The 72,089-nt window shown below is 43.8% G+C and overlaps 1 protein-coding gene and 1 pseudogene across 1 annotated transcript; both read right to left on the bottom strand.

The window, feature by feature from the left end:
• Nucleotides 1-23,450: 23,450 nt before the first annotated feature.
• On the bottom strand, nucleotides 23,451-54,522 carry LOC109735953 (uncharacterized; annotated as a pseudogene).
• A 2,334-nt stretch (nucleotides 54,523-56,856) lies between these two features.
• Nucleotides 56,857-58,416, bottom strand: LOC109735956 (uncharacterized acetyltransferase At3g50280-like). The gene has a single exon (XM_020295158.4). The coding sequence runs from the start codon at nucleotides 58,356-58,358 to the stop codon at nucleotides 56,979-56,981; it is 1,380 nt and encodes a 459-aa protein (XP_020150747.1). The 5' UTR covers nucleotides 58,359-58,416; the 3' UTR covers nucleotides 56,857-56,978.
• Between the last annotated feature and the right edge of the window lie 13,673 nt (nucleotides 58,417-72,089).

The raw sequence follows: 72,089 nt of genomic DNA, 5'->3' as shown, positions 1-72,089 counted from the left end.
TGATCATAAACCCACAATTCATCGGTCTCAACAAACACACCGCAAAAGAAGATTACATCAAATAGATCTCCACGAGAGAGGGGGAGAACATTGTATTGAGATCCAAAAAGAGAGAGGAAGCCATCTAGCTGATAACTATGGACCCGAAGGTCTGAGGTAAACTACTCACACTTCATCGGAGAGGCTATGGTGTTGATGTAGAAGCCCTCCGTGATGGAGGCCCCCTCCGGCGGAGCTCCGGAATAGGCCCCAAGATGGGATCTCGTGGGTACAGAAGGTTGCGGTGGTGGAGTTAGGTTTTTGGCTCCGTATCTGATCGTTTGGGGGTACGTAGGTATTTATAGGAGGAAGGAGTACGTCGGTGGAGCAACGTGGGGCCCACGAGGGTGGAGGGCGCGCCCAGGGGGTAGGCGCGCCACCCTACCTCGTGGCTTCCTGAAAGCTTCCTTGACTTAGGGTCCAAGTCTCCTGGATCATGTTCGTTCCAAAAATCACGTTCCCGAAGGTTTCATTCCGTTTGGACTCCGTTTGATATTCTTTTTCTGCGAAACTCTGAAATAGGCAAAAAACAGCAATTCTGGGCTGGGCCTTCGGTTAGTAGGTTAGTCCCAAAAATAATATAAAAGTGAATAATAAAGCCCAATAATGTCCAAAACAGAAGATAATATAGCATAGAGCAATCAAAAATTATAGATACGTTGGAGACGTATCAATTAAATGTCGCAGAAATGGATAAAACCTAATGTATCTAGAACTGAAATATGCCTAGACCCATCCATTTATTTCTGGATGGAGGGAATATATGTCAATATGTCATGCCTTTCTATTCTTCAGTACATATTCCATCTCTGTTGTAGCATGTTTTATAATTGAAGCACCATTCTTCTATATAAGGCATGCAGAGGAAGACGGCTATGTTAGAATCTGAAGGATTACAAACCAGGTCTTTGCAAAAGATCCAAACGCCAGGAGATAATAAACCAACTCCAGTTTTCATAGATACTGCTCCAGCATAGAGAAACACAACTCCCACTGAAAATAAGCAGATTCCAGTGGCCAAAGAACTAGTGCGCTCCAGTCCAGCAAAATGTTGGAGATCGTTGAAGTAATTAAAAAAATTCTACGCATCACCAAGAAAAATCTATGGAGTCTTCTAGCAACAAGAGGGAAAAGAGTGCATCTACATACCCTTGTAGATCGCGAGCAGAAGCGTTCAAGTGAACGGGGTTGATGGAGTCGTACTCGTCATGATCCAACTCCCACGGAGCGCAGAAATCATCATCAGGTAGCAATGTTCAGAGCACGAAATCAACATGCTACAGGAACTTAACATAGCAAAACAAGGCATGGTAGTGTTCTACTAGATGCACATGACAAAAGTCCCTTACTGACCATAAGCCAAAAAGGACCAGAAGATATGATGGCAAGCATGTAAACATAGCAAGTTTTGTTATCAGGTTTCAGACTTAGCAGAAAACAGAGCATGGCAGAAATATTAATATATAGGCCTCTTTGTGAGCTTGATGCACTCACTACAGAGCAATGCATGACAAACCAAGCATACCTACAGCAATATGGCATGTTTATGAAGCTATCCATGGCAAGAACAATTGCATAGCATGTGTGGATCAACTACAATAAGCTTGGCAAAGATGCATATCATGTTAAGAATCTGCCAGAAATATTTTATAGCAAAAGTAGAGCAAGATTGAGTCATGCTATGTTACTCTAAAATTGCAAACAATTGCCGAAATGGATCAATTACAACTATATCGACAAAACATCCTTACTGAATATCTCCAAAATATGCATGGATCTCTCTCTAGCATCAAGTTTACATGGCAACAAAATTACAGCAGGCAAAGACTTAGAAAAATCACCAAGTCCCTGAAATCAGAAATATTACGGGGCCTACTTTGCATGCTTGTGCTAGTCACCACAAAGATCACAAAAATTCATGGACTATACCACTGGAAAGATGGCATGGCATACTTCAAAACACATGTAGAGCTCATGCTCAAAAGATGCACAGATTAAATGATACAAAAATGACAAATCTCCAAGTTCTGATAAGAACCAGAGTTTAACAGCAACTAGCCCTCTTCCAACGAAGATTTGGGCATCAAGATGACCTGTAAAGAACATGGTGCAATTGAACAAAATGAAGAGCATCACGAGACGAACGATTTGACATATTACACGCACGAATCGGAGCTACATGCACAGAGTTATTGCATCGGGAACAGGAGCACTTGCTGATAAAAATCTGGGACTTGGGAAAAAAAAGGACGCGAGGGGGAAGGGTCAACGGGACTGTACCAGATCGGATCGAGCGACTCGCTCGAGCTCGGGCTCGCTCGCCGGCGGGAGGAGGAGAGGAGGCGGTGGCGGCGGCCGTGGGAAGGAGAGGAGGCGGGCGGCGGCGCCGGTGGCCGGAGGCGCGGGCGGATGGTGGCGGCACCGGAGGTGGCGACGGGCGGCGGCCGGCGACGAGCTCGCCCGGCGCGGCGGCGATGGGACCCGGCGGCGCGCGGGTCCGCCGGCGGGCGTGGGGCGGCGCGCGCGCGGGCGCGGAGGAGGCGGCGGCGGGCTCGGGCGGGCCCGCGGCGGGCTCGCGGGCCGGCGCGGAGGGAGAGGCCGGCGGGACACGTGGCAACAGCGGATTTGCCGTGGCGCGGCGGCGGACGTGTCCGGCGCGGGCGGACGCGTCCGGCGCGGCGCGGAGGGAGAGGGTTAGGGTTTCGTCTGAGAATTCGTTTTTCGGGATGCCCACATATAAATAGGTAGAGGGAGCTAGGAGACTCCAAATGAGGTGCGGTTTTCGCCCACACGATCGTGATCGAACGACCTAGAGCATGGAAGAGAGTTTGGTGGGCTTTGGGCTGGTTTTGGAGGGGGTTTTTGCTGGATACTCAAATGGACTTTGCGGAGGCCCGGTTAACCGATGGAGTACCAAACGACCTCCGAATGGAACGAAACTTGACCGGTAGTCTCCGGGTGGTATATTAAGACCACTTGACAAGCCTCGGTCCATTCCGAGAAAGTTTGACACACGCACACGAAAGAAAACAAGAAGGGTGCACCGGAGGAGATAGGAGCGCCGGATTGCAAAACGGACAACGGGGAAAAAGCTCGGATGCATGAGACGAACACGTATGCGAATGCAATGCACATGATGACATGATATGAAAATGCATGACATGACAAAATACAAAACGAAAGACAACACCCGGCAACGGAGGGAAAAACATATCACATAGCCGGAAATGGCAAGAGTCGGAGTTACAAATATGGCAAGTAACATGCGGGGTGTTACAGACTACAAATGGCCCAACAGATATATGGGCCGTCACCAGGCTGAAAGACACACCGGGCCGGAAATTGGCCCACCACTTAAATGGGTCGCTAAAAGGCCGAAACTCAGGTCCGACTACAAATGGCCCAACTGATTTATGGGTCGTCAACAGGCTGAAAGACACACCGGGCCGGAAATCAGCCCAACATTTAAATGGGTCGCTAAAAGGCCGAAAGATGTACATCGTGAAAATTGGCCCATCCACTGAATGGGCCGTTAACAGGCCGAAATCTCATCGGGCCGATATTGAGCGCAAATATATAGTGGGCTGTTAACGGGTCGAACTGACGATGGGCTGCAATGGTGTCAAATTTTTAACGGGCCGTTGACGGGCCGAATTGGCACATCTCGTATGGGCCATGGGCTTAAATGGACCTGACACAAGTAGGCCTTATATGGGCCGGCCTGTTATTTTTTACTGGGCCGACCTTTTCCACCGGAATGGACCACTGTTGGGTCGTGCCACGTGTCGACCTATCATAGGCGCCTCCTATCCAATGAGTGGATGACATATGTCCCAACGGTGAGGCAACACGTGTTTCCTTCGGCCAATGATGATTTTACACGTAGAAAATCCCCATTGGTCTGGGCTGTTAACGGGTTATCGGATCCAAAACCGGACCCGATAGCTTAACGGCGTTCCGTTACGGTGGATGACACCTGTCGGTCACCCTTGACGAAAGCACTTCTGTGACGCGCGATTTATCGTCATGGAAGTGGACACTTCCGTGATGATAATTTTGGTAATGTCATGGAACACTTCTACGACAGCACAGGTATGACTATCTTGATTCTGTCATAAATTTGTCATGGATGTACATGCATGACAGAAAACGTGACCTACTGTGACAAACGCATACGGAAGTGTATTTTTTTAGTGATGCCATCTTGAGTCTTCTTAACTTCAATGCCTAAGAAGAAATGTAAATCACCAAGATCCTTCAAAGCAAACTCTGAACTCAAATCACGCAAGAGAGCATCAGTGGCATTTTGTGAAGAGCTTGCAACTATAATATCATCCACATATATGAGCACAAAAATCATTGTGTTTGCCTTATTATAAATAAAGAGAGATGTATCTGCCTTGGACGGAACAAACCCAAGATGCTTCAACTGTGAACTTAGCCTTGAGAACCATGCTCTAGGTGACTGTTTCAGACCATAAAGAGCTTTGTCAAGCTTGCAAACATAATGAGGTGTTTGTTTGTTTTCATATCCTGGTGGTTGCCTCATATAGACCTCCTCTTCCAGAACACCATGCAGAAACACGTTCTGAACATCTAGCTGTCGAAGACTCCATCCCCTAGAAACAACAATGGCTAGCACAAGTCTTATAGTAGCAGCTTTTACAACTGGGCTAATTGTATCCTCATAATCAATACCATACCGTTGCTTAAATCCTTTTGCAACTAGACGTGCTTTATACCTATCAATAGAGCCATCTGCTTTTCTTTTAATTCTATAGACCCACTTGCAGTCAATAATATTCTTACCTCTCTGACTTGGTACCAAGTGCCATGTTTTATTCTTCATGAGTGCATCATACTCTCCATCCATGGCCTTTCTCCATTTAGGATCTCCAAGTGCATCACTCAACCTTGCTGGTTCACCTGAAACACATAGCATGCCATATGGTATAGTGCCATCCCTTCTTATTTTGGGATTTCTAATACCTTTTTGTAGCCGGGTCATGACCCTTGAAGTAGTAGCAGGTTGTTCTTGCTGCTGCACAGGAAACTGCATAGACTGGTTGGTGGCAGAAGATCTAGGCGACCCATCCATGTGTGCAGACTGGACTGATGCACCGGATCCTGTAGACCTTTGTGTGGCTCGGACTGAACTAGAGACGTCCGGGTCAACAGAGTTATCCGAAGCAAAGGATCCCGAGCCTGGTGTTCCTGCCCCTGCATGCGCGCGCTGAACGAGGGGGGTCACGCGTCCTCTTCTTTCCCCTGCATGTGCGCTGATATGGTGGACGTGGAGCGGGCCGGAGACGCCTGGTTTCCCTGTCGGCTGACAGGCACGCGATCCCGCGCGGATTTCCGCCCGTGATCCAAGACGGATCGGCGCGCAGGCGTGGCAGGCGCCGCCGGATCCTCCTCGGGCTCCGCACCTGCTGCTTCTTCCTCATAGACATCAAATATAGCCCCGTTTTGTACCGGATTTTGATCATTTTGCCCGTTTTGAACTCCGTTTTCTTCGTGCACCTGCACAGGCATAGTACCAGGAGTAGAACTAGAAGGAATATTAGCACATTGGTCAGTACAATTGTTATCACCCCCTTGATCAAACTCCGGAAGAAGAAGAATTTATTTTCGAAGAAGAGCACCGGCATTTGGATGTAGTGACTCGAAAGCGAAAACAGATTCATCAAAGACAACATCCCTAGCTATGTAGACTCTGCCAGTAGAGACATCAAGACATTTGACCCCTTTGTGTATAGGACTATACCCCAAGAAAACACATTGTTTGGAACGAAACGCAAGTTTGCATGTGTTGTATGGTCAGATATTCGGCCAACATGCACAACCAAATATGCGAAGGGATGTATAATCTGGAGTAATACCAAAAATACGAGTGATAGGGTTCTCAAACTTGATGACTTTACTGGGACGAATATTGATAAGGTATGTTGCAGCGAGAAAGGCCTCATCCCAAAATTTGAGAGGCATAGATGCATGAGCTAGCAATGCTAGTCCTACTTCAACAATGTGGCGATGCTTTCGTTCAGCAAAACCGTTCTGTTGATGGGCATGGGGACAAGATACATGGTGGGAAATCCCTATCTTTTGAAAGAAGGAATTAAGTTTTTCATACTCACCTCCCCAATCCGTTTGCATGGCAAGGATTTTAGAGTTCAGTTGACGTTCAACAAGACTTTGAAAATTGCTAAAAACCTGAAAGACATCGGATCGCTTCTTTAGCAAATAAATCCAAGTAAACTTGCTATAGTCATCAATAAAGCTTACATAATAATGAAATCTACCAACTAAAGTGGGGCTGGTCCCCAAACATCTGAAAAGATAAGTTGCAATGGAGTAGTAGATACACTAGTAGAGATGGGATATGGTAATTGATGACTTTTTGCTTGTTGACACGCATCACAAGCTGACTCAATACTAGACACAAAAGGAAGTTTATTTTTGCTAAGAACATGCTAAACTATAACTGAAGATGGATGACCCAAGCGTCGGTGCCACTTTTCTGAAGATGGTTTGGTGACACTCCAAGCTTGCTTATTTGACCATGACGAAGACGAAGATGATGTGATTGGATAGAGACCTCCCTCGCATCTCCCTCTAAGGATGACTCTCCTCGTTGCCAAATCCTTAATCACAAAAGAATAAGGATAGAATATGATGAGAACGTTATTGTCAAGTGTAAAACGATGAACAGAGACAAGATTTTTTGATGCATGAGGGATATGTAAGACATTGTTGAGATGAAAAAAATTCTAAGGGGTTTTAACAATTGAGATGCCAATGTGAGTAATATCCATACCAGCTCCACTTGCCGTGTGCACTTGGTCACCTCCATGATATTTCTCCCGCATCGTCAACTTGTCAAGCTCTCCTGTGATATGCTTGGTAGCACCTGAATCTGCATACCAGTTAGTGTCGATGCCATACGAGTTGGTGACGAGGTTGGCCTTTTTCTTTTCCTGATTATCTTCCTCGTACCGATGCCAGCAGTCCCTGGCGCCGCCGGCATGGTACTTATAACAAATCAGGCACTCGGGGTAATCACCCTCATGCTGTTGCTGGTGCTGCTGCGGTGGTGGCTGATGTTGACGCTGCTGATAGCCGCCGTTCCCTCCGGCGTGAACAGGAGAAGGAGGAGCACGGTCGGAGCGACCACACCCTCTTCGTCTGCGGCCTCCTCTGCCCCGAGACTGGCCGCGCCTCCTGTACATAGCATTGGCTGACGAACGAAAACCTGCTGGTCCGTTGCCTAGCATCTCCATCCTCTGATCGAAGGCGGAAATCTGCGAGAAAAGATCATCAACAGAGATGGAATTCTTGATGGCGCCAACTACTGCAACAACAGGATCGTAATCCCGATCGAGTCCGGCGAGGATGTAGTCCACCATCTCTCCATCTGTCACCGGACGACCTGCTGCCGCAAGCTCGTCTCCGAGGCTCTTCATCCTGGCGATGAAGGCATTGCTGGACATGTTCCCCTTCTTGGTGTTGGAGATGGCGATCCTCAAGTTTGTTATTCGCGATTGCGACTGCGCAGCAAAAATCGTGGTAAGGGATGTCCACAGATCAAGGGTACTTTCCTTACTGATGACTTGTGCGAGGATCTCTGGAGTGAGCGAGTTCAGCAGATAGCTTAGGACCTGCTGATCCTTGGCAATCCATGGACCATACAGTGGATTCGGCTCTATGGCCGTGGTCTTGTCCGATTTGGTGACCTCCACTGTTTTTGGCGGCGCTGCATCGCTACCGTCGAGAAGACCGGTCACCTGCGCGCCTCGCAATGCCGGCAGAACTTGCGCCTTCCATAGGAGGTAGTTCCCCCTCACGAGCTTCTCTGTTGGTGGGGCGCCGAGGTTGAGGCCGACAGAGCTGGAGCTCATGGTGATAGCGATGGAAGGGCGCTAGGGTTTTGGTTTTTGTGTTTGCTAGATGATAGGGAAGAGGCTAGCTTTGTATACCATGTAAGAATTGTGGTATAAGTGGCGATGGTGTGGACGGGCTCGCGCGCTCCTGCTAGTTGGACGAGCCAATCGTTGACGCGTCATGTACTGTATTCAATGCGAGTGTATGGAGACAGGCGGACTACTTACGTCCAGGAGTAACGCGTGAAGATGGAGCCGTGTAAAATAACAGGGAAATGCCGGACCAGGATTATGATGTTCCGTTGGTACAGGTATGTTGGCACTGTACATAACAACCTCCGTCTTGTGCGTGCGTCAGGCAGACGTGTGTGCGGAATGGATAAGTGTGTACCAGATTATGGGACCATGGTCACCCGACTGACGCTGAAAAGTAAAAGCAAATCTATCATCTCCCATGGGGCGTGGCCTAAGGCGAGAAGCTCATGGACAGGTAAACTTTGCCAAACCCATTTTCTCTTCTCTGTGCTAGCTCATGCATCTAGACCATCATCTTATTCATATACTGCTTAATTTGTAAAAGATTTCCTCTCTTTTCGTATATCCGTTTATTCAAAACGTTTTACCTTTCAAACCGCACGTCCAAATCTCTAACCATTTTATCATTGGATTCCCCGCGTCAGGATCTTCAAAACTAGATCCCATGTTGATAGATTTTTGACGAAACTTTTTTCATGAAAAAACCGAACCGGGAGCATGTTTTTTTTTTCTTTCTGAAAGAGGCACGGCCGTTTCTCTCGCGAAAACACAATCTTGCCTCTCGCAGAAGCAAAAACGTGATTCTCGCGGAAGGAAAAAAACCGCATTTTTTTCCTTTTCCAAGAGGCATTTTGCCTCTCGCGAAAGCACAACCATGCCTTTCGAGGAAGCAAAACCGTGCCTTTCATGAAAGGAAAAAAAAAATAGAAAACGTGTTTTTTTCTCCGTTTCCGAAAGGCGCGAATGCACAACCGTGACTCTCGCGGAAGTAAAATCGTGCCTCTCGCGGAAGGAAAAATAAAATCAGAAAACACGTTTATTTTTTTCGTTTTCAAGAAGCACGATCGTGCCTCTCGCAGAAGCAAAACCGTGCCTCTCGCGGAAGGGGAAAAAGAACGCATTTTTTCCCGTTTCCGAGAGGCATGGTTGTGCCTCTCACAAAAGCAAAACCCTACCTCTCACGGAAGCAAAAAAAAATGCGTCTTTCACGCAAGAAAATCAATTTTTTTTGTCCAAAACCTAAGGAAGACCGATGAAAAACCGAAAAGTAAAAAAAAACAGGAAAAAAATCATTCAAAAAGCCAAAAACGCATGCAGAAAAATAATAAAAAACAATAAAATCTAGAGGGAGCGTCCAGAGCGCGACATGTAGTGACGGCTGAGAGCGTGCCCCTACGTGATTGTTGTGAGGTTCCCGAAAGAGCGCTCGTCAACTAGTTTCTCCCTTGTTTGCCTGGACAACCTTGTACTTTTGGTCATAACAACGCTAACAAGGGTCATAAGCACGTGAAACACGCACATAATAACCATCCCTGTATGTACACTTGCTGATTTTTACTTGGTGTTTTTTTCCAATGTTGAAAATAATGGCAAAAAAAAAACTTTGCGTTGTTTGGCGCATCCAACTGCTACATACAAACATTCAGGACGAAAACACGTGATATTTCCACATGCGAAAAAACAAAATGAATTCAAACACCAACTGTTACCAGGAAAATAATATCTCCTAATTTGTTTTTCCACCAGCAATATACGCCTGCTCCATTTCCCTTTGAAAATTTCATGTACGCTCTTTCCACTAACACTAGCATTTACAACAAGTGACGTGTTTCTTTTTTAGTATATGCGAGTACAATTTTTTCCCCACTATTTACACTTGCCTTCCCGCTCTCGGTGCCAAAAAAGGCCGTAATTAAAATGTTCGCACGGTGCATAATACCGTAAATTTTTCACTACTACAAAAACAATTACAAGCCTCCTAATTTAATTTAATTTTGGCGTGAAGGCATACTGAAGTTGCTAAAAACAATTTTGCTGTGGTAAATGATAAAACATGGCAGCTAATTCACCAGAAGTAGTTCAGCCCAGTATTTGCACTTCACCCAAACACTCCCTCGCGCGGCCACCTGTGCTGATATAAAAACAAATTAAGAAAATATGTTTTTTTTCTTGCGTGTAAATTAAGGAAAGATGTTGTCAGGCCGGGAGCACATTAAGCACGACATTAGCCGTTCGAGTGGTGGCCCTAAGCATTATATTAAACTGTGCTGCTCCGCTGGACACCCAGACCATGGAATAGTCAATGCCCGCGCTGCATGCGAGGGATCCAGTGGGGCGAAGCCAGGTTTGACGCATCCGACCATAACAGAGCCGGCACAAAACACCGTCACCGCCCTTTGACGCCCGTCGCCAACGTCGGCTCCCATTGCGTCACTTGCCATCGCGTACACGCATTAATTACACCTCGTCTACCACCTGAAATACCACGGCCGTCCCGCATCTCTAGGCGAACAAACGCGTCACCATACCAGGATCGCGCGAGCTCGTCCACGCCTTGCAATTTTCGGGTATAAGTGTTCCTACTCTCCTTTAGGAGGGCCGCGTGCATCTATTTATTAAAGGCAAGCATGCCTTGCCATGGCGTTCAAGAGAGACGAGAGAGAATCCTGTTCTGTCGGTACAAGAGGTAGAGATAGATACGGGAGGGAGAGAGATAGAGATAGTTTAAGATTACATGAGGAAAACAACTCAAACTCTAACAGTCCCAGTCAACAATGGTTTTGGGGTCAACCCGGTGATATGGACCCTGTAGAAGCGATGGAGCGGGAGCTCGTCATGGATCTCGGCTGCCTCGTGGATGGCCCAACCGCGTACACGTCCGTCGACCATTTCACAAGGTTCTTCCAGCGGGAAGAGGAGTTGTTTGTGACGTCCCTGGCGCTTCGGCTGATCAACCTGACGTTGGCGTTTTTCGGGTTCGTTAGACAAATCCTGCCGTCCGCCATGGCTGAATCAGCGTTGTTCCTCGCTAGGCAGATTCTCGGCACGCAGGTGAGCGACGATCTGGAGGAGGTGACGGGGTACAAGGGAAGGAGGTGGACTTGATGGGTTGCATATGCGCCTTAGAGAAGCTGCTTCCTAGGGGAAAAAACCTAATCTATAAATGACGTGCTACATGGGCCATGGAGTAGATGTAATTCGATAGATTGACCGCAATTCATGTAATTTCATATTCCCTCCGTCTCAAAATAATTGTCACAACTTTAGTACGAAGGAACAAGAATCAGATTCCCTATCAAAAGCTGTGTATAGAAATCTAATAATTAACTCGGAGGGTCTCCCATCAAGACGATACAACAACAGGAGAGTTTAACTTCCGCACTTACCTGCATGCTAGAGGGCAGCGAGCCAAAAGAGGCCACGACATATGATTATAGCAATTAGGAGTTCGAGGGGGACGCGGTACTTGGTCATCATGAAGAGGTGGAACAAGGCGATACTGCTGATAAACTGCGCCTTGCTACAGAGGCAGATGCTGAATTCCAAGCCCCGGGCTGGCTTCACTGCGCTGTAGCTACAAGGCATGAAAAGTGCCTTCAAGAAGCTTGCACGCGGCCGTCGCGCCCCGGTGTGCCTCGGGCTTGTCTACGCCTCTGCCTTGTAAGTAGGCACGGTGCAGCCATCACGGCCCGCTAGTGGATGCTCCTAGATGTATCGGTTCGACGTCCAATAGCACCACATATATATGGCGCCCGATGACGTAGGGATTAGCTCACCGGGTACACCGTCGGTTGGTGTTGTACCACCTTCTTCGGCGTGAACAATAAGGTGTGTGCCACAATGGCAACAATAATCACGTACACCACGTCACCACCATGTCGTCAGGCATCTGCACCATTACCCAACTAATTTAAGCTAATTAATCAATTTTAAATTTTGTGTGTGTCTATTTAATTTAGAAATATACTACTAAGAAGCATGATCTGCATGTAGTAAGTACATAAATATTTATGTAACTATGTTCCTCCCACCAAAATGTCATTGAATTATACATGCAGCTAACTCCTAATGTAGAGACTCTAGCCTGGGTAGTGGATATTATTCTAGTAGATTAATCAATGATTTATCTATCCATATTAATTTTGTTGCATAAAAAATAGATTTTATTTTAAGCAATTATTTGATAAGAATTTATTAACTTACTAAACAAAATATATTCTAATTTGGTATCTAAATAAGAGGTGGGGCAGTTCAGATAGTTATTAGGAAAAACCAATGGAAAAAACAGAATATAAGGAATTTTTTTTTGCGAATATATATAAGGAAAAATTAAATCAGGAAGTGAAATGAGAAGTGTACTACGGTTACACGAAGGACGACGGTAGAACCTTACATCTTTTTAAGTATATTAGAACAATGCCCGTGCGTTGCAACGGGATATAAATATTCTAGTACGTTAGTTTCTGATTTATCTGTCAATAATAATGCGATTTGTGTAAATAAATGTTCATAAAATTATGATCGTGAATTACCTTATATTTTGATTAGAAGTTTGGTAAGTAAATATACATGGAAGGTTGGACGAAGGGGTGGTGTGAAGAAAGGTGAGATGGGAACCTTACATTCTTTTCAAGTAGTAGAGATAGAGATATAGAACAATGCCCGTGCGTTGCAATAGCATATAAATATTCGAGTACGTTGACTTGTGATTTACCCGTCAATAATAATGTGATTATGTAAATAAATTTTCATCAAATTATGCCCGTGAATTACCTTATATTTTGATTAGAAGTTTGGTGAGTAAATTAAAGTGGAATTGGTTTAGAAGGTAAGTAAATTAAGGTGATTGATTATCATATAGATGAAAGGTTGGACAAAGGGGTGGTGGGAACAAAGTTGAAATGGGAACATTAAATTTTTTAAGTAGTATAAGTAGTAGAGAATAGGAAATAAGAAAAATGAAAGAAGATAACCCTTTTTGAGAGGTGTTTCTCAAAAAAAACACAGGATATCGAGTCCGGCGATTCGGTGCTTAGGTGCATCTGCACCTGGGCATGAACAGTAAAATCAAATAAAATAGCAAACAAATTTTGATGTTCTGAATTTTTGGCATCCAAGATGCTCGAGTGTGTGAGGTGCGTGCAAAACATTGTGCTGTTCAGACATTCGAGGAGATCGTGAAAAAAAAAGGATGTGAAAGAACTTTGAAAAATCTAAGGTCCTGAAATGTCCAAACACCATAAAAATTTGCACGCTCCTTGCACACATGAGCATCTTCAATGCTTAAAAATTCAGAATATTTTGATTTTTTTACTATTTTTGAATTTACTAGTCATCGGGTGTAGTTTAGCCCGACCTCAAATGTGTATTACTGACAAATGTATCTTTTTCCCCTTTCTTGTTGCGTGAGAAATAAGGTCGGCCACCCGCAAAAAGAAAAGAAATAAGGTCGGCCGAGATGCACAACACCAGAGGCAAACTGGGCCCCAGAAGCCGGTAAAATGTCTGACTCATTTTGCGAGAGTTATATCTCGCTTGGTGCCACATGGAAGGAGTCGCCTTCTTCAAACACTCGGTGGAATAGGCCAGCCCGAACTGTGGTTGTGCATCTAGTTTTGGGAAGCTTCTACCTACAATGAAGCCATGCGGTTTTCGGAGGGTTCCGTCTAGTTTTGTTCTTTCTTTTTATGTACTTTTTACTGGTCTTCATCAGTTTATTTAGGTTTATTTATTCTTGGCTTTCCTTTTAACTTTTATTTTCCGTTTTTATTTTATTTTTCTTATTTTTTCATTTTTAGATACACGTCAACTTTTTTTGAATGCACGTTGAACATTTTCTGTATACACGTTGAATGTTTTTAAAATACACATTGAACATTTTCTAAATACATGTTGAACATTTTTTGAATGCACATTGCACATTTATTATATTATTTATATGATTAAATACATGGTGAATATTATTTAAACACACATTGAACATTTTGTAAAATACATGTATAGTATCTTCTTTCTAAATAGATGGTGAACGTTTTTCTAGATACGTTTAATATTTTCTAAGATGCACATTGAACATTTTTTAAATACATGATGAACATTTCATAACACATGATGATCATTTTCTAAACATATGAGAAGCATTTTATATTACACGATGAACATTTTCAGTAACATGATGCATGTTTTTGAAATACACTATGAATACTTTTCAATGCGTGAGACACTTTTTTTTTCAAATACACGATGGACATTTTACAAAATACACAGAATATATTTGAATACACGAAGATCAATTTTTAATACATGACGAATAAGTTTAACCCACGATGAACACTTTTTAATACGCATGTAAGAATATTTTTGGAAATACACGTGAACTTTTTCTATACACACGGGCATTTTTTTGTGTACATGAACATTTTTGACACGTTTATTTTATCCAAAAGAATAGAGAAAACTAAAAATAAAATTTAATGAAAATGGACTCGTTTTTTTTGTAACAAAGAGTGTTGCTATTTTCCTCTTTTCTGGACCTGGCACAGTGGGTTTGCAAGCTGGCTCAAAGGAGAGGGATGGGCGCTCTATCGTGTAGCTGGACCCTGGACAACACCCTCGACTTATTTAGCATCTTACAAAACTCCACATTTGTATCCATTAACAAAAATCCACATATGTATTGAATTTTGTTTTTCAGCCGTTATTGCCTTAGAGCATCTACAACCAGACCCTCGCTCCACTGTAAACGTGTGGGCAGACGAGCCGTCTGAACCAAAATTTATGGCTATAAATAATTATGGGCACCGACGACAAATTAAATAGTATGGAGGCGCATTACGCCCTAAGAGATATGACCGGGTGTCCGCATGTCACATTTCTACAGTTACTATTACTACCAACTACTCTTACGCGAGGCCATGTGTATTTATCTTTTCTCATGCGCGTCACAGGCTCCCTGGCTCCCTGTCCATGGCCACGACAGATAAATAATACACTTCGTTGTACATGCGACATGTTACCCAATCTAAGCTATAAAAGGCAGCATAGAGGAAACACGGGCGGTTGCTATCAGCTACCACCTAAAAGTCGGAACAGTGGAAGGAATGGAAGAGAAACAAACACATTGAGTGAAAGGCAAATTGTTTAGCAGCTCAACTCTAGTAGGCTTGAGAGACATCAGAAACCCGGTGATCACTGATGCTCAAACTGCTACAGATCAATGCTGAAGTAGGCTGAGTAACCATCCGCTCCGGTTTTGATGCATACTAGATCATCGAAGGCCGCGTTGCAGTGCCCGTCCATTTTTACAATGGATTGGCAGGAACTTCTTTTAAATATATAGACACAATACATGTAGCCAAATTTGTAAAAATGATCCATGTATTGAACAGCAATACAAGAGCAATTTTTAATCAGTGGCAGCGAAGGAGTGCAATAGTTAAGCAGGAGGTCATAAGTAAGAAAGCCTATAGAATATCACATTATGAAGAACAATCTGCCAAACGATCAAAATAGCGTACCACCACTTCTCCACAGACCAAGCATACAATATCAATACTTAGCGATTATTTTGATCAGGCAATAGCATTTATATTGAAAAAATGAATACATATACTGAATTACTACAAAATCAGCCTCTACAAGTCAAGATCCCAACATATACTGTGTTGCTCTTACTTGTATGAACTCGCAACCATCTGATTCATAGGTAGGCACACCAACCATCTGGTCCGCACGGCTGCACATATGGGCAAACTTTGTTGACTTTCACCCAATAGTTTAACATATACTCCCTCTACCCCAAAATATGTGTCTTGACTTTAATGCAACTTTGTACTATAGTCAGTACAAAGTTAAGACGGTTATTTTGGGACGGCGGGAGTATATGCCAATGGTATGGTGCTAACATGTCATAACTACTTCCATTACCTCGAATAAAAAATAAATAGAAAGCACTGGTCCTCAAACTGGAAACTTACATAACATCAGTTATGGAAATGAAGCCTAGACACTCAATGTTGCGATGGAAGGAAACGTTGTATCAAGGACTATAGTGTAAGATATGTGTACCTCTTCTAATTTCCGCACATACATGAGAGCATAAACCAGAAAATATGTGATGATGGGAGGAAATTCCACGTTCAGTAACATTCGCAAAAGAAGGTCGTTGGACATTTGCAAAAGTGCACCCTTCAATCGTGGAGTGAATAACAAGGCTCCGACCATGATGGCATGCATTGTCGGGAAATAAACTATAGAGAAATATAAAATAGAGTGAAATAAGTTGTTTCGCAGAAGTTTTCCTTTTCCTTTTGAAGAGGTACACCAATGAGTAGTAAGTAATAATACAAAACTAATTACTAATCTGGTAGGTCTATTTAGTTTATTACCAACTCTAGCTCGATTTCATATATATTTTAAAGTTGCCACTGGACTATAAACATACTCCAAAACTCATTTGAAAATTAAGCCTTAATCATGGAGCAGCAACTAGCCTTCACTGAGTGGATAAATGGCAGTGACCTAAAACATGAATTTGCAGGGAATGCAAGAATCACAAGTTAAATTGGAGAAACATGATTGAAGGATAAACCCGGGAAAAACAGCTAGATAAAATTCTATGCTTTGTCCAGACTCATAGTACACCACTTCATGGCAGGCCAGAGAATTTCCAAATTGGAAATCCAAGCGTATAGGAAGCATTATAAGAAGAATCATGTATGCATGTACCTCTAATCAATGATCTTCATATTAACATGTCTTCTCTCCCAGGGACCAACCTCTCCTGTGGAACACCTCTCTTCCAGTGATTCACCTCCCCGGTAGCAAGGTCAATACGTTTGAACCAAAGGATAAGGTGGTCATATGCCAATAAAAACTACTTCAGGCCACTTGAATTTTAAACAAAAAATATTGTGTTCAGAAAATAGCAACTTCATTATAATTTCAATTACCTTGACTCCCGGAGTATATTGAGTTGATTCAGTGGATTTTCCATCAAAGTATTCACATAATCATTGGCAATGCTTTGGCTCAATTGAATTGAAAAGTATTTTTTATGACTTCCACAGAGAATATTAAGTTCAACTATCGAAATCAATGGCTACGTCAAATTGGTACAATCATCCATTGGAAAGCACTGAAGGAACCTTGAGCGAAAAACTATGTTATTGGGTTAAAGGAATGGTGGTGTAACCATTTCCAGTACATAAATGAAAATGATTGATTATCTTCGGCTCAAACCTCACATTATCAAGCACGGTTATCATCCAAAGTTATTTCTAAGACAAGGGAGAGTCGTAATGGTGAGAAAACTAAAACAGTAAAACAACAATCAATCTTCCATCAATTGTACACTTATAATCTCATATCAAAATTTAGTGTAATCAACTAATTAGTTGTATTACCTTTTGCGCCGACTGACATGGCACACTATTCCTCAGTGTGCAATGGGGCACAAGTAGGATAATTAATTAACATGGAGCAAGACAACTCTAATTTCACCTCCATGAGAAACTGAGCATTAACTTGGATGAAAGCTTTGTAGTACCAGTAGAAATCCCAAGAAAAGCGTCGAGGACCTGAATTATTGAAACATCTTGCCTGGGAACAAAACAACCCTTATTATCCCTACCGTTTTGCTCCTTTTGCATCTCTTATCAAAATTTAGTGTAATCAACTAATAAGTTGTATTACCTTTTGCGCCGATTGACATGGAACCCTATTCCTCAGTGTGCAATGGGGGACAAGTAGAATAAAATTAACATGGAGCAAGACAGCTCTAGTTTCACCTCCATGCGAAATTGAGCATCGATTTGGATGAAAGCTTTGTAGTATCAGTAGAAAACCGAAGAAAAGCGTCGAGGAACTGAATTATTGAAAGATCTTGCCTGGGAACAAAACAACCCTTATCAACCCTACTGTTTTACTCTTTTTACATTCGGGTGTCAAGTAAATTTGTATACAAAGACTAATCCCATATTAAAAGCTAATTGACTTACCTACCATATCAAATCTAGGTAGGCAACAGAAGTAGCATTGGTGACACGATGCCTCAACCTAATTAACAACAATTGGAGAAGGTGTTTGATTGTTGCGTTAATATTGGACTATCCTTAATATGTATTTGTCCTCACGTGATGGAATGGTAAATTCAATTTCTGGAACCTCAAATAAAATACATTGTCAGCACTCATGCGCAAAGAAATTTATTATCATCATATTGAATTCAGATCTTCTAGAAATTAACCCAGTTGTTAAAAGAGGACCGCAATCAGCATACATTGGATGCAGCAGACGTTCAATAATCATTTGTTCTTTGCAGGATCAAAAAGTAGATACGTCATTTGATCAGATTGGATACAAATTAAGAGTGCTTGGGAAGAGCTACAACAAAATTATGATTATGTTTTGCATATGAAAAATGGATATTAAGCGGTGCCATGTCAGCCTGACTGGCGGGCCCTACCTGTCATAAACTCACTTAACATGGTCAGATCCGCCGATCAGTGGTTTTTGCAAAACCATTACGCAAGATGTGATGTTTTCTGCAGAGAAACTGTATCCTAGTGTTTTTCGCAAACCGAGCCTTCAAAGTGGTGGTTTTATGCAATTTACTCCACACGAATGACATGGAGCTATCATGTAGTCTACTTGGCCTGATTAAGTGAAGTGCCCTGCTTTAACACAAATTAGGGTTCCCTAAAATAACGAATAAGGTTCACTAAAAAATAGCCGTGTTTTCTAAAAATGAATTATCAGATTTACTTTTGGAAGATGAAATTAATGATCAACCTGGATACTTGCATGATTGTTATTTGTAGTGGTGCTCAACCTTAGCAAACTAGCATCTAAAAAAACTGAGTCAGAAATGGCATTCATGACCGACAATAAGCTAGCGCCGCAGCAAATAACAAAGCAGGCAAGTTCGGAACTGGGTCCTCTAACGTAGAGAAGGAAAGTCACTGTACTATAGTGCTAGCCTAGTGTAAAATGAAGAAGGAAAGTTTGGGATTGTTAACATGTTGTTTACTATTGTATTTCCTGTAGATATAAATAATCTGACTATCTTTATTTCACCATCAATTTGTCAGTATGTAATTACTATAGATGTACATATTAGATCAGTAATTTGCAAATTAGTTTAAGTCATTTTAACCAGAGCCTCCACTCCCCCTAAACGTCGGACGGCTCGGACGTCGTCCGAACCAAATTTGATGGCTGTAAATAATTATGCGCACCGACGACAAATCAAATCGTATGGAGGCGCATTACGCCCTAAGAGATATGGCCGGATGCATGTCACATTTCTAGAGTAAATATTACTACCAACTACTCTTATGCGAAGTCATGTGTATTTATCTTTTCTCATGCGCGTCACATGCCCCCTGGCTCCCCGTCCATGGCCATGACAGAGAAATGATACACTTTGTTGTACCTACGACATGTTACCCAAACCAAGCTATAAAAGGCAACATAGAGCAAATACGGGAGGTTGCTATCAGCTAACACCTAAAAGTCGGAACAGAGGAAGGAATGGAAGAGAAAACAAACAGGTTGAGTGAAAAGGCAAATTGTTTAGCAGCTCAACTCTGGTAGGGTTGAGAGACATCAGAAACCCGGAGATCATTAGTGCTCAAACAACTACAAATCAATGCTCAAGTAGGCTGAGTAACCATCTGCTCCCGCTTCGATGCATATCAACGTCAAGTTAGTGCCTGGACAACCACCGCGTAAGAATGCACATTACGGCGCTGTCCAGATTGGCAGGCCCGACCGCGTTACGGCATTCCAGAGGACCATGTCCAGGTCGGGACTAAGGAGGCTCGTCGAACCTCACCACAGTGGCGTGCACGGCAGTTGGGTGGTCTAGCACGGCGCCAGAGTGAAGGGCTGGAGGGTCGCTTTGTCGTTATGCACACGAACGACATGGAGAGCTATCATGTAGTCTACTTGGCCTAATTAAGTGAAGTGCCATGCTTTCACACAAATTAGAGTTCCCTAAAATAAAGAATAAGCTTCACTAGAAATTAGCCGGGTTTTTTTTCTTAAAATGAATTATCAGATTTATTTTTGGAAGATGAAATTAATGATCAACCTAGATACTTGCATGATTGTCATTTGCAGCGGCGCTCAACCTTAGCAAACTAGCATGTAAAAAAAAAGCTGAGTCGGAAATGACATTCATGGCCGACAACATGCTGGCGCCGCAGCGATAACAAAGTAGGCAAGTTCGGAACTGGATCCTCTAACATAGAGAAGGAGAGTCACAGTGTTACAGTGCTAGCCTAGTGTAAAATGAAGAAGGGAAGTTAGGTATTGTTAGCAGGTTATTTACCATTGGTATTTACTGTAGATATAAATAATATAACTAATTTAATTTCACCATCAATTTGTCTTTTTGTAATTACTATAAATGTACACAGTAGATCAATAATTTGCAAATTAACTTAAGTCATTTTAACCAGAGCCTCCAGTCCCCACTAAACGTCTGGGTGGACAGCTCTACCAAATTTTACAGCTATAAATAATTATGGACACTGATGACAAATCAAATAGTATGGAGGCACATTACGCACTAAAAGATATGGCAGGACGTCCGCATCTCACATTTCTAGAGTAACTATTACTACCAACTACTCTTACACGAAGCCATGTGTATTTATCTTTTCTCATGCGCGTCACATGCTCCTGGGCTCCCCGACCATGGCCACAATAGAGAAATAATACACTTCGTTGCACTTGGGACATGTTACCCAAACCAAGCTATAAAAGGCAGCATAGATCAAACATGGGTGGTTGCTATCAGCTACCACCTAAAAGTTGGAACAGAGGAAGGAATGGAAAAGAAAACAAACAGGTTGAGTGAAAGGCAAGTTGTTTAGAAACTGAACTCTGGTAGGCTTGAGAGACATCAGAAACCCGAAGATCACTAATGCTCAAACTGCTACAGATCAATGCTGAAGTAGGTTGACTAACCATTTGCTCCGATTTTGATGCATATCAGCCTCAGGCCAGTGCCTGGAAGACCACTACGTAAGAATGCAGATTACGGTGTTGTCCAGATTGGCAGGCCCGACCGGTTGAGAATGTAGATTATGGCATTCCAGAGAATCATGTCCAGGTCGGGACTGAGGAGGCTTATCGAACATCACCACAGCGGCCTGCAAGCCAGTTGGGTGGGTCCAGCATGGTGCGAGAGTGAAGCGCTGGAGGATCACTTTGTCGCTACGCAAAGGAACGACATGGAGCTATCATGTAGTCTACTTGGCCTAATTAAGTGAAGTGCCCTCCTTTAGCACAAATTAGCGTTCCCTAAAATAACGAATAAGCTTCACTTAAAAGTGACCCTTTTTCCAAAAATGAATTATCAAATTTACTTTTGGAAGATGAAATTAATGATTAACCTGCATACTTGCATGATTGTCATTTGCAGCGGTGCTCAACCTTAGCAAAGTAGCATCTAAAAAAACTGAGTCGGAAATGGCATTCATGGCCGACAACAAGCTGACGCCGCAGCGATAACAATGCAGGCAAGTTCGGAACCGGATCCTCTAACGTAAAGAAGGAAAGTCACAATGCTACAGTGCTAGCCTAGTGTAAAATGAAGAAGAAAAGTTGGGGACTGTTAACAGATTGTTTACTATTGGTATTTACTGTAGATATAAATAATTTAACTTATTATATTTCACCATCAATTTGTCTGTATGTAATAATTATAAGTGTACACATTAAATCAGTAATTGGCAAATTATTTTGAAGTCATTTAAGTCATTTTAACCAGACCCAACACTACAGCCTAAACGTGTGGGCGGATAGCTCGGACATCGTCCGAACCAGATTTTACGGTTATAGATAATTATGGGCACCGACGACAAATCAAATAGTATGAAGGCACGTTACGCACTAAGAGATATGGCCAGACGTCTGCATGTCACATTTCTAGAGTAACTATTACTACCAACTACTCTTACACAAAGCCGTGCGTATTTATCTTTTGTCATGCGCGTCACATGCTCCCTGGCTCCCCGTCCATGGCCACGACAGAGAAATAATGCACTTCGTTGTACATGCGACATGTTACCCAAACCAAGCTATAAAACGCAGCATAGAGCAAACACGGGCGGTTGCTATCAATTACTCCCTCCGTTTCTAAATATTTGTCTTTCTACACATTTCAAATGGACTATAACATACGGATATATGTAGACATATTTTACAGTGTAGATTCACTCATTTTGCTTCGTATGTAGTCACTTGTTAAAATCTCTAGAAAGACAAATATTTGAAAACGGAGGGAGTACAACCTAAAAGTCAGAAGAGAGGAAGGAATGGAAGAGAAAACAAACAGGTTGAGTGAAAGGCAAATTCTTTAGTAGCTCAACTCTTGTAGGCTTGAGAGACATCAGAAACCCGGAGATCACTGACGCTCAAACTGCTACATGGGTTCGCCGTAGCAATGCTGAAGTAGGCTGAGTAACCATCCGCTCCGGTTTTGATGCATATCAGCTTCAGATCAGTGCCTGGACGACCACCGCTTAAGAATGCAGATTATAGCGGCGTCCAGATTGGCAGGCCCGGCCGCGTAAGAATGCAGATTATGGCGTTCCAGAGGATCATGTCCAGGCCGGGACTGGGGAGGTGCGTCGAACATCACCACAGCGGCGTGCACGCCAGTTGGGTGGGTCCAGTACGGCGCCATAATTGAGAGATGCACAGTGAAGGGCTGGGACGGCGAGGATCGCTTTGCGCTACGCACACGAACGACATGGAGCTATCCTGTAGTTTACGTGGCCTATTATAAGTGAAGTGCCCTGGTTTAGCACAAATTAGCGTTCCCTAAAATAAAGAATAAGCTTCACTAAAAATTACCCGTTTTTCCTAAAAATGAATTATCAGATTTACTTTTGGAAGATGAAATTAATGATCAACCTGGATACTTGAATGATTGTCATTTGCAGCTGTGCTCAACCTTAGCAAACTAGCATCTCACAAAAAAAAAAACTGAGTCAGAAACCGCATTCATGGCCGAGAACAAGCTGGCACCGCAGCGATAACAAAGCAGGCAAGTTCAGGCAAGCAACTCTTGCCTTCGCTACTTCGAATCAATACTAATTCATGTAATTTCTAAAGGTTGATTCCATGTTATAAATTGATAGTTGATAGTTCTACCAGCTTTATTTAGTCATGAACATTTTCCGTACTTTATTTAGTGATGACCGGTTGTCCATGGATGGATAGATAGATTTGGTCCTCGTTGATAGCAGTCATCGAAGATGAGTACAAATTTTTGTTGCAAGAGAGACACGGTCAATCATTATGCAGCGGTACTCACTACGCCTGTCGCCCGCAACGAGCCTAAGAATGATGGATGGATTTGGTCCTCATTGATAGCTGTCATTCGCAAAAGAGAAGAAGGAAGGTACTCTTGGAAGATGGGTGGTCGATCATAATACAAGGTTTTGCTGCAAAACAGAGAGTCCGAGACACGGTCGGTCATTATTCAGCACCAGCAGTGCTGATTGCGCCCATGAACTCCCCGTCGAGGACGAACCTAGCGAGAGCCTCCGGAGCAAGGCACGTCTCCAGCGCCATGCTGCCTCCGCCGCGTCGGCACTCGTACACCGTCGTCTTCCCATCCACCTTGTTCTCCGAGCCGCTCCGGACAGCCACAGGCGCGCCCCACCTGAATGTTGGCACAAGTCCGACCATGACGGCGCAACCGTCAAGTACTTTCCGACGATGCGCGCGTACAAGCTACCACGGCCGATTACTTTCTGGCCGGTCGGAAGACTCGCGTACGGTCAAGCTAGCTATTGCACGAGGCGACTTGACTAACCACGGGTTTGATCAATCTGGAGTAGCACGATACGTGAACACGGGACGCCGGATTATAGCTACAGGAGCGTGTCGCTCCTGTTTTCTTATTACTTTGATCTGGGTTACGTTACAGGGGTAGGTTACACGTATATAAATAGTAGCCAAGCTAGCCTATCCTATACGAGTCCTGTACGATGATTAGTTCCTGTCCAAACCAGACTAAGACACACTAGTAGAAAAAGGATCATCTGTCCCGGTTCATAAGGCCCATCTGTCCCGGTTGGGGAACCGGGACTAAAGGATCGTTACTAATGCCTAGGCCTTTAGTCCCGGTTCTTACACGGGGACAGATGGGCCTCCACGTGGCCGGTGCTGCGAGCCCAGGCAGGAGGCCCTTTAGTCCCGGTTGATGGCACCAATCGGGACCAATAGGCATCCACGCGTCAGCAGTTCAGGGGCTAGGGTTTTCGTTTTTTTTTCTGAAAGGGGGTGGATTTGGGGGTTTTGTATGGTTAATTAAGATGTTTCATATACTTTGTTAGGTAGCTAATTAATTAATAGAGAGAAGTGTCCTGTCTTATCTCCGTGCTTAGTCGACGCTACGTACTATACGTATAGAGAGGCCCTCGACACGCTAGCTAGTAAGAAAATGAAGGAAACAATTAAGTACAGAAGTTCGTCATGCATACCGAGAGAAGTGATCGACCTCTCCTTCTCCGAGAGATTGGTTGAACAACAAGTTTTCGTATTATCTATCCGACGCTACTGGCTACATACATATACAATATGTAAGATCTGTTATAATCCCCTAGCATTTGAACTCAAGTTCCACATGGTATTCTCTGGCTTTATTGATGACGTGGTCAAGAAAGAATCCCGCCAATTCCTCTTGAATTGCTTTCATGCGATCTTGTGGTAGGAGTTCATTCCGCATCTGCCACGTCTAATTTGAAGAAGGGGGTTAATACATATATATGAATGAAACTCAACAGAAATAATGGTGTAATAAAATGAAATTGTGAATATTATTGCTTACGCACTTCATATTGTCTTTTAGAGTAGCCCCGCTTATCTTTGCAAGTCACGTTGTAGATGAACTCGCACACGTAGTATCCACAGTAATCATTCCCTTGTTCCTGCCACAAGCACTTTACGAGAAATAGAGGTCAATCAAACTGATAATGAAGCATTATAAATGGCATTGATGAAAGTAGCTAGAATCAACGGGAGATGCGCACAACTAGCTAGCTAGTAGTACTTACTTTTGGGTATGTATATCGCAGCTCCTTCGGCAGTCCCGGAGCTTCTGCGGTGAACTTTTTCCATACCCTGCAAGACAAGGAAAATAATTATTACTTGCGATATCAGGAAATGAACAAAAAGTTGCCGATATGGTGCGATAATGATCGATTGAACTTACTTGTTGAGAATTTTAGTCATGTCCGCATAGGTCTCGGGATCTTTTCGTCTCGAGTCTAAGACGGTTACTAGTCCCTGCTCAAGCTTAATCTCCAGGAGAATATAGTGGAAGCTACGCACGCATGCATAACTCATCAATTACATTACTATAACCTCGCTCGAGTAATAAGGGAAACCGAATATGCACATGACAGTAACACTCACTCGAAGTTGTAAGGAAAGAGTATTAAATCCTTGTTTTGATTTATTATCAATGATTTGAGCAAGTTGGCCTCGGCTTCTCTGGCGCTCTTTTTAACCTGAAATTCATCTATGAGATTTGTGTTAATGAACCCAATATCATACATTTCTGCTTTTCTGCACTCGACGATCTTCAATCTGCATAATATAGTGAGGATAATTATAAATACATGCAATGAAAGAGCTGAGCTATATATAGAGACTTAATGACAGAAGTAGTACTTACAGACAGTAGCAAGTGACCGTTAATTTATCGAGGGCCTTTTGATTGAAGAACTGGAAGAACTCCTCAAATGGAACATACAACAGATCAATTCCAACGAGGTCGTGCTCCTCTTTAACTCTCAGATACAAAGTATCCGTCCCCCAGACTCTCTGCAGGTTTTCATGTACCAATCATGGAATCTTCGCATCATCGTTGTTAGAGATTTTTCATCTTTGACGAGAGGCTTCCCGTACTCGTATCTGTGTTCGTCCACCTCCAAGAAATCATAATGTACATCGTCGGGCAGGTAATCTCCAAGATTGATATAACCGGGCACCATCCCCGGATCATTAGCGACGATGTCGCTAAACACATTGAGCGGGGGGCACGATTGGTTCGCTTGTTCGCCGAGTTGGGCAATTTTATTCCCAGCTGCTCGTCGTTCTTTTAACCTTTGATCACTGACAGTACTTCCCGACCGCTCCGCTTAGAGATATACATTTTCAGTAACGCGCTCATAGTTGGTTTTCGGCGGAGACTTTGGTGGTTTCCTCAGGGAATCGATAGTGCGCTTTGCTTTCACCGGATCTACCTTCTCCTCCGGAGGTGGATGTCTCTTTGCTTTGACCCCTTCAAAGAAGTCCTTCACTTCTTTTTCCACGATCTTCTTGTTTTCTTCCACGGTCATCTCGTACGGTAACTTCTCTAGAGGCTTGAGAGGTGGACCGTATCTGTATTGCCTCCCGCCTCTGGCTGTACTGCTAGACGCTGGAGCAAACGGAGCGGCTGCGGCTGTCTTCTTTCGTGCTTGCTTACGAGGCGGAGGAGAAGAACTACGGCGCGCCGGAGCAGCCGGGGCGGCGGCGGGTCTCTTCCGCCCTTGCTGGAGAGGCGGAGAAGGAGGAGGCTGGTGGCTGCTCGGGCGTGCCGGCGCAGGCGGAGAAGGAGGTGGAGTGCCGCCACGCGCCGGAGAAGGAGGCTGAGTGCCCTGATCGTCACTCGCCGGAGGAGGAGGCGGTGGAGGAGGCGGAGTGCCCTGACTCGCCAGAGGAGGAGGAGGAGGCGGAGGCGTCCAGTTCGGAAGGTTGATGAGCTCCTTCCGCCATAAGCATGGAGTCTTCGGACAAGAACCCAGCCGAGTCTCCCCGTCACCCGTAGGGTGGTCAAGCTGGAGGTCCTCAAATCCTTCTGTGATTTCATCCACCATCACCCTAGCATATCCTTCTGGAATCGGCCGGCAGTGAAAAGTTGCGCCAGGTTCAGGAGGTGCAATAGAGCCAACAGTCGCCTTGACTTTCAATTCCATCCACTGCGTCATAAGGTGGCAATGCAGAGACTCCGTGATAGCATCCACGGGGTAGCTAGCAGGAGCCGTGAAGACAGGCTCCTGAAGCAGCTCCGTGGAAGCCACGCTGCTTCTCCGCTGAGATGGCGGGGTAGCTTCGGGTGTAGCTTCGGCAGGTCGCATGCTGCGAACTGTGTCTCGTTCCTCTAGCGCTTGTACCCTTGCGTGCAGCGCCTGTAGTTGGGTCAACTCCTTTTTCTTCTTCCTCTCCCGGCGTTTGTAACCGCCTGCGTCGGGAAATCCAGCCTTCCATGAAAGGGAGCCTGGCATGCCTCGTGTCCGTCCGGGGTGCTCAGGATTCCCGAGGGCCTCTTTGAGCTCGTCGTTCTCTCTGTCCGGAACGAACGTCCCCTGCTGCGCCTTTTTGATATACTCCTAAAGCTTCTCGATGGGTGTGTTCAGCTGCTCGTTGGTCCAAACGCACTTCCCTGTTACAGGGTCCAATTTTCCCCCAACCCCAAAGAACCAAGTCCTGCAACAGTCTGGCCAGTGCCGCGTCTTTGGTTCGATCCCTTTATCAATGAGGCAATTCTCAGCCTTGTCCCACAACGGCCGGGCTTTCAGGTAGCCACCTGACCCCGGGCGATGGTGATGCTTCTTCTTTGCAGCATTTTTCTTGTTTGTCGCTGACATCTTCGCTGCTCTCTCAGATTTCATTTTGGTGACAAATGCGGGCCACTGATCTTTGATCTTCTCAAATCGGCCGATGAATTCTGGAGTCTTGTCTTGGTCGACAAACGATGATTTCAGCTCATTCTTCCACCTCATGAATAGCTCAGCCATCTTCTTAAGAGCATAAGCCTTGATCATTGGCTTTTTAACTGGATTCTCCGGATCCTCCTCTGGCGGGAAGGTGAAATTTTCCTGCAGCGCGGTCCAAAAATCAGCTTTCTGCCTATCGCTGACATAAGACACCTGAGAGTCTTTGTCCTTAGGTTTCAACCATTGCTCGATGCTGATCGGGGTCATGTCCCTAACTAGAACCCCGCACTGAGCATTAAATTTTTGCTTGGTCCGGAGGGGTTCAATCGGTTGGCCAGCGCGATCAATTTCGATGATCGTGTACCTTTCATTCGCTCGCAACTTTCTCTTCGGGCCTCGTCTCGTTACCGAAGTGTTGCTCGATCTGGAGGGCTAGAAAAGAAGAAAAATAAGAGAGTTAATATGTGTACATACCAAAAACAATTAATGCATCAATTAGCTATAGTCAACACATGCTTAATTAATTAATATATATACCTGGCCGGACTCCGTTCGGTCACCGGAGCCGTCATCACGGTGTCCTTCCCCCTCCATTCGGTCATCGGAGCCGTCATCACGGTGTCCTTCCCCCTCCATTCGGTCACCGGAGCTGTCATCACGGTGTCCTTCCTCCTCCATTCGGTCACTGGAGCCGTCATCACGGTGTCCTTCCTCCTCCATTGTTTGATCATCGTCGTAGCCTGCTTCTTCATCCTGTCTTTCCAGACCATGAGTGCATGTGTCTTTGAGAAACGATAAGACGGTATCACTTCCATCTGTGACTATCTCCCCCAACACCGCTTCTTTTGCTTCGTCTCGGGGGTGCGGATCCATAGTTTCTGTAAATATTTACAACATGGCAATTATTATTCAAACATGACAGATGGATATATTAGTGGCAAACGTTGAACTAGCTAGCTAAGCACAATAAGGAATCATATTAGTGGCCTGGCCTCGACGCTTCTCTAGGGTTTGCGGTGGCCTCGGCAACGCTTCAAGGGTTTGGGGTGGCCTCAACAATGCTTCAAGGGTTCGGGGTGGCCTCAACGACAACGCTCTTTTAACTTGGTAAACTTGGGTGGCCTCAAGAGAGTTTGTCGATCGGGTAGGGGCGCGGCGGGAGGGGGTAGGAGACCGACATGTTTTTTTCTAGGGTTTGGGTGTCCTCGAGAGTTTTGGTCGAGCGAGAGGGCCGGGGGTGCTCCGGACGCCCCCCCTCACTTTAACAAAGAACTACCATAAAAAAAGACTTGCTTCGCTGCGGGTCCTTCTTCATTTTTTCCTTTGTTTTTTCTTATATGTTTGTTTTCGTTTTCATTCTACATTTTCGTACATATGAAAAAAATAAAGTTTCTATACAAAAGTGCACAATTTTTATGAACAAATTACAACATCTAAATTAACTATACATCTAAATAAATATAACTATACATCTGAAATTTTCCTAATCTTAAAACTAAACTAAACATAAACTAAAATAATCTAAAAAACATGTAAAAACATCTAAAAATAGCATCTAAAAACATCTAAAAATCTAATAGCTAGCACGACGCAGGGGCGGAGGGGCACGGCGGAGGGGCCGGCGCCGGCGGGGCAGGGCAGGGGCGCGGGATCGGGGAGGGGCGCGAGAGCAGGCTGGTGCTCACAGGGGGCGGCGGGGCACGGTGGGCGGCGCGTCAGGGCCGGCAGGGGCGCGAGGGTCGACGCCGTCGTCGGGGCAGAGGGCGTCAGCGGCGGCGGCGACGACGTTGAGCAGCCTGACGGCATCGGTGGCGGCAGCGACGGTGGCGTCGAGCAGCCTGACGGCGTCGGTGGCGGCGGCGACGGCAAGGTGGAGCAGGGGCGTCGGGCGGCGACGGCGAGGAGGAGCAGGGGCGTCGGGGGAAAAAGTGATGGATTTGGTCGAAACTGCTACGTGTTTTCTTATATACCCAGGGCATTGGCACCGGTTCATGGCACCAACCGGGACCAATGCCCCCTTTAGTCCCGGTTGGTGCCACCAACCGGGACCAAAGGTCTCTTTTCAGCAGCCCAAAGGGCGGGAAGCGGCAGCCTTTGGTACAAGTTGGTTGCACTAACCGGGACTAAAGGGGGGCATTGGTTTTGGTTGGCACCACGAACCGGTACCAATGCACCACTTTAGTCCCGGTTGGTGCCACCAACCGGGACCAAAGGCCTTGCACAGCGGGGTGGTGGTGGGAGTTTAGTCCCACCTCTCTAGTTGAGAGGGGCGCGTAGTGGTTTATAAGCCCCACTGCCGCACCCCTCTTGAGCTCCTCTCCATTGCAGGCTTACGGGCCTAATTATGACTGCTATGCCTGATGGGCCTACTGGGCCTTCTGCGGGCCTGAATCCTGGCCCATGGATGGGTATCTAGTCGTATTCAGGCCGTGGTGGCCCAGTAGGTGGCACATTTTTTATTTTTTCCCAGTTTTTTTGTTTTATTTTTTGCTTTATTTTTTGTTTTGTTTCTACTTACACCAAAATACTTATTTATTTTATTTTATTTTGTTTCTAATAACTTATTTATTTTATTTTATGATAATTCTTTTTTTATTAAAGTTTCTAACAAACAAAGTTCTTTATGAAAATTATTTTTGCTTTTAATGATTTTGAACAAAAAATACTTTGATAATTTTAGTTGCATCAATTTTATATAATTTTAGTTTCATAAATTTTAGAGGTTGCTTATAATGTTTTGAACAGAAAATACTTTGATAATTTTAGTTTCATTAATTTTATTTATGTTATTAAAGTTTATTTTATTTTATTTTATTTTATTTTGTTTCTACTTATATATTTTATTGAAGTTTATATTATTTTTTTCAAATTACTTATTTATTTTATTTTATGATAATTCTTTTTGCTATTAAATTTTCATGCATTTATTGATTATTTTGAGCTATAAGACCCTGAAATTGAAAAGCATTTCAAATGAACTCTAAAAAGGTTAAAAGTTGGCATGGTATCATCATTTCACCCACATAGCATGTGCAAGAAAGTAGAGAGTGTTACGGCAAAAACTGGATGCACTTCGTGTACAAAACGGACAATCTCTTTCGAAGTATCAGGATTTCATACGGAAACTCGTCTGTTACAAAAGGATTTCATTTTTTTGAACTTATTTGAACTCCATAGTTTGTTATGTTCAAAATGCACCATTCAAAGCCACATCATCAATTTTCAACCCTTTCTGACTTTATTTGTTATTTTTCATGCATTTACTGATTTTTTCCAGCTATAAGACCCTGAAATTGAAAAGCACTACAAATGAACTCTGAAAAGGTTGAAAGTTGGCATGGTATCATCATTTCACCCACATGCATGTGCAAGAAAGTAGAGAGGCTTACGGCAAAAACTGGATGCACTTCGTGTACAAAATGGACAATCTCTTTCGAAGTATCAGGGTTTCATACGGAAACTCGTCTGTTACAAAAGATTTCATTTTTTGAATTATTTGAACTCCATAGTTTTTCTATGTTCAAAATGCACCATTCAAAGCCACATCATCAATTTTCAACCCTTTTTGACTTCATTTGTTATTTTTCATGCATTTACTGATTTTTTTCAGCTATAAGACCCTGAAATTGAAAAGGACTACAAATGAACTCTGAAAAGGTTGAAAGTTGGCATGGTATCATCATTTCACCCACATAGCTTGTGCAAGAAAGTAGAGAGGCTTATGGCAAAAATTGGATGCACTTCGTGTACAAAACGGACAATTTCTTTCGAAGTATCAGGGTTTCATAAAAAACTCGTCTGTTACAAAGGGATTTCATTTTTCTGAACTTATTTGAACTCCATACTTTTTCTGTGTTCAAAATGCACCATTCAAAGCCACATCATCAATTTTCAACCCTTTCTGACTTCATTTGTTATTTTTCATGCATTTACTGATTTTTTCAGCTATAAGACCCTGAAATTGAAAAGCACTACAAATGAACTTGGATAGATAAGTGACCAAATTAATAGTAGTTCATCATCACATTAAAACCAAAGTACATACATAGTTCAAATTGAACAACATATAGCTCTCTAGAGCATCTAGTTAAACCATACATTGAAACTATGTAAAACCTTTCAATGCAACAACAAATGCGATCATAATCACAACTAAGGTAACAATTGATCCAACGGCATAATGATACCAAGCCTTGGTATGAATGGCATATTTTCTAATCTTTCTAATCTTCAACCGCATTGCATCCATCTTGATCTTGTGATCATCGACGACATCCGCAACATGCAACTCCAATATCATCTTCTCCTCCTCAATTTTTTTTCCTTCAAGTAATTGGTTTCTTCTTCAACTAAATTTAACCTCTCGACAATAGGGTCGGTTGGAATTTCCGGTTCAACCACCTCCTACATAAATACAATCTATGTCACGTTGGTCGGCATATTTTTCATAAACCATAAATGAACCAAATAGTTATAAAAAGATAATATATACCACATCCGAATCATAGACAGGACACGGGCCGACGGGGGCGGATACCAGAACCATCGCACTACATAATAACAAGGAATAATAAAAGTAAGAAAATTAGACAAGTATCTATCTCAAGTAAGAATTTTTTTCTTTCAGAAATAAGATAAGAACAAGAGGCTCACCACGGTGGTGCCGGCGACGAGATCGGCGCGGGCGGTCGATGGCGGTGAAGACGGGGACGGGACGTGACGGACGGCTAAACCTAGAAAAATCTCGGGGAAAATGGAGCTCGGAGGTCGAGTTTCGAGGGAAGAAATATTAACTAGTGTGGCTCGGACATTTCATCGAACACCTCATGTGCATAGGAGGTGAGCTAGAGCACCCAAATGCCCTCCCCTCGCTGGCCAGCAAAAAACAGAGCAGTGTGAAGTGCTCTGCTCGCCAGCGATGGGCTATATATAGGCAAATCATTTGTCCCGGTTCGTGGCTGGAACCGGGACCAATGGGTCGAGATGAACCGGGACCAAAGCACACGAGGCCCCGGCCGGCCACCTGGGCTCACGAACCGGGACCAATGCACCCATTGGTCCCGGTTCGTATAAGAACCGGGACTAATGGGCTGGCCAAGCCCGAACGAAAGCCCCTTTTTCTACTAGTGACACGTGGTTAATTCCAACAATCACCCCCTAAGCACAATGTCCTCACTTCACAGTTTGGACACCGATCCTTCGCCGCATCTTCACGAACTTCTGTCGTCCCAAAGATCTGGTTAGGATATCTGCAAGCTGGTCGTCGGTGCAAACGTAGTTGATGTTGATTTTGTTTCTTCCACACACTCCCTTATGTAACGGTACCTTGTATCGGCGTGCTTGCATCTATCATGATGCATTGGATTCTTCCATAGAGAGATTGTAGTCTCGTCATCAATGTTGAGCACCACTCGTTCCGGTTCCGTACCTATGAGGTCACCGAGTAGCCTTCCTAGGCACACGCCTTGACACACCGCGGTTGCAGCTGCAATATACTCTGCTTCACGACATAATAATGCGACCACTTCCTGCTTTTGTGATAGCCAACTCACCATGCTTTCTCCCAGGAAATATGCCACACCCGAGTTACTTTTACGGTCGTCCACATCTCCTGCCATGTCGCTATCACTATAGCCAAGTAGTTCCACCATCTCCTTCTCTCTCATATAGACACTGCTACCTCTTGAGCACTGCGTTGGTTTTCCCTTGAAGAGGAAAGGGTGATGCAGCAAAGTAGCGTAAGTATTTCCCTCAGTTTTTGAGAACCAAGGTATCAATCCAGTAGGAGGCTACGCGCGAGTCCCTCGCACCTACACAAAACAAATAAATCCTCGCGACCAACGCGATAAGGGGTTGTCAATCCCTACACGGTCACTTACGAGAGTGAGATCTGATAGATATGATAGGATAATATTTTTGGTATTTTTGTGATAAAGATGCAAAGTAAAATAAAAGCAAAGTAAAAAGCAACGGAAATAACTAAGTGTTGGAAGATTAATATGATGAAGATAGTCCCGGGGGCCATAGGTTTGACTAGTGGCTTCTCTCAAGAGCATAAGTATTTTATGGTGGGTGAACAAATTACTATTGAGCAATTGACAGAATTTAGCATAGTTATGAGAATATCTAGGTATGGTCATGTATATAGGCATCACGTCCGAGACAAGTAGACCGACTCCTGCCTACATCTACTACTATTACTCCACACATCGACCGCTATCCAGCATGCATCTAGAGTATTAAGTTCATAAGAACAGAGTAACGCCTTAAGCAAGATGACATGATGTAGAGGGATAAATTCATGCAATATGATAAAAACCCCATCTTGTTATCCTCGATGGCAACAATACTATACGTGCCTTGCTGCCCCTACTGTCACTGAGAAAGGACACCGCAAGATTGAACCCAAAGCTAAGCACTTCTCCCATTGCAAGAAAGATCAATCTAGTAGGCCAAACCAAACTGATAATTCGAAGAGACTTGCAAAGATAACGAATCATACATAAAAGAATTCAGAGAAGATTCAAATATTGTTCATAGATAAACTTGATCATAAACCCACAATTCATCGGTCTCAACAAACACACCGCAAAAGAAGATTACATCGAATAGATGTCCACAAGAGAGGGGGAGAACATTATATTGAGATCCAAAAAGAGAGAAGAAGCCATCTAGCTAATAACTATGGACCCGAAGGTCTGAGGTAAACTACTCACACTTCATCGGAGAGGCTATGGTGTTGATGTAGAAGCCCTCCGTGATCGATGCCGCCTCCGGTGGAGCTCCGGAACAGGCCCCAAGATGGGATCTCGTGGGTACAGAAGGTTGCGGCGGTGGAATTAGGTTTTTGGCTCCGTATCTGATCATTTGGGGGTACGTAGGTATATATAGGAGGAAGGAGTACGTCGGTGGAGCAACGTGGGGCCCACGAGGGTGGAGGGCGCGCCCCCTACCTCGTGGCCTCCTGGAAGCTTCCTTGACGTAGGGTCCAAGTCTCCTGGATCATGTTCGTTACAAAAATCACGTTCTCGAAGGTTTCATTCCGTTTGGACTCCGTTTGATATTCTTTTTCCGCGAAACTCTGAAATAGGCAAAAAAACAGCAATTCTGGACTGGGCCTCCGGTTAATAGGTTAGTCCCAAAAATAATATAAAGGGAATAATAAAGCCCAATAATGTCCAAAAAAGAAGATAATATAGCATGGAGCAATCAAAAATTATAGATATGTTGGAGACGTATCAAGCATCCCCAAGCTTAATTCCTGCTCGTCCTCGAGTAGGTAAATTATAAAAACAGAATTTTTGATGTGGAATGCTACTTGGCATAATTTCAATGTAATTCTTCTTATTTGTGGTATGAATATTCAGATCCGAAAGATTCAAGATAAAAGTTCAATATTGACATAAAAATAATAATACTTCAAGCATACTAACTAAGCAATTATGTCTTCTCAAAATAACATGGTCAAAGAAAGTTATCCCTACAAAATCATATAGTCTGGCTATGCTCTATCTTCACCACACAAAATATTTAAATCATGCACAACCCCGATGACAAGCCAAGGAATTATTTCATACATTTTATATTCTCAAACTTTTCCAATCTTCACGCAATACATGAGCGTGAGCCATGGACATAGCACTATATGTGGAATAGAATGGTGGTTGTGGAGAAGACAAAAAGGAGGGAGAAGATTGTCTCACATCAACTAGGCGTATCAATGGGCTATTGAGATGCCCATCAATAGATATCAATGTGAGTGAGTAGGGATTGCCATGCAATGGATGCACTAGAGCTATAAGTATATGAAAGCTCAACAAAAGAAACTAAGTGGGTGTGCATCCAACTCGCTTGCTCACGAAGACCTAGGGCATTTTGAGGAAGCCCATCATTGGAATATACAAGCCAAGTTCTATAATGAAAAATTCCCACTAGTATATGAAAGTGATATCATAGGAGACTCTCTATCATGAAGATCATGGTGCTACTTTGAAGCACAAGTGTGGTAAAAGGATAGTAACATTGTCTCTTCTCTCTTTTTCTCCCATTTTTTATTTGGGCCTTTTTTCTCTTTTTTTAAGGCCTCTTTTCTATTCTTTTTTTTTCGTCCGGAGTCTCATCCCGACTTGTGGGGGAATCATAGTCTCCATCATCCTTTCCTCACTTGGGACAATGCTCTAAAAATGATGATCATCACACTTTTATTTTCTTACAACTCAACAATTACAACTCAATACTTAGAACAGAATATAACTCTATATGAATGCCTCCGGCGGTGTACCGGGATATGCAATGAATCAAGAGTGACATGTATGAAAGAATTATGAACGGTGGCTTTGCCACAAATACAATGTCAACTACATGATCATGCAAAGCAATATGACAATGATGGAGCGTGTCATAATAAACGAAACGGTGGTATGTTGCATGGCAATATATCTCGGAATGGCTATGGAAATGCCATGATAGGTAGGTATGGTGGCTGTTTTGAGGAAGGTGTATGGTGGGTGTATGATACCGACGAAAAGTGCGCGGTATTAGATAGGCTAGCAATGGTGGAAGGAAGAAGGGTGCGTATAATCCATGGACTCAACATTAGTCATAAAGAACTCATATACTTATTGCAAAAATCTACAAGTTATCAAACCAAAGTATTACGTGCATGCTCCTACGGGGATAGATTGGTAGGAAAAGACCATCGCTCGTCCCCGACCGCCACTCATAAGGAAGACAATCAATAAATAAATTATGCTCCGACTTCATCACTTAACGGTTCACCATACGTGCATGCTACGGGAACCACAAATTTTAACACAAGTATCACTCAAATTCACAACTACTCAACTAGCATGACTCTAATATCACCATCTTTATATCTCAAAACAATTATCAAGCATCAAACTTTTCTTAGTATTCAACACACACATAAGAAAGTTTTTACTAATCTTGAATACCTAGCATATTAGGATTATTTAAGAAAATTACCATGCTATTTAAGACTCTCAAAATAATCTAAGTGAAGCATGAGAGATCAATAGTTTCTATAAAACAAATCCACCACCGTGCTCTAAAAGATATAAGTGAAGCACTAGAGCAAAAACTATATAGCTCAAAAGATATAAGTGAAGCACATAGAGTATTCTAATTTCCGAATCATGTGTGTCTCTCTCAAAAGGTGTGTACAGCAAGGATGATTGTGGTAAACTAAAAAGCAAAGACTCAAATCATACAAGACGCTCCAAGCAAAACACATATCATGTGGTGAATAAAAATATAGCTCCAAGTAAAGTTACCGATGGAAGTAGACGAACGAGGGGATGCCTTCTGGGGGTGCCATGGGCATCCCCAAGCTTAGGCTCCTGCCACTCCTTATTCCATAATCCATCAAATCTTTCACCCAAAACTTGAAAACTTCACAACACAAAACTTAACAGAAAATCTCGTGAGCTCCGTTAGCGAAAGAAAACAAAAGACCACTTCAAGGTACTGTAATGAACTCATTATTTATTTATATTGGTGTTAAGCCTACTGTATTCCAACTTTTCTATGGTTTATAAACTCTTTTATTAGCCACAGATTTATCAAAATAAGCAAACAACACACGAAAAACAGAATCTGTCAAAAACAGAACAGTCTGTAGTAATCTGTAACTAACGCAAACTTCTGGAACTCCAAAAAATCAGCCAAATAAGGACGACCTAGGCAATTTGTTTATTGATCAGCAGAAATTGGAATCAATATTTTATCACGTTCCGGTGATTTTTAACAATTATTTTCGTGAACAGCAAGTTTCTGGAATTTTCTGCAAGATCAAATAACTATCATCCACGAAGATCCTATAGGTTTAACTTAGCACAAACACTAATTAAAACATAGAAACACATCTAACCAGAGGCTAGATCAAACATTTATTCCTAAACAGAAGCAAAAAGCAAAAAAAAACTAAAAATAAAATTGGGTTGCCTTCCAACAAGCGCTATCGTTTAACGCCCCTAGCTAGGCATAATAGCAAGGATAGATCTAGGTATTGCCATCTTTGGTAGGCAATCCATAGGTGGCTCTCATAATAGATTCATATGGTAATTTTATTTTCTTCCTAGTAAAGTGTTCCATGCCTTTCTTTAATGGAAATTGGAATCTAATATTCCCTTCCTTCATATCAATAATTGCACCAATCGTTCTAAGGAAAGGTCTACCAAGGATAATAGGACATGAAGGATTGCAATCTATATCAAGAACGATAAAATCTACGGGCACATAGTTCCTATTTGCAACAATAAGAACATCATTAATTCTTCCCATAGGTTTCTTAATGGTGGAATCCGCAAGGTGCAAGTTTAAAGAGCAATCATCAAAATCACGGAAACCTAGCAAATCGCACAAAGTTTTTGGAATCGTGGAAACACTAGCACCCAAATGACACAAAGCATAGCATTCATGATCTTTAATCTTTAATAGTAGGTTCCCACTCATCATAAAGTTTTCTAGGGATAGAGACTTCCAACTCAAGCTTTTCTTCATAAGATTGCATCAAAGCATCAACGATATGTTTAGTAAAATCTTTATTTTGACTATAAGCATGAGGACAATTTAGCACGGATTGCAACAAGGAAATACAATCTATCAAAGAGAAATTATCATAATTAAATTCCTTCAAATCCAAAATAGTGGGTTTATTAATATCTAGGGTTTTGTTCTCTTCAATCCCACTTTTATCAATTTTAGCATCAAGATCTAAAAACTCTGAATTTTTGGAACGCCTTCTAGGGAAAGGTGGATCATATTCAGTCCCATCATTATCAAGATTCATATTGAAAAACAAAGATTTAATAGGGGACACATCAATACTTTCAGATCTTTATCTTTGTTTTCATAAAAATTAGAAGAACATGCTTTTATAAAGCAATCTTTCTTAGCACGCATCCTAGCGGTTCTTTCTTTGCACTCATCAATGGAAATTCTCATGGCTTTGAGAGACTCATTGATATCATGCTTAGGAGGAATAGATCTAAGTTTTAAAGAATCAACATCAAGAGAAATTCTATCAACGTTCCTAGCCAATTCATCAACTTTAAGCAATTTTTCTTCAAGCAAAGCATTGAAATTCTTTTGCGAATTCATAAATTCCTTAACATTTGTCTCAAATTCAGAGGGAATCTTATTAAAATTTCCATAAGAATTGTTGTAGGAATTACCATAATTATTAGAGGAATTGCTAGGATAAGGCCTAGGATTAAAGTTTCCTCTATACGCGTTGTTACCAAAATTATTCCTACCAACAAAATTCACATCCATAGATTCATTATTATTCTCAATCAAAGTAGACAATGGCATATCATTAGGATCAGAATAAACACTCTTAGTAGCAAATAATTTCATAAGTTCATCCATCTTTCCACTCAAAACATTAATTTCTTCTATCGCATGCACTTTTTTATTAGTAGATCTTTCAGTGTGCCATTGAGAATAATTAACCATAATATTATCTAGGAGTTTAGTAGCTTCTCCTAAAGTGATTTCCATAAAAGTGCCTCCCGCGGCCGAATCTAAAAGATTTCTAGAAGCAAAATTTCATCCGGCATAATTTTTTTGGATAATCATCCACAAATTTAAACCATGAGTGGGGCAATTACGTATCATTAATTTCATCCTCTCCCAAGCTTGTGCAACATGTTCATGATCAAGTTGCTTAAAATTCATAATATCGTTTCTAAGAGAGATAATCTTAGCGGGAGGAAAATACTTAGAGATAAAAGCATCTTTGCACTTATTCCAAGAATCAATACTATTTTTAGGCAAAGACGAAAACCAAGCTTTAGCACAATCTCTAAGCGAAAAAGGAAATAGCTTCAATTTAACAATATCATTGTCAACATCTTTCTTCTTTTGCATATCACACAAATCAACGAAGGTATTTAGATGAGTAGCGGCATCTTCACTAGGAAGGCCGGCAAATTGATCTTTCATGACAAGATTCAACAAAGCAGCATTGATTTCACAAGATTTAGTATCGGTAAGAGGAGCAATCGGCGTGCTAAGGAAATCATTATTGTTGGTATTGGTAAAGTCACATAATTTGGTATTATCTTGAGCCATCGTGACAAACAAGCAATCCAACACACGAGCAAACAAAAAGCAAGCGAAAAAGAGGCGAACGAAAAAGAGAGGGCGAATAAAACGGCAAGGGTGAAGTGGGGGAGAGGAAAACGAGAGGAAAATGGCAAATAATGTAATGCGGGAAATAAGGGTTTGTGATGGGTACTTGGTATGTTGACTTTTGCATAGACCCCCCCGGCAACGGCGCCAGAAATCCTTCTTGCTACCTCTTGAGCACTGCGTTGATTTTCCCTTGAAGAGGAAAGAGTGATGCAGCAAAGTAGCGTAAGTATTTCCCTCGGTTTTTGAGAACCAAGGTATCAATCCAGTAGGAGGCTACGCGCGAGTCCCTCGCACCTACACAAAACAAATAAATCCTCGCAACCAACGCGATAAGGGGTTGTCAATCCCTACACGGTCACTTACGAGAGTGAGATCTGATAGATATGGTAGGATAATATTTTTGGTATTTTTGTGATAAAGATGCAAAGTAAAATAAAAGCAATGGAAATAACTAAGTGTTGGAAGATTAATATGATGAAGATAGACCCGGGGGCCATAGGTTTCACTAGTGGCTTCTCTCAAGAGCATAAGTATTTTATGGTGGGTGAACAAATTACTGTTGAGCAATTGACAGAATTGAGCATAGTTATGAGAATATCTAGGTATGATCATGTATATAGGCATCACGTCCGAGACAAGTAGGCCGACTCCTGCCTGCATCTACTACTATTACTCCACACATCGACCGCTATCCAGCATGCATCTAGAGTATTAAGTTCATAAGAACAGAGTAACGCCTTAAGCAAGATGACATGATGTAGAGGGATAAATTCATGCAATATGATAAAAAAACCCATCTTGTTATCCTCGATGGCAACAATACTATACGTGCCTTGCTGCCCCTACTCTCACTGGGAAAGGACACCACAAGATTGAACCCAAAGCTAAGCACTTCTCCCATTGCAAGAAAGATCAATCTAGTAGGCCAAACCAAACAGATAATTCGAAGAGACTTGCAAAGATAACCAATCATACATAAAAGAATTTAGAGAAGATTCAAATATTGTTCATAGATAAACTTGATCATAAACCCACAATTCATCGGTCTCAACAAACACACCGCAAAAGAAGATTACATCGAATAGATCTCCACAAGAGAGGGGGAGAACATTGTATTGAGATCCAAAAAGAGAGAAGAAGCCATCTAGCTAATAACTATGGACCCGAAGGTCTGAGGTAAACTACTCACACTTCGTCGGAGAGGCTATGGTGTTGATGTAGAAGCCCTCCGTGATCGATGCCCCCTCCGACGGAGCTCCGGAACAGGCCCCGAGATGGGATCTCGTGGGTACAGAAGGTTGCGGCGGTGGAATTAGGTTTTTGGCTCCGTATCTGATCATTTGGGGGTACGTAGGTATATATAGGAGGAAGGAGTACGTCGGTGGAGCAACGTGGGGCCCACGAGGGTGGAGGGCGCGCCCAGGGGGGTAGGCGCGCCCCCCTACCTCGTGGCCTCCTGGAAGCTTCCTTGACGTAGGGTCCAAGTCTCCTGGATCATGTTCGTTCCAAAAATCACGTTCTCGAAGGTTTCATTCCGTTTGGACTCCGTTTGATATTCTTTTTCCGCGAACCTCTGAAATAGGCAAAATAACAGCAATTCTGGGCTGGGCCTCCGGTTAATAGGTTAGTCCCAAAAATAATATAAAGGTGAATAATAAAGCCCAATAATGTCCAAAACAGAAGATAATATATCTTGGAGCAATCGAAAATTATAGATACGTTGGAGACGTATCAGACACAACTGAAGTTTGTTGTCCCTTTGACGTACCTGAGTATCTTTTCCACAGCTGCCCAATGTTCAGTCATGGGTGCTTCCACGAAGCGACTCACTATGCCAACGGAATAGGCCAAGTCCGATCTTGTATTCGTGAGATACCTCAGCTTTGGGACCACTCTTCTTGCTTAGTATGAGACGAGGCTTCATCGGAACATGACTTTGATTGCAATCTTTCATGCAACAACTTTCAAGTACCTTCTTTGTATATGTCTCCTGGCATATTGTGATCTCCTCCGGCTTTTGACGTACCTTGATCCCAAGGTAGTAACTCAAGAGCCCTAGATCAGTCATCTTGAATAGCTCCTTCATTTGTAGCTTGAAGTTTGCAATCACCTCTTTGTCTGCTCCAGTTATCATCAGATCATCCACATAGATGCCCACTAACAGACGATCATTGCCTTTACATCGCTTATACATTGTATGCTCGAGTGGGGCTTTCTCAAATCCAAGAGAAATCAATGTACTGTCAAGTTTGATGTTCCATGCCCGAGGAGCTTGCCGTAGCCCGTACAACGCCTTGTATAGCTTCAATATCTTGTGTTCCTCTCCTTCTTGGATGTACCCCGGTGGTTGCTTTATGGCATTCTGTCCGTTGGGAAGATCCAAGAGCTCCCATGTATCATTGTCTCAGAGCAGACCCAACTCTTCATCCATAGCACGACGCCAACACTCTTCTGTCTTTGTGCCTTCAAAATTTTCCGGCTCCTCGATGTGCAAACGTCGTTGCCTTTTACTCTTCATCTTCACCGAATTTATTCGAAGCGCTTCCTTTGAAGAGGGTTCCAACACGCGTCGCATGCATACTGGTGTATGTGGCTGCTCCGTCGTCTCATGTGCTATTGAGGACGACGCCGCGTCTTCGGCGAAATTCTTTCTCGTCGAGCGCTACTTCCCCTTCCCCTTTTTCTTGCCACTGCTCTTGGATCCGCCTTGCTTTTCTTTCAACATAGCGATTCATTGCGCCTTTGTCAGCATCAGGTGCTCACTCACCTCCGCGTCGCCGAAGCTGAGACGAATTCTCTCGTCGTGGGCTTTGAACCTTCCAACGAGATCCTCAACCGTGAGAGTTTTCAGGTCAAGACAATGCTCGATCGACGTGACGATCTGGATGTAGCATGCCGCCACGGCGCACAAAAATCATCGGACGATCGCAACATCTTCTAGGGTTGAACCATAGCTGCGTATGCCGTTGACGAGGGTCTTGAGACGGGCGGCAAACTGATCAACCGTCTCACTTTCATCCATCTTCAGGCACTCGTAGCTTCTCATCAGGGACTGAAGGTGTGCTTCCTTGACACGGTCATGACCCTGGTGCAGGATCTTGATGGTCTCCCATGCCTCCTTCGCCGAGTTCTTTCCGACGAGGTGTTGCAGCACATCCTTCGGCATGGCGGAGTAGATCGCCGTTAACGCCCGACGATCTGTCCCATACTTCACCGCGCCCTTCGCGTACTCGGCGCCGCCGGGGTCGACGGCTTCCAAGAGCTCGGCTCCCTCCATCGCGACCCCCATGTTCATCGCCCATAGCGCGTAGTCCTCCCGATCCAGCCGGGGGAATTGCGACACCCCCACCATCGGCATCGGCGCTCCCGCTTCTGCCGTCACGATCTCCTTACCCGTGTTTGACATGATACGTTTCCGAAAATCACGCAAATACACCAAAGCTCTTATACCAATTGTTGGCACAAGCCCGACCTTGACGATGCAGCCGTCGAGTACTTTCTGACGATGCACGCGTACAAGCTACCACGACCGATTACTTTCCGGCCGGTCTGAAGACTTGCGTACACAAGCAGTACGTAAGCAGCTGGATGTATTCGGCGGGGACCGGTCAAGCTAGCTATTGCACGAGGCGACTTGACTAACCATGGGTTTGATCAATCTGGAGTAGCACGATACGTGAACACGGGACGCCGGATTATAGCTACAGTAGCGTGTCGCTCCTGTTTTCTTATTACTTTGATCTGGGTTACGTTACAGGGGTAGGTTACACGTATATAAATAGTAGCCAAGGTAGCCTATCCTATACTAGTCATGTACGATGATTAGTTCCTGTCCAAACCAGACTAAGACACACTAGTAGAAAAAGGGTCAACTGTCCCGGTTCATAAGGCCCATCTGTCCCGGTTGGGGAACCGGGACTAAAGGGTCGTTACTAATGCCTAGGCCTTTAGTCCCGGTTCTTACACGAACCGGGACAGATGGGCCTCCACGTGGCCGGTGCTGCGAGCCCAGGCAGGAGGCCCTTTAGTCCCGGTTGATGGCACCAACCGGGACCAATAGGCATCCACGCGTCAGCTGTTCAGGGGCTAGGGTTTTCGTTTTTTTCTGAAAGGGGGTGGATTTGGGTGTTTTGTATGGTTAATTAAGGTGTTTCATATACTTTGTTAGGTAGCTAATTAATTAATAAAGAGAAGTGTCCTCTCTTATCTTCGTGCTTAGTCGACGCTACGTACTATACGTATAGGGAGGCCCTCGACACGCTAGCTAGTAAGAAAATGAAGGAAACCATTAAGTACAGAAGTTCGTCATGCATACCGAGAGAAGTGATCGACCTCTCCTTCTTCGAGAGATTGGTCGAACACGCTACTGGCTACATACATATACAATATGTAAGATCTCTTATAATCCCCTAGCATTTGAACTCAAGTTCCACATGGTATTCTCCGGCTTTATTGATGACGTGGTCAAGAAAGAATCCCGCCAATTCCTCTTGAATTGCTTTCATGCGATATTGTGGTAGGAGTTCATTCCGCATCTGCCACGTCTAATTTGAAGAAGGGGGTTAATACATATATATGAATGAAACTCAACAGAAATGATGGTGTAATAAAATGAAATTGTGAATATTATTGCTTACGCACTTCATATTGTCTTTTAGAGTATCCCCGCTTATCTTTGCAAGTCGCGTTGTAGATGAACTCGCACACGTAGTATCCACAGTAATCATTCCCTTGTTCCTGCCACAAGCACTTTACGAGAAATAGAGGTCAATCAAACTGATAATGAAGCATTATAAATGGCATTGATGAAAGTAGCTAGAATCAATGGGAGATGCGCGCAACTAGCTAGCTAGTAGTACTTACTTTCGGGTATGTATATCGCAGCTCCTTCGGCAGTCCCGGAGCTTCTGCGGTGAACATTTTCCAAACCCTGCAAGACAAAGAAAATAATTATTACTTGAGATATCAGGAAATGAACAAAAAATTGCCGATATGGTGCGATAATGATCGATTGAACTTACTTGTTGAGAATTTTAGTCATGTCCGCATAGGTCTCGGGATCTTTTCGTCTCGAGTCTAAGACGGTTACTAGTCCCTGCTCAAGCTTAATCTCCAGGAGAATATTGTATTGAAGATCCAAAAAGAGAGAAGAAGCCATCTAGCTAATAACTATGGACCCGAAGGTGTGAGGTAAACTACTCACACTTCATTGGAGAGGCTATGGTGTTGATGTAGAAGCCCTCCGTGATCGATGCCCCCTCCGACGGAGCTCCGGAACAGGCCCCAAGATGGGATCTCGTGGGTACAGAAGGTTGCGGCGGTGGAATTAGGTTTTTGGCTTCGTATCTGATCATTTGGGGGTACGTAGGTATATATAGGAGGAAGGAGTACGTCGGTGGAGCAACGTGGGGCCCACGAGGGTGGAGGGCGCGCCCAGGGGGGTAGGCGCGCCACCCTACCTCGTGGCTTCCTGAAAGCTTCCTTGACTTAGGGTCCAAGTCTCCTGGATCATGTTCGTTCCAAAAATCACGTTCCCGAAGGTTTCATTCCGTTTGGACTCCGTTTGATATTCTTTTTCCACGAAACTCTGAAATAGCCAAAAAAACAGCTATTCTGGGCTGGGCCTCCGGTTAATAGGTTAGTCTCAAAAATAATATAAAGGTGAATAATAAAGCCCAATAATGTCCAAAACAGAAGATAATATAGAATGGAGCAATCAAAAATTATAGATACGTTGTAGACGTATCAGACACAACCAAAGTTTGTTGTCCCTTTGATGTACCTGAGTATCTTTTCCACAGCTGCCCAATGTTCAGTCATGGGTGCTTCCACGAAGCGACTCACTATGCCAACGGAATAGGCCAAGTCCGATATTGTATTCGTGAGATACCTCAGCTTTGGGACCACTCTTCTTGCTTAGTATGAGACGAGGCTTCATCGGAACATGACTTTGATTGCAATCTTTCATGCAACAGCTTTCAAGTGCCTTCTTTGCATATGTCTCCTGGCATATTGTGATCTCCTCCGGCTTTTGACGTACCTTGATCCCAAGGTAGTAACTCAAGAGCCCTAGATCAGTCATCTTGAATAGCTCCTTCATTTGTAGCTTGAAGTTTGCAATCACCTCGTTGTCTGCTCCAATTATCATCAGATCATCCACATAGATGCCCACTAACAGACGATCATTGCCTTTACATCGCTTATACATTGTATGCTCGAGTGGGGCTTTCTCAAATCCAAGAGAAATCAATGTACGGTCAAGTTTGATGTTCCATGCCCGAGGAGCTTGCCGTAGCCCGTACAACGCCTTGTATAGCTTCAACATCTTGTGTTCCTCTCCTTCTTGGATGTACCCCGGTGGTTGCTTTATGGCATTATGTCCGTTGGGAAGATCCAAGAGCTCCCATGTATCATTGTCTCGGATCAGACCCAACTCTTCATCCATAGCACGACGCCAACACTCTTCTGTATTTGTGCCTTCAAAATTTTCCGCCTCCTCGATGTGCAAACGTCGTTGCCTTTTACTCTTCATCTTCACCGAATTTATTCGAAGCGCTTCCTTTGAAGAGGGTTCCAACACGCGTCGCATGCATACTGGTGTATGTGGCTGCTCCGTCGTCTCATGTGCTATTGAGGACGACGCCGCGTCTTCTGGAGTTGCCAAACCTCCGGTTGCTGGCTAATACGTCCATTTTGCATCATGCTTTTATATTGATATTTATTGCATTATGGGCTGTTATTACACATTATGTCACAATACTTATGCCTATTCTCTCTTATTTTACAAGGTTTACATAAGCAGGGAGAATGCCGGCAGTTGGAATTCTGGGCTAGAAAAGGAGCAAATATTAGAGACCTATTCTGCACAACTCCAAAAGTCCTGAAACTCCACGAAAGTTATTTTTGGAAATAATAAAAAATACTGGAAGAAGAATCCACATCAGAGGGGGCCTCCACCTGTCCACGAGGGTGGGGGCGCGCCCTACCCCCTGGGCGCGCCCCCTGCCTCGTGGGCCCCCTGTTGGCCCTCCGGTGCCCATCTTCTGCTATATGAAGTCTTTTGTCCGAAGAAAAATCATAAGCAAGCTTTCGGGACGAGACTCCGCCGCCACGAGGCGGAACCTTGGCGGAACCAATCTAGGGCTCCGGCAGAGCTGTTCTGTCGGGGACACTTCCCTCCGGGAGGGGGAAATCATCGCCATCGTCATCACCAACGCTCCTCTCATCGGGACAGGGCAATCTCCATCAACATCTTCACCAGCACCATCTCCTCTCAAACCCTAGTTCATCTCTTGTATCCAATTCTTGTCTCTAAGTCTGGGATTGGTACTTGTAGGTTGCTAGTAGTGTTGATTACTCCTTGTAGTTGATGCTAGTTGGTTTATTTGGTGGAAGATCATATGTTCAGATCCTATATGCATATTAATACTCCTCTGATTATGAACATGAATATGCTTTGTGAGTAGTTACGTTTGTTCCTGAGGACATGGGAGAAGTCTTGCTATTAGTAGTCATGTGAATTTGGTATTCGTTTGATATTTTGATGAGATGTATGTTGTCTATCCTCTAGTGGTGTTATGTGAATGTCGACTACATGACACTTCACCATTATTTGGGCCTAGAGGAAGGCATTGGGAAGTAATAAGTAGATGATGGGTTGCTAGAGTGACAGAAGCTTAAACCCTAGTTTATGCGTTGCTTCGTAAGGGGCTGATTTGGATCCATATGTTTCATGCTATGGTTAGGTTTACCTTAATACTTTTGTTGTAGTTGCAGATGCTTGCAATAGAGGTTAATCATAAGTGGGATGCTTGTCCAAGCAAGGATAGCACCCAAGCACCGGTCCACCCACATATCAAATTATCAAAGTACCGAACGCGAATCATATGAACGTGATGAAAACTAGCCTGACGATAATTCCCATGTGTCCTCGGGAGCGCTTTTCTCTATATAAGAGTTTGTCCAGGCTTGTCCTTTGCTACAAAAAGGATTGGGCCACCTTGCTGCACTTTATTTACTTTTTTTACTTGTTGCTCGTTACAAATTATCCTATCACAAAACTATCTGTTACCTATAATTTCAGTGCTTGCAGAGAATACCTTGCTGAAAACCGCTTATCATTTCCTTCTGCTCCTCGTTGAATTCGACACTCTTACTTATCGAAAGAACTACGATAGATCCCCTATACTTGGGGGCCATCACTGGCGTTTTTGAACCTGTCGGTCCGCTTCCTGGGCGTTTCGGCCCAACACCTTTTTCTAGACCGTCATCATCCACTAGTCCACCACGTGATGGTGAACTCCCATCTGCACTCTTTTCTGAATCAAGTGCACCATCCAAATTTTCTGGGATTAGCTGCCCTTCTCTCCATTATTGGCCACCACGTGGTAGTTGACTACTTTCAAACGAGCTGTTGCTTGCTTGAACTTGTCTTGCCGCACCGCTAGTGCTGCTCGCCGTGGTGCGCACAACGCCACTAGCACCTGGACTGGCCACGTTGGATGCACAACGATGGGTGATGTCCTCGTAACTCGTCATGGCACTATGAGCATCTGGTCCGACTGCAACTCGCCGCGTGTCTTGGTTCGTCTCAGGTACGACCTTAACGAGACAGTGTATGTCGTGGACTTCTAGCGCCACACCTTTGCCTACTTCTTGTGCGACCACACCATCGCGTCTTGAGTCGTGGACTTCTGGCGCCACGTGTTCGCCTGGTTCTACCGTGATTAGACCGTCACGCCTTGCATCATGGTCTTCTGGCGCCACGAATTCGGCTGGTTTTACTAGCATGACCACACCATCATGCCTTGTGTCATGATCTTCTGGCGCCACAAAATCGACTGGTTCCATCGACACAGATGCACTCACCGGACCTGTCTCCAGCTGATCGTGATCATCTAGATCCACCTTGTCCACTAGCTCGCACATCAGCATCATATCCCTGTCGTCTCCTTCCTCAGCCATGAGCGCCCGTTGCTTCGGTGCTTCCTCGCAATCAGCCTTGAAGTCACCGAGGAGGCCACACTTATGATACCTCACTTTTCTGATGTCAAACTTCCTCCTTGGTGGTGCAGTCGCATCCTCGTCCTCCGAGTCGGCGAAATTCTTTCTCGTCGAGCGCTGCTTCCCCTTCCCCTTCTTCTTGCCACTGCTCTTGGATCCGCCTTGCTTTTGTTTCGATAGAGCGGTCCATTGCGCCTTTGTCAGCATCAGGTGCTCACTCACCTCCGCATCGCCGAAGCTAAGACGAATTCTCTCGTCGTGGGCTTTGAACCTTCCAACGAGATCCTCAACCATGAGAGTTTTCAGGTCGAGACAATGCTCGATCGACGTAACGATCTGGATGTAGCAGGATCTTGATGGTCTCCCATGCCTCCTTCACCAAGTTCTTTCCGACGAGGTGTTGCAGCACATCCTTCGGCATGGCGGAGTAGATTGTCGTTAACGCCCGACAATCTGTCCGATACTTCACTGCACCCTTCACGTACTCGGCGCCGCCGGGGTCGACGGCTCCCTCCATCACGACCTCCATGTTCATCGCCCATAGCGTGTAGTACTCTCGATCCAGCCGGGGGAATTGCGACACCCCCACCATCGGCATCGGCGCTCCCGCTTCTGCCGTTACGATTTCCTTGCCCGTGTTCGACATGATACTTCGATTGCTTTCCGAAAATCACGCCAATACAGCAAAGCTCTGATACCAATTGTTGGCATAAGCCCGACCTTGACGACGCAACCGTCAGTACTTTCCGACGATGCGCGCGTACAAGCTACCACGGCCGATTACTTTTCGAACGGTCGGAAGACTCGCATACACAAGCAGTACGTAAGCAGCTGGATGTATTCCGCTGGGATCGGTCAAGCTAGCTATTGCACGAGGTGACTTGACTAGCAATGGGTTTGATTAATCTGGAGTAGCATGATACGTGAACACGGGACGCCGGATTATAGCTACAGGAGCATGTCGCTCCTGTTTTCTTATTACTTTGATCTGGGTTACGTTACAGGGGAAGGTTACACGCATATAAATAGTAGCCAAGCTAGCCTATCCTATACGAGTCCTGTACGATGATTAGTTCATATCCAAACAGGACTAAGACACGTGGTTAATTCCAACAATCATCCCCCTAAACACGATGTCCTCACTTGACAGCTTGGACACCGATCCTTCACCGCATCTTCACGAACTTCCGTCGTCCCCAAGAATTTGGTTAGGATATCTGCAAGCTGGTCGTCGGTGCAAACCTAGTTGATGTTGATCTTGCTTTCTTCCACACATTCCCTTATGTAACGGTACCTTGTATCGGCGTGCTTGCATCTACCATGATGCACTGGATTCTTCCATAGAGAGATTGTAGACTCGTCATCAATGTTGAGCATCACTCGTTCCGGTTCCGTACCTGTGAGGTCACCGAGAAGCCTTCCTAGGCACACGCCTTGACACACCGCGGTTGCGGCAGCAATATACTCTGCTTCACGAGATGATAATGCGACCACTTCCTGCTTTTGTGATAGCCAACTCACCATGCTTTCTCCCAGAAAATATGTCACGCCCGAGTTACTTTTACGGTCGTCCACATCTCCTGCCATGTCGCTATCACTATAACCAAGTAGCTCCACCATCTCCTTGTTCTCTCTCATATAGACACAACCGAAGTTTGTTGTCCCTTTGACGTACCTGAGTGTATTTTCCACAGCTGCCCAATGTTCAGTCGTGGGTGCTTCCATGAAGCGACTCACTATGCCAACAGAATAGGCCAAGTCCGGTTTTGTATTCGTGAGATACCTTAGCTTTGGGACCACAGTTCTATACTCCATTGCATCAACCGTGGGTGCGTCACTCTTCTTGCTTAGTATGAGACGAGGCTTCATCGGAACATGACTTTGATTACAATCTTTCATGCAACAGCTTTCAAGTACCTTCTTTGCATATGCCTCCTGGCATATTGTGATCTCCTCCGACTTTTAATGTACCTCGATCCCAAGGTAGTAACTCAAGAGCTCTAGATGAGTCATCTTGAATAGCTCCTTCATTTGTAGCTTGAAGTTTGCAATCACCTCTTTGTCTGCTCCAGATATCATCAGATCATCCACATAGATGCCCACTAACAGACTATCATTGCCTTTACCTCGCTTATACATTGTATGCTCGAGTGGGGCTTTCTCAAATCCAAGAGAATCAATGTACGGTCAAATTTTCTGGGATTAGCAGCCCTTGTCTTCATGATTGGCCACCATGTGGTAGTTGACTACTCCCTCCGTTCCAAAATACTGGACTTCCATTTGTCCAAAAATGAATATACCTATATATTAAAACATGTCTAGATACATCTATATTTTGATAAATGGAAGACATGTATTGGGAAACGGAGGGAGTACTTTCAAACGAGCTGCTGCTCGCTTGAACTTGTCCTGCCGCACCGCTAGTGCTGCTCGATGCGGTGCGCACAACGCCACTGGCACCTGGACTGGCCACGTTGGATGCACAGCGACGGGTGATGTCCGCGTAACTCGTTGTGGCATTGTGAGTGTCTGGTCCGACTGCAACTCGCGGCGTGTCTTGGTTCGTCTCAGGTACGACCACACCGAGACACTGTATGTCGTGGACTTATAGCGCCACACCTTTGCCTACTTCTCTTGCAACCACACCATCGCGTTTGGAGTCGTGGACTTCTGGCGCCACGTCTTTGCATGGTTCTACCATGATTACACTGTCACGTCTTGCGTCATGGTCTTCTGGCGCCACGAATTCGCCTGGTTTTACTGGCATGACCACACCATCACGCCTTGTGTCATGGTCTTTTGCCGCCATAACATCGCCTGGTGTCATCAACACGGATGCACTCACCGGACCTGTCTCCAGCTGATCGTGATCATCTAGATTCACCTCGTCCACTAGCTCGCACATCGGCATCATATCCCTGTCGTCTCCTTCCTCAGCCATGAGCGCCCGTTGCTTCGGTGCTTCCTTGCAATCAGCCTTGAAGTCACCGAGGAGGCCACACTTATGATACCTCACTTTTCTGATGTCAAACTTCCTCCTTGGTGGTGCAGGCGCATCCTCGTCATCCGATTCGGCGAAATTCTTTCTCGTCGAGCGCTGCTTCCCCTTCCCCTTTTTCTTGCCACTACTCTTGGATCCGCCTTGCTTTTCTTTCAACATAGCGATTCATTGCGCCTTTGTCAGCATCAGGTGCTCACTCACCTCCGCGTCACCGAAGCTGAGACGAATTCTCTCGTCGTGGGCTTTGAACCTTCCAACGAGATCCTCAACCGTGAGAGTTTTCAGGTCGAGACAATGCTCGATCGACGTGACGATCTGGATGTAGCGTGCCGCCACGGCGCGCAAAAATCGTCGGACGATCGCAACATCTTCTAGGGTTGAACCATAGCTGCGTATGCCGTTGACGAGGGTCTTGAGACGGGCGGCAAACTGATCAACCGTCTCACTTTCATCCATCTTCAGGCACTCGTAGCTTCTCATCAGGGACTGAAGGTGTGCTTCCTTGATACGGTCATGACCCTGGTGCAGGATCTTGATGGTCTCCCATGCCTCCTTCGTTGAGTTCTTTCCGACGAGGTGTTGCAACACATCCTTCGGCATGGCGGAGTAGATCGCCGTTAACGCCCGACGATCCGTCCCATACTTCACCGCGCCCTTCGCGTACTCGGCGCCGCCGGGGTCGACGGCTTCCCAGAGCTCGGCTCCCTCCATCGCGACCCTCATGTTCATCGCCCATAGCGCGTAGTCCTCCCGATCCAGCCGGGGGAATTGCGACACCCCCACCATCGGCATCGGCGCTCCCGCTTCTGCCGTCACGATCTCCTTGCCCGTGTTTGACATGATACGTTTCCGAAAATCACGCAAATACACCAAAGCTTTGATACCAATTGTTGGCACAAGCCCGACCTTGACGATGCAACCGTCGAGTACTTTCTGACAATGCGCGCGTACAAGCTACCACGACAGATTACTTTCCGGCCGGTCGGAAGACTCGCGTACACAAGCAATACGTAAGCAGCTGGGTGTATTCCGCCGGGATCGGTCAAGCTAGCTATTGCACGAGGCGACTTGACTAGCCACGGGTTTGATCAATCTGGAGTAGCACGATACGTGAACACGGGACGTAGCTACAGGAGCATGTCGCTTCTAATTTCTTATTACTTTGATCTGGGTTACGTTATAGGGGTAGGTTACACGTATATAATAGTAGCCAAGCTAGCCTATCCTATACGAGTCATGTAGGATGATTAGTTCCTATCCAAATCGGACTAAGACACGTGGTTAATTCCAACACCGAAGTCGTTTTCATACACATCGAACCACGGCGAGCTCCTTTTGAACGTCCCGTGGGAACGGCGGCCACGAATGCGGGCCGGCTATTGAAGAAAGGCTTATGGGCCCAGGACGCGAGGTTGTTCCTAGTGCTAACTTCGTCGCATGACGCCAGGGCTCGGTTCAGGAGCCATGACGCCACGAGCCCACGATATTATCGCCTTATCGGCGGTGAACCTGGCGCTGAGGTTCCCACCAGCGCTACCATGGAAAACCACAACGACAATGTACGCCGTCTCCTTGAGTCTTGGTCCGTCGTGAACCGCCGGGCTCAGCACATGGCGCGGGCGCGCCATACAGGTGCGTGAGTAGGGCCTGCAGGCTGCAGTGAGTAGATGGTGGTGGTAGTGGTGTCGAAGATAGACATCTCGGCGTTCTCCTTCGCCTTGACCTCCTTCACACTCGCGGCGGAGAAATGGAGGAAGCATTCCTGCACCTGCGGGAATACATGTATACGCTGGCCGACGACGTCCGACACTACGGGACTCAATACGCTGGACGACACATTGGTGGTGACTCAATCTGATAGGGAATACACATGACACTGCGTACAAACAGACGCCACCGAATTACCTATTGCATAACAAAATTGTTCAATCAGTAGTTTCCGCGAGCATAGGATGAGCTGTACAAGACATGCAGTTATTAGATGAAGGTGACCACCTCGGGTTATGAAAAGGGCTACTTAACCATGCATTATTGAGAACACTCTATCAGGCCATCGTCCACACATTACAGTTAATGATCGACTGATTGTACAGATTTAGCTCACAGTAAGCAAGATGGCAGCAATGGAAATAAAGTTCTGTCACTTGTCATACACAGGTGAAATAGAAATGAGTAAAGGGGCGAAATTTAGTTTCCTAAACAGATGTAACAGATCGGAGCCTACTTTTTTGCCTCACCTACTTCTGGCCGACCCTCCTCCCGTGCAGCAAATTAAGTTTTTTTTTTAGACATGTGCAGCAAATTAAGTTGTCATGAGCTTTAACTTCAACCAATCAAAAGTAAGGTGACGATGAAGTTGAAATGATAAGGGAAGCAACTCATAATAAATTATCTCCCATTGGATTATAGCCTTGATAAAAAAAAAGCAGAATTATAACCAGATAAAATGTGCTCCTGCTATGGTGTACATCCCGCATTGTCTTATTTTTTAAATGAAGGCAAAATCTTTGTCTCATCTCATTAATAAAGAAGAAGAAAATTGCCCGGTTAACAAACGGAAAAACAGGCGAAAACGATCACAAATACTCACAAACCAGGGCAACCTGACGACCGACATGAAGCCCACACACACCATCGAGCAAAGAATACAATCGTCGATGTTGCCATTCAACGCCATCGTCATCACTCCTTCATGAGCCAGCGACTCCTGACTTCACCCTGGACGACAACGGACGAAGCTATCGCTGCGACAGATGCTGGAATTCATGTCGATCCATGCTAAACAGTCGGCCACCCATGTTAGCGACGAGACAACTCTGACTCTAGTGATGAACATTGTAGGAGAAAAAAGCAGAGCTCACGCCAATCAGGCGCAGCACCAGGCCATCCATCTCATGTCATGATCACCAACAAGGCCCCTTCACGGTAGCTCCGACTTCACGACGACCCAACAAGGCATGGGAAGCACATCACACCCTAAGAGATATGGACGAATATGCGGCGAATAAACATATAATAATGCAACTTTAGCAGTCTAGTACAATTTACACACATATTGTATTGCACTTTCATGCATACATACACATAATAATAGAAAATGTATTTAATTAGCAAAAAAATTAGCATTGGTATTACCCTTAAAGAATAAAGAAAATGTAAAAAATTCCACACAATTTGCACAAAAAATGCATGTTTTTATAATATGTAAAATAAATATATAAGATTGAAGTTTCTGTACTCTGGTGTAATTTGTCCATGTAGTACTTGCATGTATACATTTTCACGCACTCAACATCCAAAAATACACGTACAGAAGAAAAAAGCTCAACAGAAAAATAAAAAAATAAAAGCATACACATGCAGAAAACAAAGTAAACACATTAAAAAAAGCATACACACACCAAAATCCAGCCAAGAAGGAAATCGACTGACCCAAAATAGGTGTCAATCAAATCCAAACAGCCCAATACCACCAGCAAAATTTGGCAGAAAAAAGAAAAGCTACACAAATCTTAAAGCACAATCCAAGGGTCAGAAAATCAATTGACCACAAAACTAAAATTCAGCTGATGTACAGATTCAGCTCACAGTAAGCAAGATGCATGGCAGCAACGGAAATAAAGTTGTATCATTTCTCATACTCAAGTGAAATAGAAATGAGTTAAGGGGCGAAATTTAGTTTCCTAAACAGATGTAACAGAGATGGAGCCTACTTTAATTTTTGCCTCGCCTACTTCTGGCCAACCCTCCTCCCGTGCAGCAAATTAAGTTGTGATACGCTTTAACTTCAACCAAGCAAATGTAAGGTAACGACGAAGCTGAAATGATAAGGGCAGCAACTCATGATAAATTATCTCCCGTTGGATTGTAGCCTTGATAAAAAAAAAGCAGAATTATAACCAGATAAAATGTGCTCATGCTTTGTTGTGCATCCACGCATTGTCTTATTTTTGAAATGAAGGTAAAATCTTTGCCTCATCTCATTAATAAAGAAGAAGTGAATTGCGCGGTTAACAAACGGAAAAACATGCGAAAACCATCGCAAATGCCCACAAACCAAGCCACACAAGCCAACCTGGCTACCCACATGAAGCCCACACCCACCATCAAGCAAAGAAGACAATCGTCGAGGTTGCCATTTTGCGCCATCATCATCACTCCTCCATGAGCCAACCACTCCTGACTTCACCCTAGACAACAACCGACGAAGCTATCGCTGCAACAGATGCTGCAACCCATGCCGATCCATGCCAAGCAGTCGGCCACCCATGTTAGCGACGAGACAACTCTGACTCTAGTGATGAACATTGTAGGAGAAAAAAGCAGAGCTCACGCCAATCAGGCCCAGCACCAGGCCATCCATCTCATGTCATGATCACCAACAAGGCCCCTTCACGGTAGCTCCGACTTCACGACGACCCAACAAGGCATGGGAAGCACATCACACCCTAAGAGATATGGACGAATGTGGGCATGTTACATTCTCAAAGTAACTATTACTACCAACTACTCTTAAACGGTGCCATGTGTATTTATCTTTCTCAGACGAGCAACATGCTCCTTGGCTCCCTGTCCATGACCACGACATAGAAATAACACACATTGTTGTACACGCGACATATTACCCAAACCAAGCTATAAAAGATAGCATACAGCAAACATGGCGTTGGCTACTAGTTCACTGAATAGTCAGACTAGAGGAAGGAATGGAAGAGAAAACAAACAGGTTGAGTGAAGGCAATTTTCTAGCAGCTAAACTCTGGTAGGTTTGAGAGGCATCAGAAATCCGAGGATCACTTGCAATCCCCCAATGGGTTCACAGTAGCAACCATAAAGTATGATGAGTAACCGCCCGCTCCGACCGGTTTTGATGCATATCAGCGTCACATTGGTACCTGGACGATCTTCCCACATGCAGCTGACCTGCAAGACCAGTGAACTTGGCTTTGTACTATGGTTGCTTGCTTGCTAGAACATAGAACCATCTAGAAATCTAGTCTAGTCGGCCTAATAAACCAAATTGTGTATTAAATTGTTCTCGGTTCAACCTCGTTGATAGCAGTAGTCATCGAAGATGAGTGATCCGACTAGTACTGTTAATTTTTTGCTGCAAAAGAGAGACTCGGTCGGTCATTATTCAACGGTACTGGTGGCGCTCATGAACTCCCCATCGGCAACGAGCCTAGCGAGCGCCTCTGGAGCGAGGCACACCTCCAGCGCCATGCTCCCTCCGCCGGCTCGGCCTGCATACACAGTCACCTTCCCATCCACCTTGTTCCCCGAGCCGCTCCGGACGGCAACCGGCGCGCCCCACCCGAAGTCGTTCCCGTATACGTCGAACCTGGGCGAGCTCCCTGTGAACGTTCCCGTGGGAACGGCGGCCACGAACCCGGGCAGGCAATTGAAGCTAGGCTCCTGGGGCCAGGACGCGAGCTTGTCCCTAGTGCTGGCTTCGTCGCACGACGCCACGGCACGGTTCAGGAGCCATGCCGCCCAGCCCAGGCCCTTGCCCACGATGTCGCCGGCGGTGGACTTGGCAGTGGCGTTCCCCACAGCATTGCCCGCGTAAGATGCCGGTATGCCACCAACGCGTCCACGGAATCCCACTAGCACAATGTACGCTGTTTCCTGGTCCGGCGAGAGCTGCCGGGCTCGGCAAACGGCGCGCCACAGGTGCGCGAGGAGGGCCTGCAGCGAGGAGATGGTGCTACCGGTGCCGGAGCCGGACATCTCAGCGTTCGCCTTCGCCTTGAGCTCCTTTACGCTCGCTGCAGAGAAATGGATGAAGCATTCTTGCACCGGCGGGAACAAGTGTACACGCTGGCCGACGACGTCACCCAGTTTCCCGAAGGGTAGAGGGATGGGCACGGCGCAGCAGCTGCCAAGGAAACTCCTGTCGAAGACCGGCAACGGCATGGAGTTTATGACATTGTCGCCGGCGCCGGCACGGCTTAGCTCCGACCAGGTGTTGAACAACTGCCAGAATGTTGTCCCGTCGGCGATGCCGTGGTTCATCGACACGGCGATGAAGACGCCGTCGGCGAGCTCCGTGACCTGCGCCGCCAGGACCGGGCGCGAGCCCGCAGCGGCGTCCACACCGAGTAGCCTGTCGAGTGGGAAGAAGGACGAGACCACCCGCGGAACGACGGGCGAGGCGGTGACGTCGGCGATGGTGACGGCCGGTGCCATGGCGTGGATGAACTCGGCGCCCTCGCCGCTGCAGCGGAGCGAAATGATGAGGCTCTGGCTCTGAGGCGCGACGGCGACGACGAGGCGTCCGGCATAAGGGTAGAAGCGGCCAATGGCGCCCGCAAAGGAAGAAGCGAGACGCTCGACGTCGACGTGTCCTCCGGTGGTGGGAGGCTTGGGCAGGAGGATGCCCTTCTGGATGTGCTCCACGGTGATATTCTTGAGATCCCATGGAGTCAGGTGGATGGTCTCCGGCTCCAGCGGCCGCAAGGATGTTGGCTCCGGCCGTACCATGCGCCGAGACAGGATTCGTACATCGCCCATCGTACCCTGTGCTTCAGTTTACCCTGACAGGGCACCGGAGTGAACAGTACATGTATGTGGTTACAAAGGAAAGTTGTTGGTTTGCGCAGATGGGATCAAACACATATGCCTGCCATTTGTACCTTATCTTCGCATCCACAATCGCTTTGTACATGTACATGTACTAAACCTCGCTTTGTATTGTGGCTGCATGCCACAATCGTCCTCAGATCCTGTAAAAAAGGGGTTGTAGCCTAAACCCTTGCCCATGATATCGCCGGTGGTGGACTTGGCGGTAACGTTCCGCACCGCAATGCCCGAGTAAGATGCCGGTATGCCACCAACATGTCCATGGAATCCCACAAGGACAGTGTATGTTGTCTCCTGGTCTGGCCCGTGAAACATGATCCTGCACTAATTTAGATGCAACATGCATGTACGTGTAGGTGTAGTAGCGGGTAAGTAAATCAGTGATTCCCTGGATTAGTGGAATTTCCATTTCCCTCGCGTGGGCCCGCACACATTGACATGAGCGATCAACCTAGCCGCAAATCAATCCCACAAAATTAACCTAGGGGCATATCACACACGACTCTAGCCGCCATAGGCCCTCCTGTGGAGGCCTGACCGATGCTTCCTCCTCCAACAGCAGCTCGAGCAATTTGATGTTCGTCGGACAGGAGTTACAATACCACCGATCCACGCAGGCAGTTTTGAACAAATGAATAGGTAAGCATCTTCTTGATTCATCAACCAAGAGCTACCTAGGTTCTGCTTCGGCACAACCCCCCCCCCCCCCCTAAACACATCAATGAGGAGAACTCTCCATGCCCCGCCGATACGCAGCCTGTACATATGAGACGACCCATAGGCAACGCTGTGCAAGAACACCTCTTTGGGGCAAAGTAAACGTAATAAAAAAAAAGTATGCCCGGGAATCAAACCCTAGACCTCACATGAATCAAACCGCAGAGCACACACATGTTATAGGGAGAATAAAGCAGGTGGTGCTAGCAAGTCCAAGTGACTAATGACCTATGCAAATTTATAAGAATTAGTGGCGCTAGCGACTCTGAGAACAAATTTTTTAAAATAATTTATAAATTGTTTTCAAAAGCTGGAACACTTTTTAAATTTTGTGAAAACCCGAATTTTTTTGAGAATCTAAAAAACTATTTTTGCGAAAAAAAAAACAAAATTGAAAACACAAATAGTTTGGAATTACAAACAATTTTTTGACAACGTGAATATATTTTGAGAATAGGAACAAAATTGAAAACATGGTCATTTTTTAGATTATGAACAAAATTTTGAAAACACAAACATTTTGTGAAATTCGCTAAACTTTTTTTGCATTTGTAGTTTCTTTCTTTGCAAACCTTACACCTTTAATAAATTGGCGAAAATAATTTGGAAAAGGTAACAATTTTTAAATTTCCGAAAGTTTTTTAATTTGTGAGAAAAAATTAAAACTTTTTTGATATTTCGAAGTATATGTTTTTTTTCAATTTTTGAACTTTTTTGAAAGAAGTTAACAACTTTCTGAAAAATTGGTGAAAATAAAGTAAGCATGAAAAAAGGAAAAATGAAAACGAAAGGCAATAAAAAAGAAAAAGAAAATAGGAAAACGTAAAAAAGAAATTGGAAAAATGAGAGAAAAGGAAAAGAGGAACAGGAAAAAACGAAAAAGAAACAGAAAAGTAACGCTAGGAACGGTTCAACAGGCACCCGACGGGCCAAGGCCGAGGCCTAAGCGATTTTTTTCTATCTATTATTTAGTTTTTATTCTATTTTTTTCTTATAATTCATTTTTCTCTTTTTAAAACTTTATTATTAATTATTATTCACTCCATATTTCGGGTTTTAGAAAGATAATTAAACGATATTTCGGATTGACTTTAAGTCTATTGAGTCTCCACCATATATGAGAGGACGAAGAATCCCGACTGTTGTCGTGGGGGTAGCTTCTCCTTCATTCCCGTGTGCTAGAAAATTTGGTGTAATGCACTCGAGAACGAAAGGAAAGAGCTACCATCACCGACGGTCGCAAATGTCTGAGAGGAATCAGTGAGGGAGAGTTCCACCATATATATATATGAGAGGACGAAGAATCCCGACTGTAGTCGTGGGGGTCGCTTCTCCTTCCTTCCCGTGTGCTAGACATTTTGGTGTAATGCACTCGGGGATGAAAGGAGGAGCGACCATCACCAACGGTCGAATGTATACACCACGTGAGCTGAGAGTTTTCAAGAAAAGACTCGACAAACCGATAGTCAACCCGTGATGAATAATAATGATCTAACTTAGGTTTTTTAGTACATATATTTAATTGTATACGTTTAATATTTGAATTATGAACATAGGAAATGTCGTACTCGGACGACGAAAGTCTCCCGTGGGAGTGCGACTGGTGCCACGACGACCGAGGTCTGTGCGACAGGCCTCACCTGGACGAAGATCGGCGCTTCAGTATTAAGCTGGAGGAGACCTTCGATGTTGAAACGGTACGCAACGACGACAAGTGTTATTTTTTCGTAATTAAGCACGACTTCAACTATTTCAACATGTACTTTTCATCTTTTACAATTCGACTAGCTTATCCCATGCCATGCAAGACGCTACGTCTTGGAGAGGATTGGTTTTGAAGACCATGAAAGTATGGAAACAAAGAAAATTCACCTAAGGACCCATCATGATATAGATTTTGAAGTAAATCTGTATAATTCTGAGAGCGTAACCCATTTTGGTTGCAAAAATTGGGAAGCATTTTGCAAGATGTATGGTTTTGATTAGGGTATGCTTGTCACCATGGATCTTGGTGATCCTGACATCGAGCAAGACAATATGGACATATGGGTCCTTGTTGATACGCCTCCAATTCTACCGCTATGTGAGTTTCTCAAACATAGTTATTAGCTAATTTATATTGTTCATTTCAAAATAGTTGACAGCTTATTTTCATTGACAGCTTATTTTGATTGTTCAAACAATGTGCAGAACATGGTAGACAAAACCTACTACACCGATGGCTCTGAGTTAACTTATAAGGAGAAAACTCATCTGGTCGGATTTTGTACTGATCTTGAGAATTACAATATCTATTGTAAAACTCCTCCACATTATGGTCAATACGTGTCACTAGTGCACGTGTTGAACTACGGTAACTACTATGGAGATACCCTGGTAAGATTTCTTACTATTACGACATCCGTGCATCTTTTGCATACTTCTAAAACTAGTACATCATTGCTAACTATGAAGTTATTACTATGTTTTTCAACAGATAATCCCAGAGGATTGTGTGCCTCATTTGATGTATCAGAATGGTAGTCTTGATGTTTTGAACATACAACCAGGTCATCCTACGAATCTAAACTGTCCATACCGGATTTCTAAAAGAAGTGGAGACATGAAAATCAAAGAATGGAAAAAATGTATGGACAGTCGCAAGGAGGTTCTTGGAAGCAAAAGGAAGCGAAGCGCAAAAATTGGACACAGGATGATCTCCATTCTCCATAATGGAGAGTCGGGGTCTATATTGTTTTATGCTATTTTACCTTAAAGAGGGTATTTAGGTCCTACCTAATACTGATGATCATGTGCTAAGAACAATTAAGTAGGGTTGGTTCGATGACTATGAGGATGATGATCGTATGACTTGTTATTAATAACGAGTAGAAGTTGTATGATGATGATTAGTAGGACTTGTTATTATGATGATGCATGATGCGGGCATGAAGAGTTATTATATATCAGTTATTATATATCTCTGTTAGCTAGCTTACACACCCTAAATTACCCCTAAACCCTCCCCCCTTTAAAAAAAACAAAAAAACCCCAGCCACTGAAATGCTAACGCGTGGATGCCTTTTGGTCCCGGTTGGTGTCACCAACCGGGACCAAAGGCCCTCCTACCTGGGCTGGCCGCAGCGGCCACGTGGAGGCCCATCTGTCCCGGTTCGTGTAAGAACCGGGACTAAAGGGCTAGGGCATTAGTAACGACCCTTTAGTCCCGGTTCAACAACCGGGACAAAAGGCCCTTACCAACCGGGACAGATTATCCTTTTTCTACTAGTGAACATGCACATGTTACATTTGCAGAGTAACTATTACTAGCGAGTACTCTTAAATGATGGCATCTCTATTCTCTTTATCTTTTCTCAGATGTGTCACATGCTCGCTGGCTGCCCCGTCCATGACCACGGTAGAGAAATAATAAACTTTGTTGTACACGCGACATGGTACCGAAACCGTGCTATAAAAGGTAGTGTATAGCAAACATGGTGCTGGCTACCACAGTATGTAATACTCAAAACAGAGGAATGAATGGAAGAGGAGAGACAAAAACGTCGAGCAAAGGCCAAATGTTTTAGCAGCTCAATTCTCGTAGGCTTGAGAGACATCAGAAACTCGAGGATTGCTTGTCTATTTGTTTGATTATTCACAGTGGCAATGTTGGACTAGGTTGAGTAACCAGCCACTCCGGTATTCATACACATAAGCATAAAATCCATGCCCGAATGACCCCCCCCTCGCGAAGTTGGGCTGGAAGATCACTAAACCTCGCTTTGTATTGTGGCTGCATGCCACAATCGTCCTCAGATCCTGTAAAAAAAGGGGTTGTAGCCTAAACCCTTGCCCATGATGTCGCCGGTGGTGGACTTGGCGGTAACGTTCCGCACCGCATTGCCCGAGTAAGATGCCAGTATGCCACCAACATGTCCATGGAATCCCACAAGGACAGTGTATGTTGTCTCCTGGTCTGGCCCATGAAACATGATCCTGCACTAATTTAGATGCAACATGCATGTACGTGTAGGTGTAGTAGCGGGTAAGTAAATCAGTGATTCCCTGAATTAGTGGAATTTCCATTTCCCTCGCGTGGGCCCGCACACATTGACATGAGCGATCAACCTAGCCGCAAATCAATCCCACAAAATTAACCTAGGGGCATATCACACACGACTCTAGCCGCCACAGGCCCTCCTGTGGAGGCCTGACCGATGCTTCCTCCTCCAACAGCAGCTCGAGCAATTTGATGTTCGTCGGACAGGAGTTACAATACCACCGATCCACGCAGGCAGTTTTGAACAAATGAATAGGTAAGCATCTTCTTGATTCATCAACCAAGAGATACCTAGGTTCTCCTTCGGCACAACCCCCCGCCCCCCCCCCTATACACATCAATGAGGAGAACTCTCCATGCCCCCGCCGATACGCAGCCTGTACATATGAGACGACCCATAGGCAACGTTGTGCAAGAACACCTCTTTGGGGCGAAGTAAACGTAATAAAAAAAGTATGCCCGGGAATCAAACCCTAGACCTCACATGAATCAAACCGCAGAGCACACACATGTTATAGGGAGAATAAAGCAGGTGGTGCTAGCAAGTCCAAGTGACTAATGACCTATGCAAATTTATAAGAATTAGTGGCGCTAGCGACTCTGAGAACAAATTTTTTAAAATAATTTATAAATTGTTTTCAAAAGCTGAACACTTTTTAAATTTTGTGAAAACCTGAATTTTTTTTAGAATCTAAAAAACTATTTTTGCGAAAAACAAAAACAAAATTGAAAACGCAAATAGTTTGGAATACAAACAATTTTTTGACAACGTGAATATATTTTGAGAATAGGAACAAAATTGAAAACATGGTCATTTTTTAGATTATGAACAAAATTTTGAAAACACAAACATTTTGTGAAATTCGCTAAACTTTTTTTGCATTTGTAGTTTCTTTCTTTGCAAACCTTACACCTTTAATAAATTGGCGAAAATAATTTGGAAAAGGTAACAATTTTTAAATTTCCGAAAGTTTTTTAATTTGTGAGAAAAAATTCAAACTTTTTTGATATTTCGAAGTATATGTTTTTTTTCAATTTTTGAACTTTTTTGAAAGAAGTTAACAACTTTTTAGGTTCTACTCCCTCTGTCCCATAATATAAGAACGTTTTTGACACTACACTAGTATCAAAAACATTCTTATATTATGGGACGGAGGGAGTATTTTCTATATTTCAGAAATTTTTTTAAAAAGAAGCTAACATGTCTTGAAATTTTATACTTTTCTTGGAATTTCTGAACAAAATTTCAAAATAGGAACATAGCTTTAGAGAATTAAACAAATTTGAAAAAAATGCAAACATCATTTAGAATTTCTGAAAAATTGGTGAAAATAAAGTAAGCATGAAAAAAGGAAAAATGAAAACGAAAGGCAATAAAAAAGAAAAATAAAATAGGAAAACGTAAAAAAGAAATTGGAAAAATGAGAGAAAAGGAAAAGAGGAACAGGAAAAAACAAAAAAGAAACAGAAAAGTAACGCTAGGAACGGTTCAAGTCAATGAGTGTTCAAGTTTTTATTCTATCTATTATTTTTTTCTATCTATTATTTAGTTTTTATTCTCTTTTTTTCTTATAATTCATTTTTCTCTTTTTAAAACTTTATTATTAATTATTATTTGGAATAACAAAACATATTCTTGTTTTCAAATATTTTCTATGACTTAAAAAAACCTAAAATTTCAAGAAATGTTCCAGTTTTTGATTTTTTGTTCACAAATTTAAGAAATGTTTGTGTTTAAAAAAATGATAAATTATTAAATAAAATTAAGTGGATTGCAATATGTGTTCAAAATTTTCATCTATTGTTGGGAATTTGTTAAGAATTTTGGAAAAAGTGTTCAAGTTTGTAAAATTTTCATGCACAATTTGAAATTCCAAAATTGTGGACTAATTTCAAGAAATGATTAGGACATAAGAAAATTTTCATGTTGATAGATAATGACAAAAATTGCAAATAACAGAAGAATTCAAATCTGGAAAACTACATGCTCACGGATGCACCTGTCTGGCCTAGTGTGACATACTCCTCTCCTCTGTTGTTTTTCTGCACTATGGATAAATGACCCCAACTTCTTGCAACAATCTTGCACGGACATATGAGGCATCCATGTCAGGTTTGAATGACTTTCGATACCGTTTGCACGTTGCGTTACGCCTAGCCATTTATTGGCCTTTTTTCACACAAAAACTCCACAAAAATGCAAAACTTGTCGAAAATACAAACAAGTTGGCAGATATCAAAAAACAACGTACTTTCAACCACACCCTTGTCACCTACCCAAACACCATTCGTTGAAGATGGTTCATTTTTGGACATCTTTGAAATGATCTCAACTTCTGTAAGCAGGTGGGCATGCCATTGTGAGGCATCCATGTCAAGTTTGAATGACTTTCGACACCGTTTGCACGTTGTGGCACGCTCGACCATTTATTGGTCTGTTTTAACCAAGAAAACTCCAGAGAGATTCCAGAGAGATTTATTGGTCTGTTTAAATTCGGATGTAACTTCTCGAGTAGATGATTTTTCATATAAAAAACTTTTTCATCCGAGTTCGTATGCAAAAGTTATGCCCATTTTAAGAAATTCCAGAGAGATTTTGCAAATAAAGTCGAAATTCATATTTGTTAATTTTCCCAACAACTAGACCACATATCACATGAGAAACTTATTTTATTTTATTTTTTTGACATTTCTATCATTTTCTTTTGGTTTTTCTAAAACTGAAAAGGCGGTCCAGGGGGGGAGAGTTTGATGGGCCCTTTAGTACCGGTTGGTCTGGCCAACCGCGACTAAAGGACTAACCTTTAGTCCCGGTTGGTCTGGCCAACCGCGACTAAAGGACTAACCTTTAGTCCCGGTTGGTCTGGCCAACCGCGACTAAAGGACTAACCTTTAGTCCCGGTTGGTCTGGCCAACCGCGACTAAAGGCCTTCGGGCCAGCCTGAGGACCTTTAGTCCCGGTTGGCCAGGCCAACCAGTACTAAAGCCCCTCCCGTCCGCCAGCTGTCGACCGAGCGCGCTGGGCCCAGATAGTTGGTCGCGGGTCTCCTCCCGAACCGCGACTAAAGACCCCTTTAGTCCCGGTTCGATTATTTTGGGGACTAATGGGGGCGTATGGAAGCCTCTTTTTCTACTAGTGCGAGTGCACAACAAGCTGTAAATTTTAGCTTCTAAAACTTACGATTTTATCGGTCGCGGTTCTGAAACTTTCGATTTTGTCGTCCACTCATACCAAGTTTCAGAAGTCATCAGTCGCAAGTTCTGAAACTTAAGTTTTTATCGGAAGCTTGTATCAAGTTTCAGAAGTTGAAACTTAACGATGTTTTTTAAAACTCGCCAAGATGTATTCAAAATTGATCTAATTTGAAAGCCCTCCTCATCAGAAACACGGATATGAATACAAAATTTTATTTGGATATTTGGCTTAAAAGATAGAAAAGAAAGCCAGAGAAAAAGAGGTTTCGTACCCCCGCACCTGCATGCTACAAATCCCTTTCCAGAAAATTGATTGTCCATTTTCGCTTTGACATGTGCACCTCCGAACAACCACTAGCTGGCATGTATAAAAAAACCAGGATACACATAAAAAAGATTTAAATATCTAAAGAACAAAATTAGGACACCCCTTCAAAGTATAAGAGCATCTCCAAAGCCCCCGATATCCACCCAATAAGGTGGTATACTAAGTTTCCCCAATATCATCTTCAGATTATCGGGGGGCGGGGGGTGCTTTTGCAGTTCCAGTAACTTGCCATATCAAAACATAATGTCTCTACCACAAACAATTCAACATCATTTCAAATCCGCAATTTCCAAATTCAAACTCAGACTTTAAACATAGGGCTCAAGCATAGAGCATCAGCACTCCCATCTCCAATCCGACTCCCTCACATCCTTGATGCTTGCACATGCATTGATTCCACATATACTCAACGTGTTTCATTCGGCCCGATGCTGTCCACGAACATGAATTTTGTATTCTTGCTGCATATTCTTCGCAAACACCTTCTCTCCCAGGTTCCTCAACCTCTTCTCTTCTATCGCCACCTTACGCTCCTCATACGCCATCTTATGCTCCACCATGGCCTTGACCTCCAACCACTTTAATACCTTGTCTTGATTCCTCCCAGCACATCTCCCTCTTTGTGCAATCATCTCTTAGACTGTGGTATGGAACGCAACACCATATCCTTCTTTCTTCACCTTTCGTTTTCTTTCTTCCTCCCCAGAGGCTTCTTTTGGTGGGCGTCATTGAGCTTTAAGTGGTACTTTGGTCATGCTCCTCATCTTCCTCATTGACTTACTCAGTGTCAAACTAGAGATGATGCCTCGAGTCAGGGAGTGTAGAAGCTGGCCACCTGGCACTAAGGAAAGCCCCTTCCCATCCCCTCCCTCGTCGCTCTCGCAAGCGATCGAGGGGGGATCACTAGCTGCCGTCGGTCTAGTTCCCCTCGTACCTCACCTTACCCATTTTGTCTTGTACAAGGATTAGGGATAACCTCAACGACATCTTTATCAACAAGAATGGTTGGACAAGGAGATAACATCTATGTTGATGGATTGCATGTACACAAATGTGTTGCTAAAGAAAACTACACCAATTTATGCCTACAATCGCTGAAACGCATAAAACTATAATCACAAAAAAAATCACCGTCACTTTGCATTATGTAAAGCAACAACAAAAGAGAGAAAATAAAATTTACAAACCTTGAGGGCATTTCGCCAAACACATTGTGTGGGTCATGCATGTTGACGTCGACGTCGATGTCATAGTCAATAGTGGTTGCCGTTGTGGTGGTAATGGGCCGTGGCATAATATGAATATTTATGAAATCATAAATTTATTTTTCAGACATTTTTAACACATAAAGTATGACCTCACAATTACAAGGGCCAAGGTGCTAGTTCATTATTTTTTTTCAAATGTCTTTTCTCCTGGAAGCACATTTATATAGAGAACAAAATTGACATTCAGAAATATCTATGTAAATATTGTGGCTATAATAATTATGGGCACCTCCAACAAATCAAATGGTGTGGAGGCACGTTAGGCCGTAAGAGATATAGCTGAACCACTAGTAGAAAACAGGGCATTGGTTCAGCCCTCGTAATACCATTAATCCTGGTTCGCTCACGAACCGGGACCAAAGGAGGCAACTGTCCCGGTTCGTGAGCCCAGGGGGCCGGCCGGGCCACGTGGGCCATTGGTCCCGGTTCGTCTGGACCTTTTGGTCCCGGTTCCACGCACGAACCGGGACCAATGCGCCTCGCCCTTGGCCCATGACCATTAGTCTCAGTTTGTGCCACAAACCAGGACTAAAGGGTTGGTCCTCGTTGCGGTCAGAGTTTAGTCCCACCTCGCCACCCAAAGGGCGCTCACACCGGTTTATAAGCTCGTCCCTCTCTGCTTGTTGAGCTCCTCTCAAAGTGAAAAGAGATGCCCTTATACAGGGAAATTGACCTAAATTCAGAGTAAATTTCTTTGAAATTCATATAAATTTATTATGAATTTAGGTTGAATTCTCTCTATAGGCGCATCTATGCTCATTTTTTTATGTTGGGGTTGGCGATGTTTACAGACTTTTTGTGTGTTGAATATGCACCATTCAAAATCAGTCTCTGCTTTGAATGGTTCATTTTGAACACACAAAAAGTCTGGAGTTCAAATAAGTTCAAGAAAATGAAATCCCTTTGTAACAGATGAGTTTTCGTCCGAAACCCTGATACTTTGAAAGAGATTGTCCATTTTGTTCACGAAGTGCATCCAGCTTTTGCCGTAACCCTCTCAACTTTTTAGCACATGCTAGTGGGTGAAATGATGATACCATGCCAACTTTCAACCTTTTCAGAGCTCATTTGTAGGGCTTTTCAATTTCAGGGTCATTTAGCTCAAAACAATCCGTTACTGCATGAAAAATAACAAATGAAGTCAGAAAGGGTTGACAATTGATGATGTGTCTTTGAATGGTGCATTTTGAACACACAAAAAGTCTGGAGTTCAAATAAGTTCAAGAAAATGAAATCCCTTTGTAACAGATGAGTTTTCCTCCGAAACCCTGATACCTCAAAAGAGATTGTCCATTTTGTTCACGAAGTGCATCCAGCTTTTGCCGGGACCCTCACAACTTTTTAGCACATGCTATGTGGGTGAAATGATCATACCATGCCAAATTTCAACCTTTTCAGAGTACATTTCTAGGGTTTTTCAATTTCAGGTTCATTTGAAATGTTTTTCAATTTTAGGGTCTTATAGCTCAAAATAATTAGTAAATGCATGAAAAATAACAAATGAAGTCAGAAAGGATTGAAAAATGATGATGTGGCTTTGAATGGTGCATTTTGAACACACAAAAAGTGAGGAGTTCAACTAGGTTTTAAAAAATGAAATCCCTTTGTAACAGACGAGTTTCCGTATGAATTCCTGATACTTTGAAAGGGATTGTCCGTTTTGTACACGAAGTGCATCCAGTTTTTGCCGTAACCCTCTCAACTTTCTTGCACATGCTATGTGGATGAAATGATGATATCATGCCAACTTTCAACCTTTTCAGAGTTCATTTGAAATGCTTTTCAATTTTAGGGTCTTATAGCTCAAAATAATCAGTAAATGCATGAAAAATGGTGTATGAAAAATAACAAATAAAATAAATAAGTAATTAGAAACAAAATAATATAAACTTTATTAAAATATATAAGTAGAAACAAAATAAAATAAACTTTAATAAAATTTATGAAACTAAAATTAACAAAGTATTTTCTGTTCAAAACATTATAAGAAACCTCTAGTATTATTGAAACTAAAATTATATAAAATTGATGCAACTAAAATTATCGAAGTATTTTCGTTTCAAAATCATTAAAAAGCAAAAAGAATTTTCATAAAGAACTTTTTTTGTTAGAAACTTTAATAGCAAAAAGAATTATCATAAAGTAAAATAAATAAGTAATTAGAAACAAAATAAAATAAAATAAATAAGTTTTTTGTTGTAAGTAAAAACAAAACAAAATAAATAAAGCAAAAAAGAAAACAAAGAAGAGGCAAAAAATAAAAAATATGCCACCTACTGGGCCACCACGGCCTGAATACGACTAGAAACCCATCCATGGGCCAGGAATCAGGCCCGTAGAAGGCCCAGTAAGCCCATCAGGCATAGCAGTGACAATTAGGCCCGTAAGCCTGCAATGGAGAGGAGCTCGAGCGGGGTGCGGCACTGGGGCTTATAAACCACAGCGCGCCCCTCTCAACTAGCGAGGTGGGACTAAACTTTCGACACGGGCGCAGCAGCACAAGGCCTTTGGTCCCGGTTGGTGGCACCAACCGAGACTAAAGGTGTGCATTGGTACCGGTTCATGGCACTAACCGGTACCAATGCCCCCCCTTTAGTCCCGGTTGGTGCCACCAACCAGGACTAAAGGTCGCATTCGTCCCGGTTGCTGTCACGAACCGGAACCAATGCTTCGTCTATATAACTAGCACTTGTGAAATTTTTCATTCAGTTCGTCTTCCCCGCCCCGACGACGCCGCCAGGCTGCCCCTCTGCGCCTCGTCGTCGCCGTGCCTCCAACGCCGTCCCGCGCCGCCCAGACGCCGTCGCCGCCCCGCGCCCCCCTGCCTCCTCGTCGCCCGTCGCCGCGCCCCTCACCTCCGCCCCCTGCCTCCTCGTCACCCATCGCCGCGCCCCTCACCGTCGCCGCCGCCGCCCCCTGCCTCCTCGTCGCCCGTGGCCGCGCCCCTCACCGTCGCCCCCGTGCCCTGCCTCCTCGTCGATCGTCGCCCCCTTAGTGAGCTCATATGAATTTTTCTAATTTAGATGTGTAGTTGATTTAGATGTGTAGTTAATTGAGTTGTTGTAATTTGTTCATAAATGAATATGCAAAAGTTAGAATTTTTTTCTGTTCATAGATTTTTTTTGTGATATTATTGTTGAATATGCAAATGTTTGTGTGTTCATATATATGCAAAGAATATGTCGATTTTTTCATAGAATTTTTATATTTTTTTCTGTTGTAATTTTGTTCATAGAATTTTTATCTTGTTCATAGAATTTTTATGATTTTTTTGTTGTAATTTTGTTCATAGAATAAGAAGAGAAAGTGTTTAATAGAATTAGTTAGAAAAATAATAGAACTAGTTAAACTAGTTTATTTTTAGTAAGTACTACTTTATTCTATTTATAGTAAGTGCTTAGTAGTTGAACTAGTTGATTTAATAAAACTAGTTTATTTACTATAGAAGTAGTTTATTTTTAGCAAGAAAATTAATAGAACTAGTTTATTTTTTTAGTTAAAGCAATTATTCCCGCATCGACGTCGACGATGCCAATCCCGCATCCTCGTCGTCGACTCGGCGGAGGAGGCCGGCTTGATCAGAGGGGCCATGTCCGGGACTGGGCTCCGCCGGGCTGGTTTTGGGAGGTGCTACCTTCCGGGGGGCGTAGGTTGGTGAGGAGCCAGCCCGTCATTGACCCGATCCTTGTTTGGTGGCGGTCGCGTGGGCCAGTGATGGTGCCTAGGCTTCCGGACACCGCGGAGGTGGTACGTCATCGTGTCAGCGAGGAGGACGAGCACGTCCATCGCTACATGGTTGCGTTGGAGTGCAGGTTCGACAATACCTGGCAGGTTCTTCAGGGATCTCACTGGAGCTATGATCCTGTGATGGTTCCTTCTCTTTAGGTATCCACCGCCCGCGCCGATACCCGTCGGGCGCTACGGTTCTAGCTGTACTAGCGATGCTATATGTATGATAGTATTCGAGGTGTATTAGTGATAATATTCAACGATGTACGGACGCATGGAGATGATGTAGTTTTGCTTATAACTGAATGCATCCTAATTTGAATACTACTTTATTTTGTGATTTGATTTTGCTTATTGAATGCTCAAATTGGAAAACTACTCCTACT

This window comes from Aegilops tauschii, chromosome 5, assembly GCF_002575655.3.
Source record: "Aegilops tauschii subsp. strangulata cultivar AL8/78 chromosome 5, Aet v6.0, whole genome shotgun sequence".
NCBI classification, from domain to species: domain Eukaryota; kingdom Viridiplantae; phylum Streptophyta; class Magnoliopsida; order Poales; family Poaceae; genus Aegilops; species Aegilops tauschii.
Note: the sequence above shows the minus strand (reverse complement) of the source record. Positions and strands in the feature narration are given on the sequence as shown.

Coding starts and splice junctions, on each gene's coding strand:
- LOC109735956 (XM_020295158.4), bottom strand. CDS start 58,358: ATGGGCGATGTACGAATCCTGTCTCGGCGCATGGTACGGCCGGAGCCA.